At 32.6% G+C, this 72,089-nt stretch overlaps 7 protein-coding genes across 9 annotated transcripts; 2 read left to right on the top strand and 5 right to left on the bottom strand.

Moving 5' to 3' along the window:
- Positions 1-4,105: 4,105 nt before the first annotated feature.
- On the bottom strand, positions 4,106-13,636 carry LOC118054190 (uncharacterized). 3 transcript variants are annotated; one of them, XR_012168672.1, is made up of 11 exons: positions 13,450-13,636; positions 11,813-11,955; positions 11,529-11,627; positions 10,997-11,439; positions 9,369-9,435; positions 9,216-9,269; positions 8,695-8,763; positions 8,541-8,606; positions 8,388-8,456; positions 4,852-5,202; positions 4,106-4,760 (listed from the first exon to the last, which is right to left on the bottom strand). XR_012168672.1 is itself a non-coding variant. In XM_035065677.2 (10 exons), the coding sequence occupies exons 2-10, from the start codon at positions 11,921-11,923 to the stop codon at positions 5,122-5,124; spliced, it is 1,059 nt and encodes a 352-aa protein (XP_034921568.1). In that variant the 5' UTR covers positions 11,924-11,960; positions 13,449-13,636; the 3' UTR covers positions 4,839-5,121. The 3 variants fall into 3 exon arrangements, 2 of the variants coding, with proteins under 2 accessions (XP_034921568.1, XP_034921567.1); XM_035065677.2 differs by lacking the exon at positions 4,106-4,760 and having other exon boundaries at positions 4,839-5,202; positions 11,813-11,960; positions 13,449-13,636; XM_035065676.2 differs by lacking the exon at positions 4,106-4,760 and having other exon boundaries at positions 4,839-5,202.
- A 4,092-nt stretch (positions 13,637-17,728) lies between these two features.
- On the bottom strand, positions 17,729-19,232 carry LOC118054189 (uncharacterized). Its single transcript, XM_035065675.2, is given in 1 exon segment — positions 17,729-19,232. A coding segment is annotated over 1 exon segment (1,188 nt). The 5' UTR covers positions 19,070-19,232; the 3' UTR covers positions 17,729-17,881.
- A 6,854-nt stretch (positions 19,233-26,086) lies between these two features.
- On the top strand, positions 26,087-28,468 carry LOC118054188 (pentatricopeptide repeat-containing protein At1g08070, chloroplastic). The gene has a single exon (XM_035065674.2). The coding sequence runs from the start codon at positions 26,221-26,223 to the stop codon at positions 28,372-28,374; it is 2,154 nt and encodes a 717-aa protein (XP_034921565.1). The 5' UTR covers positions 26,087-26,220; the 3' UTR covers positions 28,375-28,468.
- A 1,177-nt stretch (positions 28,469-29,645) lies between these two features.
- Positions 29,646-31,179, bottom strand: LOC118054187 (GDP-fucose transporter 1). Its single transcript, XM_035065673.2, has one exon. The coding sequence runs from the start codon at positions 30,863-30,865 to the stop codon at positions 29,828-29,830; it is 1,038 nt and encodes a 345-aa protein (XP_034921564.1). The 5' UTR covers positions 30,866-31,179; the 3' UTR covers positions 29,646-29,827.
- Positions 31,180-32,864: 1,685 nt separating this feature from the next.
- LOC118054186 (uncharacterized) lies at positions 32,865-37,348 on the bottom strand. The gene is made up of 8 exons (XM_035065671.2): positions 36,903-37,348; positions 35,613-35,750; positions 35,453-35,521; positions 35,302-35,373; positions 34,802-34,884; positions 34,591-34,722; positions 34,192-34,405; positions 32,865-33,151 (listed from the first exon to the last, which is right to left on the bottom strand). Exons 1-8 carry the CDS (start codon positions 37,290-37,292, stop codon positions 33,107-33,109), a joined length of 1,143 nt encoding a protein of 380 aa, XP_034921562.1. The 5' UTR covers positions 37,293-37,348; the 3' UTR covers positions 32,865-33,106.
- Positions 37,349-47,880: 10,532 nt separating this feature from the next.
- On the top strand, positions 47,881-52,174 carry LOC118054185 (uncharacterized). Its single transcript, XM_035065670.2, has 6 exons — positions 47,881-48,322; positions 48,427-48,512; positions 48,617-48,763; positions 50,763-50,886; positions 51,339-51,625; positions 51,750-52,174. The coding sequence occupies exons 1-6, from the start codon at positions 48,130-48,132 to the stop codon at positions 51,840-51,842; spliced, it is 930 nt and encodes a 309-aa protein (XP_034921561.1). The 5' UTR covers positions 47,881-48,129; the 3' UTR covers positions 51,843-52,174.
- A 6,318-nt stretch (positions 52,175-58,492) lies between these two features.
- Positions 58,493-64,647, bottom strand: LOC118054184 (potassium channel AKT1). The gene is made up of 11 exons (XM_035065669.2): positions 64,356-64,647; positions 62,847-63,212; positions 62,648-62,705; positions 62,231-62,551; positions 61,872-62,117; positions 61,653-61,751; positions 61,480-61,500; positions 61,175-61,360; positions 60,719-60,913; positions 60,572-60,647; positions 58,493-59,642 (listed from the first exon to the last, which is right to left on the bottom strand). Exons 1-11 carry the CDS (start codon positions 64,544-64,546, stop codon positions 58,780-58,782), a joined length of 2,622 nt encoding a protein of 873 aa, XP_034921560.1. The 5' UTR covers positions 64,547-64,647; the 3' UTR covers positions 58,493-58,779.
- Between the last annotated feature and the right edge of the window lie 7,442 nt (positions 64,648-72,089).

The raw sequence follows: 72,089 nt of genomic DNA, 5'->3' as shown, positions 1-72,089 counted from the left end.
ATTGTGCAAAATTGTGTTTATTTACCTTGTTTTATTTGGATTTTTTTCTATTTAGAATAGGACTTTTAGTTTAATTAGTATTTTACTATCTAGGAATCCTAATGCTATATGTATTTTATTAGTTAGGTAAGTTATAAATCAAAATTACTTTTCTACAAAGAATTTTAAGTCTAGAACTAGTATGAATAGGGATATTTAGTTTATTTTTAGAAAGATTAAGACTATATAGACTCTTATAAAATATCAGAGATTTTCTTTAATTCATCTATAATGTTAGGGTTGTAGCTTTAGAGCTTGAGAACCCTAGTTGTTATCTATGTTATACATTGTGTTAGTTGGTATCAGAGTATATTGGTCTCTTTGATAAATGAAGACAATAACAACCCACCCTATAATGCAGGAGTGGATGTGTTAACTTAGAGAATGGATCAATTGGATCAAATTGTAGAATGTCCTGGATCATGGCAGCATTGTCTACTAACATGGAATGAGTCCATTAACATGTAAGAGGTGCAAACAAAGATCATGAAAAGAAGAGGAACTTTCTTAAAGACTTATGTCGAGGCAAGTTGAACCTTAAATCTATTCTTAAATTCAATGAAATTCCTTTCTATGATGAAACTTTTTTAAAGAAAAGATTTATTAATTGGTTGATAGAGTTTGAAGCTTACTACTATTTCAACGAGATTCCTTATTATCAAAAAGTAGGACTTGTTGCACACAAACTTTCTTATGGTATTAGAGAATGATGGTTTGAAGTTTTAAGATTTAAAACTCATATTGGTAAGCTTTTAATTCCATAATAGGAAGCTTTGGAACAATCATTAATTTTGGATTTTATAAAAAATGATTATAAGGAGATTTATATTTGTTAGATTGTTATTATTTTCTTTGTGTTTAACCTTCTCAAATTGTATGGAAGAAAAATATAAAGGAGATATTATCTCTTTAAAGTAGACAGTTTCAACATTATAATTGTGACAAAATAACATTACTATAAATATTACTCTACTTGTCAATGTTTCATATACTAATGGTGAAGAAGAAATCGAGAAAGCACATAAATTAGTATTTTATGGTGATTATGAAGATTTTACAAACTAGAACGTGGAGAACACGATGATTTATAATAAATCTTATGGAGATATAGTAGAAAGTTATCTTGGAATTCCCTTACATACAAAGGTCACAATAATAAGAGTCACCAATAATGAGGAGGTCAACTTTGAAATTAAAAAAATATATATGTAGAAACTACAAATGAACTTTATATGAGTGGAAAGTATAATATTAGATATGGGTTTTGTTTTATCATACACACATCATAAATTAAATTTTTAAGTTCACAAGTCAAAGACATGATACTTTATGAATAGGCTAGTAACCACGTTATATTCAAAGTATCTATTTCAATGGAGTGGTCAAGTTTAATTTCTGACAATTAACTCCAAGGATAATTGTTTTTAAGTAGAGGGGAATGACATGAGGCACTTTCAATATTATTCTTGGCATAATAATGTTTTTATTGTTTTTTTTTTTTTAATTGTTAAGATTTTTTAGGTTTTGAGAAGTTTGAAAAGAGCTCAAGATATAGTTTGGCAAAATAAGCATAACTTTAGAACTGATCATTGGAGTAAACTTAGATTTTGATAGAAAATTCTGAAGGTCATATTTCCTATTGAACTTTAAAATATTATGATGATTGGATATCAAGAAGACCTTCAAATAAAGGATGGAAGTTATTGTTTGGAATTGTCTTTATTTACCTTGTTTTATTTGGGTTCTTTTTCCAGTTTAGATTAGGACTTTTAGTTTAATTAATGTTTTTCTATTTAGAAACCCTAATTCTAGATGGATTATATTTGCTAGGTAAGTTTTAAATAGGAATCCTTTTTCTTATAAAATATTTTAGGTCTAGAACTATTATAAACATTGGTGTCTAGTTTATTTTTTGAAAGACTCAAATTATTTATACTTTTATAAAATATCATAGATTTTATCTAATTTCTCTACAATGTTAGGGCTGTAACTTTATGGCTTGAAAGTCCTAGTTGTTATCCATGTTATACGTTATGTTAGAATTGTGAAAAACATATGGGTTGTATAGGAGTACTTTGACTTTGTCCATGTACAACTCTAAACTGTTGAGGAGAGTTAGATGACGAGGAACCATCACATGGTATGTCTAATTAAGGTTGCTTAATTGTTCCTTCTATTGGTGATCAACTTTTAGATTCTTCATGGCCATGTAATTGGTTTTTATCAGTTGCTTACAATGATTGTTTATCACTCATAATGAAAATGATTTTACCATATTGTTTTTTAGGTGGCATGATGACTAATTTAATTTTGTATTTACACATAAGTCATGCCTTTTTTTGGCATTTGATAGTGTAATTATTTAAGATAATTATAAGGTCCCACCAATCATACTAATTTACTTATCTGTTAGATATTTTTGGATTAATTATATTATTTGTTTTTCTCATTTATCCATTCTAATAAAAGAGAAAATATAATTAGAAATTTAATCGTAAGAGGAGACAAAAATAGCCTTATAAATCAAACATAATGCAGAAAACCCTTCTTAGCTTTAACAAATTAGAAAGAAAGAAAATATGAATAAACTAATTTAAAAAAAAAACACAAGAAAAAAATACATATGTAAAGATAAAATTATAAATAAAAACAAGGAAAGGAAAAGCAATAAATAAATGATAAATTGCGAAGAGAAAGGTAAATTACAAAGAGAGAAAATTGTATATAGGACTGATTATTATTTTCAATAAATGAAGGGTCTTCTATAGTGCTATAGAGATTAAGTCCAATGTGAATTGTAATTTTTAGCCTTATATGAATTGTATACAACAAATAAGGAGTTTACATGATGAATTACAATGCAATTTGAATGCTTAACTATGTGTGTTTCCTTTATAATAGTTATATAAACCATAACTAACCTTTGATACTCGCCAGTTTAATTTGTTGAAGACTTGTATTTTAAATAAGACTTGATCTTTTAGTCAATCAAGTAAACTTTTTAATCTTTATGGTCAGGTATTTTTCTGGTTGATCACATCTTTTAGCTCTCCCGATTGATCATAACTCCTAGCTCTCTTTTTTTATCGCTTCTTATCTTTATTAATTGATTTAGATTCTTTCTAATCTAGTAGATTTCATTGCTAGTGATCAATTTTAACTTTTCTTGCCTTGTTTTACAGTGAAAAACTATTGTTTTTATTTAGTTGATATATGAGTGTTTACTTCTCATGTAGACAAGTAGATAAGAAGATGTTCTTTCATTCTTGCATTATAATTTCCTAGCAAGTAATAGTCAACTCATGATCATGTGTTATTTCTCATTCAACATTGTGCCAATATATCCCTTTACAACTTCTGCTAACTTTAGTGTAGCTAAACGAACACATTCCTTTACAACTTCTGCTAACTTTAGTATTCATAAGCCTTTTTACCCACTTGTTTTATAAAAATATTCAACATATACCGTGATGGTCAAATTTAGCATTGATTTAGCCTACTCGTAAGTATTGATTTTCCAAAAAGATACGCTAACACCTCATCATGACATGGTGTTTTTTATTTTATTTTATTTTTATCATGGTAATTAATCTTGAGACTTGCTAGATATGAAATCTTCATATATATATATAGCATAAGCTAACACCAACACGGCTTTCCAAATTTTTGTGCTCTCATTCTCGTAAAAGATTGGTTGAGCTTTTAAGGAATTAGAGATGCTCATCCTTGTATATTAGACTTTATCTTCAATTTATCCCTGTAAATCCAAATGCTGCCAATTTATCCTTTTATTTCATATCATTCTTCTTTCTTTTTTTGTCAAGTATTATTATATAAATTGATAAAAATATCCTAATTTGCTAAATATTAATTTAGATTAAAACAGAAGTGAAAGAAGAATGATCTTTTTGTTCAAAAACGTAATAAGTAATTAAATTTACCAGAACAAATTAAAGATTGATTCTAAAATATGAAAATAAATTTAATTTGTTTTTCAAGACTCTTGAAAAGGTTTATTCACTCACTGCTTCTTCTTTTTCTTTTTCTTTTTTAACAAAAACAAAAAAACAAAAAAAAGGTGGTGAAACACAACTCTGCCAAACTGGAGAGCCTTCCCATTTTATAAGACTTTCCACCTCATGTTGCCACCTCTATTCCTCGACCACTGTTGTCATTTCCCTCTACTTCTAGCCTTTTAGCTTTATTTATTTATTACTTATAGACTGCCCTTGTTACCAGGAGTGCCGGTGGCCGGCTCAGTGGTCACCCGCAGGCTCCTTCGATCAAGTTGGCGTTGCCATATATATTAAGCAAGGATTGACGAAAGAGTCACCGAAAGTGATTGCCTGGTTTCTTTCCAGCCTTGATCTGCGACAGGCTCTAGAAATCGCACCATGTGTTACGGCTTTTGTTAAAGCAAACAAAATGCAGGGGCAAGATATTCACCTTCCTAGACTTTGGTGTCGTCTTGGAAAACGTGGTGGTTAGTCTAAAGGAACTTGCTTTAGGGTTCATTCCTTTTTGTAGCAGAGGCTAAAAAGAGTTCCAAGCATGTTTCATTTCTTATAATTTAGGATACCATAGATTTCACCATGAATCTACTCCGCCAAACGCCTGAAAAGGGCAACCAAAGACATCTTTTTCCCTCCATGGGAGCACAAAAGACCCTGCTTAATCAATCTTGTAGAGCCTAGCAAGCAAGATCTCTCTGCAACAGGCACCTAGAGCAAGCATGTCTTCGAATATGAACCCAACTGTTGGTGGAAACTGTGAATCAATGAATTCTATGAAAGCCAAGGAACGGAAATAAACCTTTTGATTACACTTCAGACGATTTGTAGACGTTAAACAAAGTTTGATGATAACTTGATGGCGTCCACATCATAAAACTAGATGGAAGGTGCATCTTAACATCTACAGGTGCATCTTAACATCTACATGTATATATACATGAGCGTAACAAAAGGCATAGGGCCATCATCACAAAGGTACAAGGAAACTAATCTCAGAAGGCGAAGCTGTGTCAATACCATCCATTGCACGAAGTTTATAGGACTGGTCACTTCTCTGTAAGGTCATGCCTTACACAATAGTTATGATTCCATCCCTTGTGGCAGTATCATCGCCCATTTCACTCTCTATCATTGCTGAGTCAACGAGAGACTGCACACAAAAAAAAAAAAAAAACTAGTGAAAAAACAAAGAAAACAAACAAATATATTTATTAATTGATATTTTCTGCACCACCACCGTGATTCCTCTTCCATTATCACAGGAAAGTGCCCCACTCAATCTTCTTCAGGAACATGGAGCTAAGCTTAGTAAAACCCAAAACTTGAGTGTACACAGTAATGATAACTAGGTAAAATTTCCAAGAGCTTTCCATTTTCTATATTCATTCTTTGCAAAATACTGCAAGAATCATCTTATATGATGTTTGGGTACAATGCAGTTTTACAAAATGCATGGTCTTACGTGGTTACCTTTGTGTTATGTTCTATTATTTGAGTTTTCCAATTCACATGGACAGAACAGCAGCAATTCAGTTTTACAAAATGCAACCACAAACGCATCTATGAACTCCAACCATGAAATCAATTGTATAGAAAACCATCCAGCTATTTTGCAAAAACAGATTTCATATAATGAAGTAGATACATTGTAAATTTTATAAGCAATCTCCACGGAGTCATTGCAGGTAAACAGTTGCTAGGAGTATAAACTATCTCATGCTCCTAATCTCAAAAATAATGCTGTCCGAAGTGACAGTGGTTGTACTTTAAATGAATACACAATTTTCCATGAAAGCAGTGACTGTTACCACATAAAACAGTCAACATTCTCTACATTTGAATCAGATAGGTGGCCCACACTATCCGCATACCACCCTGTTTTTGTTTCAAAGTTAAAAAGATATCAAAATAATGTAAACATCTTATAAAGAAAAAAAAAACATTTCTACCCAAATGAATTTAATAAACACGGCTAATTTAATAATATAATTAGAGAAGATATTGATATCAAATAAATTCAACAATGATTCAGTACAAAAGATTAATGTTTGCCAATATCATGAAAATATATTTTACAATATTCTTAAAATATCTCAATGATCTTATATGTTAATAAAGTAAATTAAATGAGAACTGGAAAATTACATGGAAAAAAAAAATATGAATCTCAATTTCCAATAAATAACATGTTAAACGAGGAAATCAAAAAGAAAAAATTTTAAAAAAAAAAAAACAAAAAAGAAATTGACTTGAGTCTGTATAAACCAGCACACCAAATATATAACTTAGTCATGAAAACAAGTTAAATAAAATTACTAAGTTCAATTCTCAAACTAACATAATATCGAAAGGTGAAATTGAAAAAAAAAAAAAGCAATGAAAATAAAAGGCTCGAGTAAACTCTCTTAAACCTGTTGAATCCATGACTCGGAACATGATATTGAGATAACTCTATAAAAAAATAAAGTTTAAAAAATAACAAATACTAATTTCTAACAAACTCGATATTGAAGGATGAAACTATATAAAAAAAAAAAAAAAAAAACACTTAGAAAAAAATAAAGCCAACCCGATCTAATCTTAAAACTTGTGACACAAATTATGAGGCCAGATTGCAGCATAAAAAACAAACCCAAAAAAATAATAATGTTAAATTCTCAACCAACCAAAATAATTAGAGATAAAATTGAAAAAAAAAATTAAACAAAAAAAAAAGATAAAAAAATATATATAGATTTGAAAATAAAGATGACCAAATTTGACACAAATAAAATCAAATCAAATCATGAGAGATGAAATTAAAAAACAATTTCAATCAAGAAAGTGATAAGAAAAAATATAAATAAAAGACAATCCAGACAATGAAGATCAAACTTGATATAAAAATAAAAGGTCAATAATGAAATTGAAAAAAAAATTAATTCAACAAAAGATTCGAGACTAAATGCATTGCAATCAAAAGAATGAGGACCTAACTTGATTCAATAAACAAATAACCAAACTTCTGTGTTTTTTGCGATGTCCAACATGTTTTTCAAGGGGTCAAAGAAAAGAGAGAAGGAAGAAAAAACATGCCACTAGCACTCAACCACCGCTCATCTGGTGGAACTCACCCAACCACAATGACGGGGGCATCGATACGCATCGAACGCCGCCTCGAAAAGCTGTGTTGAAAATTTTCACAACATCACACATGCCACCTGAAAGGCAAGAGCAGCAACACACGCTAGCCGATTTTTTATTTTAATTATATTGTAAATATAAAAAGACCCAATCACCCTTGACCCTACATGAGAATTATGAAAAAAGTAATATGAAATGACAAAAGTACCCCTGTATCCAAAACCAAGATTTTAATTTTAAGGGGCATTTAAGCCATTGCACTATGCAAAAAAATTGAGAAGTCCAAAATGCTCCTTAACCTATGTTGGATGTTTTTTTGTCTTTAAGGGTCATTTAGTAATTACATTACAAAAATGTAAAAATATTGAGTAACCTTGTTCAATTTTGTAATGACTAATGGGTCAAAAAAGACTTCCCTATCCCTAAGACCAAGTTAATTAAGTTTGCTCTTCAAGGGCAAAATGGTAATTTTATTGTGTGAATCCACAGCAAAATATGAGTGTGTACACAGTAAAAAACTGAGCTCTTTTAGCATTTTTTATAACAAACAAGCAATAGCTAAGACAAAAATAAGCAAAAACAGAGATTTTATTGCATTAATAATTTTGAATGTGAAAACCAGATCACTTAAATTTACTGATTGTTAGTAGACCTAAAAAGCCTATATCAGACTAAAGGACATTGAGGAAGGTGTATCAAGCTACACATCTCAATGCTCATAAAAGTAGTCAAAAAGGCATCTGGATTGGCAGGAATATATTGCTTGGTCTATAAATGCTACAACTAAAATGAGAATAAAGCATCTTATCAACCTTTTATAACACACCAACGCATGATATGCAAGCCCCTTCTTAAAGCTAGAAAATAATGTGTACAGGAATATATATGTATCTCATGAAATTTTCTCAAGAGATGCAGCGCACGTGCCCTTTGCTAATGCACAGAACATTTATCAAAATGAATCTGTCATATTAAATTAAAATGATGTCAGAGTCGCAGGAATAGATAAGCTAATAAAATGAGAGATAACCTAAAAATTACAAAGACATACAATAAGATTACTGTGGAACTGGTGCAGCACAATTTGCAAGAATTTTCCATGTCAATCAAAAGCACACATGTTACGTTTAATACCATGTTTGGTACCCAACTAAAAAGAATCTGAATAATCCTAATTGCTTGGTTAGTTATGCATAAGAATATGGAAAGCACCTTAAGTTCCTGTTCACAGCTTTTAAGTCTGTTGGTGTATTCTTTCACTTGCAGAAAACTTTTTTGTAGCTGCAGGACAAAACAATCATTAAAACAAAAGAAATGACCCAAAAAGTGCTTCTCGACCACCCATAGGGTAAATGTTGCAATTACCTTGGTCAACTGCATCCTACGTTGCGAGGAGAGCTTCTTTGCAGTCAGCAAAGCACCCTCTAATATCTGCATTGATCATCAAAAGTCAGGGAAAAAAGCAGACAATGGAACACTGTCTAAGCTAAAAATGCTTGCCTTGAAATTAAAGAAATACCAGAGCTTTTTTCTGTAAATCTGAAACAAATTGCTGTTTATTTTCCAACCTCTCCTCCATATGAGAAACCTGACAAGCCAAAACATAACTGCTTAAAGAAAACTTAATGCTTGGGAGAGAAATTATTATGTACTCAAGGCATATTGCTTTCTCACTCACATAAAAGTGGGTCCCGCAATGGTAATTTCCCATGGGATCCATTTTATGCGTGTAGGGTAGGGAGCGGAGCAATACACTGAGAGTACTACATAAGATATGATAACTTCCTCAATTTTGTTTACTCCCACTTACAAGGTGATACCATTGACTGATATATGCAGTACGGGAAGATAATGTGAGCATTTTGTCTTTAATTTCATGCTTTATATTTATTTCCAAATAAACAGCATGAATCACGTCAAATCCATCCATTAAAATCAGCTGTGCAATTGGATGTGTGGCTCAAGCCTTTACAAACATAGGAAAATCAAATGAAAAAATCACAAATGTCTCTCATTTAAAACTCAAAGGAGAAAGCAAACCTTGTTTTTAAGTTCATCATACGTCTTAGTTGATCTCTCAAATTTTTCCTTCACCTGATAATAAGACGAAATCAGTAATGACTGAAAAGTCAAAAAACTCAAACCTAAACAAGAGCGTAACTCGTTTTACAAATTAAATTGTTCCAGGCTAACCTCATCATGGTAATCATCACTTGAATATGATGAAATTTCCCTTTTATGCTGGTCATTATAAATGGAACTGGAAAACATAATGGACATTTTTATTCAGATAATTCTAATCAATTAATATTGTGACAGTGGAATAAATATATCACACTCTCTTTACAGAATCATGTACTGGCAAAAGAATTCAGACCTTATCAACCAATTGATATGTAATACATGTTCAGAAGAAGTGAACTTTTGAAATGGTTCAGTTATTGATTTTGAACTAGAATTAAATTAATTTTAAGAAAGCACCAATCCAAAAACAGATAACAAATTATAATTTTTAGGACTGGTAATACTTGTTCATGACCATGAGATGGAACTTTCACCAGCCATGGGCATATTATGATCATAGAAAAATCAAATTTCAAGTATCCGCATTCATGAGAGACATTACCACACCAACCTTTACAACTCGCACATGAAGCACAAATTGAAATCCCCATTGAAACAGCCTCAATATTTGCCTTAAAATTCTACTGACTGACATTCCTACATGTATCACTCACAAGAACTCACACTATTATTGCACTTTCCACATTGACAAGGTTTTAGAAATTTGCAAAGTACTTTTATCAAAAACAAAATCACAAAAGTACCATTCCTTTGTGACTGTTCCATCCAACAAAACTTTGCTAAGTATTGTGATGGTCTAGCATGTAACAACCTCATTTAAACTCTATGAAGGAAAAGAATATCCTGACTCAGTGAACAAGAGAAAATCCCTAAAGCAGAACCATAAAATTTGTTTTTAAAAATCTGCTTCTGGATTATCTGTCCGGTGTAGCAAGTTTCCTCTTTCCTTCATTTGTGTGTATGTGGCAGGAGGGAACATGGATTGAATTAAGACGATAAACTTGATCTAGTTGAAGATTTACTTTTGCTTCATGCTGCAATTTTTATTCCCTTTACAAGCACCACATCAGACACAACAAGAACCTTATAAGATGAATGGATATGTAAACAAGCACAAATATAGAGCTAACTTACTGACATGGAGCATGGTACAACAATATTTATGAACCAAATAGACAAGACCAAGCATGAAGAGAAGTCCATGAAGAAACCCGGAAGCATCTAATATGAAGCTTCCAGTTGTTATTTTAATTATTTGTTTTTAATTAGTATTTAGAAATTCTAATGCTAGATGGATTCTATTAATTAGGTAAGTTTTAGTTATGAATCATTTTCTATAAAAAGTTTAGTTTTAATTAGAAATCATTTCTCATAAAAGATTTTAAGACAAATATAAATAGAAACGTCTAGTTTATTTTGAGAAGAAGGTTATTATTAAGACTTTTAATAAAACACTAGAGAGTTTTTTCTAAATTTCTCTAAAGTTGAAGTCTGTATAACCTTAGGGCTTGAGAACCCTAGCTTTTAACCACACTATACACCATGTCTCTTTCCAAAGTTTTTCTTTTCATTTTGGTGGAATGTGGCATGTCTGGATATAGTGTAGGTAACCAATTTAAGAGTTAAGATGCATCAAAACCAAATTGTTGCATAATTGCGTTGTATGAAATATGTTCAGATACCAAAACACCAATGAATGACATGAAAGATAGGCAACATAAACAAATACAATATACCCATTCAGTTTCCTTGAGTTCTGATCTGAGGCCTTGTCAACAATTGTAGGATTGCCATTGGTTCCACCCATCTCCCAATCTCGATCCCCATCAAGATCATGACCCCTTTCCTTATTCCTATCACTCTTCCTTTCTTTTTCTTGCTCATTATTCTCCAATTCTCTCTCTCGGCTACGATCTCTGCCATAGAAACCATCCCTTGCTCGATCATGAAGATGTGCATGCTCATATCCTCTTTCACTATCTTCATCATAGCCCCAAGAGCGATCCCGCTCTCTAGACCTGTCATTGTGCCATTGTTGGTGCCTGTCATGATCATAGTCCCTTTCACGACCTCTTTCCCTACCACTCTCTACATGAGATCGGATATCTTCTCGAGTGAAATTTGATTTTCCACCTCTACTCGTTACTCCATTTACTCTTACAACTCGACCATCAATAGTCTATAAACAATCCTCACAGTGTCATAAGCTAAAAAAATCTAAGAAAATCCATTAAAAAAAAGGAAGAATTGCAGAGAGAGAGATTCTACCTTGCCATTCATGTCATTGATGGCATCAATTACAGATCTAGGATTTCTGAAAGTGACAAAGCCATAGCATTTTCCACTTGTCCCATGGTTGTTAATAATCTGGAAAGCATTATCAACGAACTCAACTCTCTAAAGTTCTAAACCATCTATTTCACTTGTAATTTTTGTTGCAAAGGACAAATTAACTTTCATTTTTTTTTTACTTTTATTTTTTTTATTTTTTTTTTTTTATTTTTTGCTTTATTTATTGTAGAATTTGAAGTAAGAACGGATGAATTAATTACCTTAACAGCAACAATGGAGCCATAGAGATTGAAGATTCTGCGAAGAGTATCCTCAGAGGCATTGTAAGGGAGTCCTCCTATATAAATTGACCTATCATCATCTATTGTCATTGTCTTCCTTCTCCCTGTAGCTGTAGCTGCACCTGCAAGTATGTATTATCAATCCATTACTTTAACCCACTCTTGATTGCTAGTTTAAATTTTAGAATGCTATAGAATTTCTCGCAGAAAGTTTAAAAGATAGAGAAATTGCAATAAGTTCTCAACAGGAACAGCCAATCAAAGCTTTTTTTTTTTCAACAAAAAACCTGACTTGCCTCAAACTGGTTCAACACCATACATGGTATTGCATAACGAATTTGGTTTGATATTATGATACACTAACATCAAAAACCAATCTTTTTATCTAAACCCAACTTTGTTTTTAAAACAGAAGGTGAGATTAGGGGCATAAAAGATCAAACAACATAACAAAGAATACACGCTAAACCTGATATAGATTATGGTAATTGTTATAATATTTTGTTAAGTATCTTCATAGAACTCATTCTCCTCTAATGAATCACGAACATAATTTAATTTATGAACAAAAACAAAAACTACTCGTGGTTGTATCATGATGTGAGAATATCATGCCCAACTACCAAACCACTCAACTGCTATCAAATTCATTAATACAGTACCTGTAATTAAAAGCTAAATTACAATCTAAAAACCCTTCTTGACTTTCATTATTTCAAGTGTCATGAAGTCAAGTTACTAAACGTCTATACCCATGGTCCTTCACCCTATCAAATGCTGGCCCAAAACAAAACAGTACTAGTCTCAACACCATTTCATTCATGCTCCTTTTAAATTATAGGATAGCCACATCTGCTGCGAGACAGATTATTAGATATCTAATCGCATCTACTTGGTTTCGTTTCTTAAGTTGATCTCTATCATCAAATTGTAGGAATCAAATTCTGCAAGACCTCATGTCTTAATACACTGTGTATATGGAATTACTTCGCAAGGAAATAAAGTCTAGTTATGCAATTTTACATCTGTTCAAGGACAAGATCAACTCAAGAATCCTGAAGAGCACATAGCACAACTCGGTTCCTGCTGGACTAAAAGGTACAACAAAATCTGTAAAACCATCGAAAGGGGGGGGAAAACCAAGTATAGACAGCCAAACTATGGAAGATCAGATCTTAAAGAATGACCATGCATTAAAGAATGATCAGCTAAACAACGTACATGATCCACTACAAACAAAAACCCATGAATATTTACTCCTCAGGATGTGGATTATAATTTAATCATTAAGAAGCACAATATTATTAATAACAAACCATTTATGCATTACTTGATATGGAGATTAGTGGGAGTTAACACATTGCAGGTTTAGCTTAAAGAGGAATCCTGTTTCCTAACAATTGTTTATGCTGAAACAATTCCTTAACCCTGTTATAATGGCTGGCTCACATATATATCTTCCTTTAAAGCAACTGATGGTTTGCAATCAAAGAACCCAACATCTCAATAGAAGAAGAAGGCAAATAGAGACAGATTATTTTCCAAATCATTGAAGAAACAACTGCTAAGCGCATCAAGAAAGAAAAAACGAACATGAACGAGAAAAGGAATCATGCCTGACTTTAGGAAACAGAAGCCGTTCGTTGCCTCCCCTGAAAGCTAAAAAACAACAAGTCTTCTAAAAAATATAAATGATACCCTTAACCCACTACCTCTATCTCCCTATCTTCTATTTATTATCACTCTCTGCGCCCTCGCTCTTTCTCACCTCTACGCCCAAATTTCTTTTTTATTTCTTTGTGTATGCCCTTTTTATTCTTGTTTCTTTTCTATTTTCCCGGAAAGTCGGTATTTTTTTTAATGAAAGGTCATACGTAGCTGACTCACTACCTCCTGTAACAAAAAGATAAAAATACTGCTATAAAATAATAATAATTATTATTATTATTTGGATCCCATTTGAAAAATCATGTACTACTTGGGTACAACTATGTCTTTTTCTTAGGGTTAATTACAAAAAAAAAAAAAAAAAAACTTATGTAGTATGCCTATTTTTATAATATTTAAGGAAAGCAAATGATAATTGGCTTTGCTTGATTGTCGCTCATTTGCATCATAATCGAATAATTGAAGAGAGAATGCATTGAATTTGGAGGAGAAGCTAATGATGGTTGATGAGAAGTCTGTGAAGTTGGAGGGGGAGAAGAACTAGGCTCCGCCATGTTTATGTGAAACTCGAGAGCAAAGCTAATTAATTATTGGATTTAAAAAAAAAAACCACTTTCCTTGAAAGGGAAAATAGAAAAGAAACAAGAAAAAAGGGTATACACAAAGAAATAAAAAAAACCATGTACAGTAGTTCAGGTTTGGGATGGTAAAGAAGGGTTGCAGCTTGTTGTGGTTGTTGCTTCCATTCGAGGCGGTGGTGGTGTTTTGGGCAATAGTGGTGGTTATGGTTGTGGTGGTGTTTTGGATAGTGTGGGGAAAGGGTGTTGTGGGGTCTTAATGGTTGTTCCCGATAACTAAACCTTGTGCAAGAAAATTTTGAGAGGAGAAATCATATCAATTCTCCGGGCAGTTTAAAGATAAAATGGAGGATAGAAAAATGAGGATAGTAACTAGGTTTCTTTTAATTTGATGGCAAAATTATAATTTTTAATAAAACGGGTTTTTTGTCACTGATTAAAATATAATGACAAGATATAATTAGTGTAGAAAAAATACATTTTGGGTGATTGAAAATTTGAACTTTCAAAACTTTTCTAGTTTTTAAAATCTCTTAGGAAGGTTTTGTAACTTTCAAACCTAGATTTTAAATTTTAACCTTTTGGATAAGAAAATCTTATATTTCTCTTACATGTTTTAAAAAAATAGAAGATAAAAGCTCAATGAAGAATTTAAAGGTGAGAAAATAAAAGAAAATGGATAAAAAAGGAATTGAAAGCCTAAAATGTTAATCCAAATCTAGGGGAGTTTGATATTTTTTATGTGTGGAATTTTTAAATTTTAGATAGAATGTATTAATTTTTTTTTTCTACTTCATTGTATGAACTTTCAAAAAAAATTAAATAATTATTTCAATTATATTCTATTAAATTAATATTTCAACAAAATAACAAGTCAAACCACGTATGCAATGAACCTCTTAATTTATTTGCAATTAGGTGTATGTAATTTTATTGAAAATAAAGTGAATGTTCATGCAAATATGGTTTGATATACCAATATGTACTTAAAAGAATGGAACAAAAAGAAAATTGATTAGAAAAAACTTGAAATTTTGTACACTTAAATAGAAAGAATTATAAGGTTTATACACTAAATACATGCTTAAATAGAAAAAAAAAAATGTAAAGTTTATATACTCAAATATTAAAAAAAAATCATAAAGTTTGTAAACTAAAAATATATAAGTAACTCAAAACCAAAATAAACCTAAACTCATTAACTACAAGAAAGATCCACTTAGATGTTATAACATCAAGTTCATGTGAGACTTTGAATTCTTATAAAGTACGGACTTCAATTCTTTAATGAATTCAAGTTATATTAGAAACCTTTATAGCCAAAGGCTAAACACAAGTTTAGGGTCTAAACAAGTCTCATTTAATCTTCATTTTCTGTCCAAAATTAATTCATTACAAGTCTAGACTAATTGGGCCAAAAATAGCCAAGAAAAAACACTTCATCGACGAATCTGCCAAAACAATAGTAGCAATTTCGACCAATTTAAATAATATGTTTACAAATTTCAATTGACCTAACATTTTACCAAAATATAGTTACATGTGTCTAGTATCTCCCTGTAACATTTCAATTCGATACAATGTACGGTTTAAGAGATATACTCAATCTTGCAAAACTGGTCAGTAGATATTTTAAGATAAAATTTAGACCAAACATGGTTCATATCATTTCCTTATTTTGGTGTCATATTATTGCTTAACTTCGACATTTTTAAATTTGAAAAGTTGGTTAGTTGACAAAAAATATATTTTCATCACCCAATCCCTCGCAACGTCACATGGTGCTACGCAACACAAATGCCACGTGACGCAAGGGTAGCCTAAACCGCTTCTCATTGTTATTATAATATTATTACTTGTAATAAGAATATTAATATTTATACCACAACTAATAATATTTTCCATATTCATACTATTAATTATAAATAAAATAATAATATTTATAGCACAAAGAATACTATTTTTTATATGAATATTTAAATTTTACTAAAAATAATAAAATTTTTAATGCATATACTGTTCGTGAGAATAAAATATTAATATTTAAGCACCAATTATACTATTTTGACGAGTAATAGTTTTAATTATAATAAAAATTAAAATATTTATACCACAACTAAAACTATTTTTTGATGTTCATACTTTTAATTATAATAAAATTAAAATATTTATAACACAAATAAAACTATTTTTGAACTTAATACTTTTAATTATAATAAAAATTAAAATATACATAACATAAATGATATTATTTTTTATAGTAACACTTTTAATTATAATAAAATTAAAATATTTAAAATCCTTCACTGAGACCCTATAGAATTGGATCACGCAAGATCCATTGAGCTAGGTATGGCAGCTCTGAAACCCAACTCCCTTGGGTCTGTACTTCGAACTCCACCCAAAACCCTTTGGGTCTCGACACACTTCCAAGGTTACAGGGAGGAGGGGTTACGCGCTGCCCCAACACCATCTGGCGCTTGGGCGGCCCTGCCCTTGAACATTGCTAACCCAAGTGCCACATGGCGTTTAGGCAGCTTAGTGTGCGGAGCAGACCCCAGCGCTACCTGGCACTCAGGTCATGGCAAAAGGCCAAATTGGCTATGGCAGCCCTAAAGCCATTTGGATCGTCACCCTGACCCCAAACCCAACCCCCTTGAGCCCGAACTTCGAACCCACCCAAACTCTTTTGGATCCAGACACAAAAGTACCCATCCAAACCTTTTGGGTCCGAACACGGAAGGACCCAAACCCATACCCCTTAGGTTTGGACTTCAACCCAGCCTTTTTGGGTCTGCACCCCGACCCCAACCCAACCTAACCCATTTGGGTTATAGATAGGTCAGGGCTCACACCTAACCCATTTTAGGTCGAAACACTGACCCTAAATCCAAACTCCTTTAGGTTTGGACAACGACCCCACCCCAACCCATTTAGGGTTCGGATAGGGAAGGACCTAAACCCATTTGCGTCGTGACCCTAACCCAAAACTCAACCCTCTTAGGTCCGAACTCCGAACCCACCCAAACCCCTTTAGGTCCGGACACGGAAGGACCCAACCCCTAACCCCTTTGGGTCCGGACATGGAAGGACCCACCCACATCCTTTTGGGTCTGAACATAGAAGGACCCAAACCCTATTGGGTCCAGAGTCCGGATCCAGCCCCCAAACCTTTTAGGTTCGAACATGGAAGAACCCAAACCTAAACCCCCTTGGGTCCGGACATGGACCGAGCCCTCTTGGGTCGGCACACAGACCCTAATCCAACCCATTTGGGTTTGAACTCTGACCCTAAACCCAAACCCCCTTGGTTTCAGACAACAACCCCACCCTAACCCATTTGGGGTTCAAACAAGGAAGAACCCAAACCATTTGGGTTGTGACTCGGACCCCAAAACCTAACCCTCTTGGGTCCGAACTCTGAACCCAATCCAAACTATTTTAGGTCCGAACATGGAAGAACTCAAACTCAAACCCCCTTGGGTCCAAATATTTTGTTTAATCTCTAAGTTTTTGATCACCAACACAACTTTTTTTTTCTGTCAGAAAATATTAGCTTTATTATACTTTTAGTTTTTATTACTTATTTAGCGTTGATTTACCATTATAACACTATCAAGTACATTTCTTTTATAAACTCGTAGCAGCACGCGGTTATTATCTATATTATGAAGGGTTGAAATACAAAAGGGCAACGCATGACTGGATCAGAAGACTGATATTCACTATCATATGAACTTGCAACACAAGGCATAGAATTAAGGCATGTCGCCTGAGAACTGTCGTCAGACCTTGAAGATGATCATGACAAGGCAAGGCCGAAGGAGAAGGCAATGCCGGCCATATTCAGACCCTTCATCTTGCAATCAGGCAGAGGGAGCCAAGCCCAAAGACTCCTCCCCATATCATAAGATAGCCAAATTATGTCTCATGAGCCATCATAGTTAGACAGCAAAACAGCCCTAATAATCCCATCTCGTCTTTCCAAGCATCCTCTCATAGCTCGATATGGTTTCCTAATCTGCTCCTTTATCTTGCAAGGAACCTTTGAGATATACTCCCAGTTATGCCAGCTTCCATTCAATCGCAAGCCCCCCCATAATTCTATGTCATTTAACATCCTCACTCCTGTATCCCCGTCGTCATCACCGCCGCTGGATTTTATGACCAGCATGCTCCCGTCACCGTACACCTGTAACAGGTTCTGTCCATCGCACGGTCTCCGATTGAATCTCGGCCGTAGAACAATTGGTGCATAATTATTATGAGCATCACGCTCCAATCCAACGGCTGTCACCATGCTTTCATAGGGTCCGTCGATCACATTGAGAAATACGTGGCCATCCTCTTTCTGACAGACACGTGGCATTCCGGCTAGACCTTCCCTTGCTTCAGTGGACTGCCAGGTGTCAGTTTGCGAGGAGTACACAAACAAAACCGGGGAGTTGCGCACCAAATCCACAAAAAGAAACTGAAAGTGATCGGACCCGGTGATAACCAATTTCATTCCGGATCTTCGCCAAGAAGACGTGCCACGTGGACCAAGTGGGCTTGGAGGGATTGTTTTCACAGCTTTAGTAACCAAATTAAGGGCAATAACTTCCCCGCGAGTGTTGGAAACAAAAAGAAAGACGTTGCAACTAGCCGTCAGAAAATAGATATCATCACCTGGACGGATTATGGGTTTCAATAAACTGTCAATCTGAAAGCTGAACCAGCGATTAGACTGGTCGTTGAAGCCATGAAGCAAGGCATCACGGTTCCACCTCTTCTTGTAGACGAAGACCCATGCGGTGGACCTTGCCTGAGAGTTATACGCGCGTACAAAATACTTATCGGAGATTACATCGGCAACGAATCTGTTGAGTGACTTTAGACAAATGATTTCGGGCAAGGCTAGATGGAGGAGTATGTTCTGGATGATCTCTGAAGGAAGGAGGCAGAATCCGATGGTATTTGTTGATGAACTGTCATGATTAGTTTCCATCATGAACCAGAGGCTATTTTCACCAGCTCCTGAAACTCTAGCGGTGATTTCTGTAATTCCAGTGTTGATGGATTGCTCTTTTATAAAGACGGTTTAGCTGGGCTCTTGCGAGGGCTCGACCTACTAGCTACTTGGAGGTTAGTGATGCTTTTCGTTATTAGTTAATAAGCGATGCAAGCATTGATGACAGAGCATCGCATGCGGATCGATAGCCATTATATATGGACGGTGAGTGAAGTGGGACACATTACATATATTATATCTGTCTTGTGGACAGGTGCATATATAAAATAAATCAAGGTCAGATCATACTGTTTTATATATATAAATACACACTGGCATATTTTTTTGGCACTTTGCTGTGGATTGAATTAATTTTTTTCTAAACTTAAAAGAGAAATTAAGTATGAAGTTTTTTTTATAGTATCATTAAATACAACCAAGTAGTTTGATCTTGAAATCTATTAACCAAGTTTTTTGTTTAGCTTGAATTTTGAATTAAACTTCGTGAAAGCTAATTCAAAGTGAATTATTTAATTTTATGGATTCAAAGACAACTTGAATGAATGGTAAAAACATGATATAACTTTTTAAAAAACTTTAAGATAATAATTTTTTTTATATTAAGACGATGAAAGATTGGATCGACCTATATCATTCTATGACCTGAGTTGTGGACTTCAATAAATTTAATAACTTTGTTATTTTTATAAATTATTTTTATTTAATTTTATGATATCATTATATGCTTTCAAAATCATGCATTAACCTTAAAAAAAATATTTATTTGAAATCGTAATAACTCTTTAGAAAATAGAAAAAAATAAACCATAAATTTCATTTTTCAACCAATCCAATGTTGAATAAGAGTGAAAAAAAATTAGAAAAATCAAAGGACTAGAAATTTTAAAAAAAATATTAGTTTGATGGGTAAACCCCTTAAACTCGTGAATAAACTCCATTGGAATTAATAACTTGTTTTTTTTCCTAAACTATTATTTATTTAATTATATGATAAAAAATAAAAAATCGCAAAATTGAGCATTAAACTAATAATGAAACTTTTTTAAAACTATAGTAACCTTATAGAAAATCAAACGAAATAAATTATAAAACTTAATTCTCAATCAGTCTAATATCAAAGGATAAAATTAATATATATATATATATATATATATATATATATATATATAAAGAAGTTAAATTCATCATACATGTCAACTGATCTATGAATTTTCTAAAATTTAATAACATTTTTTCTTATGAAACTATTTTTTTAACTATATAATAAAAAGAAAAATAAACAATTACATAATTGAGTTCAATTAGAAAGAAAAAAAAAACTGTCTTTTTAAACTCGCAAACATGAGCAATCAGAGTTATCTCATCAAACTCGTAAAGCGAGTTATTGACTCTACAAAGTTTAATAATATAAAATTAATTAAAAAATTAATTTTTATTTAACTAAAGTTTTTTTTTTAAATAAATTATACTGTGATGCTGCAATATTCTTTTGATACCAATTTGATACTAAAATATTTTTTTAATATTGTAATAATTATATAAAGACAAATTAAAATAAATTATCTATTGAAATTTTTATAAATATATCATATAAGAACTAAAAAAATTAATAAATAAGAAAAAGTCAAAATACAAAAATAATAATAACACTGTAGATTACAATGCACGCTTGACATGTCTACACAAAGCTCATACATGATGCATATTAATTAAACACAGTGATGAGTCATGTGACGCTGACCTTCCCTTCGTCGTATTGGATTGGACTTTATGAGTTTTTCCGATAAAGCTTAGATTGTTTAATTTTTAAAATATTTTTTATTTAAAAATAAATTAAAATAATATTTATTTTTATTTTTAACAAAATATTTTAAAAATTAATACATTAAAATAATATAAAAATATCAAAAAATATTAATTTAAAATAAAAAGAAATTTTAATTTTTTTAAATACTTTTAAAATATAAAAATAAATAAACCTTTATCCAAAGCAGTTTCGAGTTCCACACCCATTAAAAAACAATTAATAAAGTTAAGGTACGTGTAACTTATGGCAGTATTATACAATATACTATATTAAAAAAATAATAATAATAATAATTTTTTTACCAATCTTTTCACTGTGTTGGTCATTGTAGCAATGACAAGTCTGTAACATTATGCAACCTTTTTTATATATATAAAATTTCATACACTTTGTTTTTTTTTTTTTATCACTTTTAACCGGATCTATTTTATCCGTGCATGCTATGGATCATAAATTTATTTTAAAAAAAAAAAACCTGGTTATGCAGAGTATTTTTTTTAAAATAAATTTAAAGTATATATTAAAAAGCTCATTCAGGAATGTAATCAAATAAGCCGATAATTGTTTATATAAATTAAAAAAAATCATTAACAATAACAAAAAAAACTAAAAAAAATTAAGAGATAAATACAGGTCAAAATATTTAATATTACAAACACACATAAAATTTATTGAATATAATAAATAAATAAATAATTATGCAAGGCTGCATATATTAACCTTATTAAAAATATTGCAAAAAATAAATATATTTTTAATTTTAAAAATAAATTTCATCATATCATAATCAATTTAGGAGATGAATAGAAGACAACCTTTAAAACTCATCATAGGTTATATAAGTGGATGATCATACTATTTATACTATCTAATGCTCCCAGCATATTCATGTGGTTCATGCATTATGTATTGAGGTTATTTATAGGCAGATTTGTTCTGGTCTATTTTATTGACATTATAATTTATAGTCTCACTCTAGAATCTCATTTGAAGCATCTACAAGCTATTTTTAATATTTTAAGGAAGGAAAAAAAATGTATGCCAACCAAAAAAAGTGTAAGTTCTTCACTGATACATGGGCTTTACTATGTCTTTTGATGGTGTTCAGGCTGATTGAAGTAAGATTTCTATAATTATTGAATGGCTGACACCAAAAAACATCCACGATGTTCATAGTTTTTATGATCTTGCATCTTTTTATATAAAAAAAATAATCAGGAATTTCAGTTCACTTATCACACCTAGTACATAGTGCCTAAATAGGTGTACTTTTTAGTGGTTAGACGAGGCTGAAACCAGTTTTCAATTAGTGAAGAGATGATAATGAAAGCTCTAGTGTTGGCATTACCAAACTTTAAGAAGTTATTTGAAGTAAATTATGATGCTTCTAAGGTAGGTATTGGAGGAATTATTAGCTAAGATGGGCATTTAATCACTTTTTTTTTAGTTAGAAACTATCTAGCTCAAAAAAGAACTATTCCACATATGATCTGAAGTTTTATGTAGTTGTTCATTCTCTGAAGCATTAGAGGCAATACCTTATGTAGAAGGAATTTATTGTAATTACAAGTCATAAAGATCTAAAGTATATAAATGGGAAGCATAAGTTAAGTCGTCGGCATGCGAAGTGGGTGTCATTTTCTTAGGAGTTCACCTTGTCATTGAGACATCAATTGGGCAACCTAAACAAGGTTGTCGATGCTTTTAGTTGGCAGGTAACCTTGCTTAGTACTATACATATCTATGTGCTGGGGTTTGATACTTTTCTATGAGCTGTATTTGGGTGATCCCTTGTTCGGTTAAATGTATGTTGAGTTATTGAAGGAAGGAAAGCAAGATAACTTTGTGCTTTTAAATGGTTATCTTTTCCATGGTTTGTAGCTTTATTTTCCAATTTGTTCTTTGTAAGAGCATATCATTCATGAATTACATTATAAGAATCATTTTGGACCAGGTAAGAAATTGGCTCTAATGTCCATAGACTATCACTAACCTAAGTTGTCAGGTTAGGTTTCCAGCTTTTATCGAGAGGTGTGCTATTTGTTAAAGGTCCAAGGGGGCCTTATCAAATTATGGGTTATAAACCCCCTTACCCTGCACACAATAAGCATGGATTTTATTTCTCTTGTTGTTAACAGGTTTTTGAAGATGATCAATTTTATAGCATGTTAAAACACCATGGATACATCTCAGGTAGCCCAGCTTTACTTTAATGTATGGTATTTTTAGGTCCATCACTTTGAATGTTTTCGGAAAATAGGATTTGGCTTAGGATTACCCTTTTTTTTTTTTTTGGGGTTTCGACGGTCTAAACTGGGTATTCACTTTACTTTAAGTATCTCTCCCTCCATTTTACTTTTTCCATTAAGATGAGAGTGATGCAGTGGCAGAGGCGACATTAGCAGCAAAAGAAGCAACATCCTTTTAGAGTGAAGCCCTTAGTCTTTTCAATCGGCTCAAGCTATTGACAATTGTGAAGCTTCGGAAGAAATTGAGATGTCAAGGTTATAAGTAATTTCTGGAAGAGTTTGTGAGAAGGATGAGAACTCAACTAAACTTTAGCGGTGATTATCACCCTTGAGTATATGGGCAAACATAGGTGGAAAATTACAGCCTTAGCAATTTATTGCAAAACCTAGTTGGAGATAAACCAAAATAGTGAGATATAGTATTTTCACAGACAAAACTTGCTTCTAGTAGGTCTTGGAATTAGACCAGGCCTTTTGAGATTGTCTATAGGCATAATCCTTTTAGAGTACTGGAGTTAATTTAAGTTCCTTGTATTAGATGATTGAGCATCCAAGCTATAGATATGACATTCATAAATAGGTCAAACAGACAATCAACGATAACAATGCCAAGTATAAAGCCTTAGCTGATACTCATCATAAGAGAGTGGTATTTAAGGTTGGTGATTTGGTACGGGCAGTCCTTACACTTGAAAGGTTTTCAGTGGGTGAGTATAACAAGTTGAAGAAAAGAAAGATAGGTCATTGTAAGGTGTTACAGAAGATAAATGACAATGCTTACAGGATTTGTCTTCCTTATTTAATGAAGACTTTTAATGTCTTCAATACCCATCACTTTACTTCTTATTTAGAGAAGGAATAAAACTCGTGGACGAGTTCTTTCCAGCCCGAGAAAAATGATGCAGTCGGACCTACCTCATTACAAAACTTAATGACCAGAACACTTCGGAATGGGATCAAAGCTCGACGAACCCATCATAGCTTAACTACAATAACAGGTGATTCTAAGCAATCATATATGAGTTTGCTATAATTAAATAAAGATCTATCCCAGATAGATTATGTACATGGCCTAACAGATGCATTTATGGACCACTAGGATAAGTTTATGCTCAAAAGGAAGTCTAATCATGCCATACTAGAATAACAGCTCAAAAGGGCCATAATATCTGATCATTGGATTGTGCTCAAATTTTTACTATGTCACTATGCAAAGCATCGAATCTTTAGATATCAAAAATCTCGTTAAGGCCCTAATTTTGACAGTTTTTGTGATTTTCTTTGTTATTTTTTTATTTCCTACTTATTTCAGATTTTATGCTTCTTTGCTTTGTAATTTGATTTTTTTATTTATTTTCTAGTTGAGATAGAGTTTTTTTTTTTTACATATTAAAGATTTTATAAACCTCTTAGGAAGACAAACTTCAAGATTATTATTTTAAGGAGAATAAACTTGTGAATATGAGGTTTACATCTGCAACCTTGTTCGATTATAAATTATATGTTCTTTAATTATTATTGTCTTCCGAACATTTTTAATTGATAAAGGATAATAATTCATTGTTCTTTCCACCTACACCAAAATACTGATCCAGGAGGATGGTCATCGTGACACCACACATATGTGATAGTACTGATATAAAAAATAAAAAAAAATAAAAAAAAATCATTTTGATGCATTTTCAAGTAAAAAACTATTTTGAAGAACACTCTACATCATAATTCTGAACATTTAGTATCTATGTTTTTCTATCATAATAGTAGATACGTGTTTGTCTTGGCTAGTTACTAAATAATCTATTTCAACTCTCGACGTGAATAATTTCCTAAATATAATGAGTTTATTTTAGGTTGTAGTTTATTTTAATGACCTTGAAGCCTGATTGCAAACTTTTTAATCATTCTACTTTTTATTAGTTAATTATCATTGTTCCCCTACCTCCAAAGTGCTTTGATTGTTTCTTTAATTACAAAATCTTTTATTAGTCATTGTTTTTATTCTTTGTTATTATTTATCTACAACCTCTATATAACTTTTATAAACCATACATAACCCAAAATGCTAAATATATTTGTACATCATGGGAGTTCATCATATGTTGAAACAAATTAGGACTCTAATATATAACTTACTTTTATAATTTTTTAGGTTGGTTGTGTGGATTGTGGAATTTCAACCATGTTTATTTAATGGAATTATGGTGTAAATGGGAAAGGAAAGGTTGACAATGAGTTATGGTGAAAATTGGTTGTATCTTTGATTATAATGTTATTTTATTAGTCATTGTTTTTTATTCTTTGCTATTATTTATGAGCAACCTTTCTATAACTTCTATAAACCATGCACATACAAAATTATATATATATATATATATCATAGGTTAAAAAAAAAAAAAGTCTGATATATAACTTTTTTTGTAACATCATTGGTTTGTTGTGTCTTGTGGGATTTTGACAGGTTTATTTGATGAAATTACTGTGAAAAGAGGGAAGGATATGTTGGGGTTAATGATGAGGAGGTTGTTGGAATTTTTGTTTGGTAAAAAATGGTTGATTGTGGCTGGATGTGGTTGTTAAAAATTGAAATTTATGGTATTTTTGTAAATACTAAAATATTGAGCAATGACTCTTTTATTATAAAAACAAAGCAACGGCTCTTAGTGGTTTCTTTTTCTTTTTCTTTTTATCTCCGGAGATTTTTTAGTTATTATTTAAAATATAATGGTAGTTTTGTAGATAAATAGGTTTTTTTGTTGATTTTTTTTGTTCCAATTGAGAATATAAAGTGTTATCAATCTTCAAAAATCAAAACATAAATTGTAATTTAAAAAAAAAAAATTGTAAAATAAAATAAAAACCAAACTACATGATTGTTAGAGTAATTTTGTAATCCGACCAAAGAAAACAAAACGTTGATCGGAAAGAGCTTGTTATGAATAGTGGACGAGTGGTCCATATACATTTGGATTTACATGAGAAATGGGAGCATGGAGATGGCAAAGAAGTCTCGAAACTTATCTAAAAGAGAGAACTTCAGATATTTCTAATCGGAAATAACGAGCAAACAAGGAGCAATGGCCGCTCCTCTCACTCTCCAACACCATATTAAACCTCCCTTATCTTCAGAAAATCCCCTCCTCACAAGAAACCCCACCTCCGCCTCTACTATTGGTATGATCGCAAGCAGCATTGATGACCTAAACCAACCACATCCATGTATTGTTTCGATAGAAAAATGCTCCAACATGTCCCAGCTCAAGCAAATCCATGCTCAAATGCTCAGGACAGGCCTCTTCTTCGACCCCTTCACCGCCAGCAAAATTGTGGCCTTTTGCTCTCTTCAAGACTCGGGAAGTCTCCAGTATGCTCGTCTTGTCTTCTCTCAAATCCCAAATCCCACTTCCTATACTTGCAACTCTATAATTCGAGGCTGCACCGATAAGAACTTGCATCAAGAGGCACTTCTTTTCTATCAAGAAATGATGGTTCAAGGCTTGATACCGGATAGATACACCTTTCCCTCATTGTTCAAGTCTTGCAGAAATTCATCCGAGGGAAAACAGATACATTGTCACTCTACGAAGCTTGGTTTTGCTTCAGATACATATGCCCAAAACACCTTGATGAATATGTATTCGAATTGCGGTTGTTTGGTGTCAGCTAGAAAGGTGTTCGATAAAATGGAGGATAAGACTGTAGTTTCTTGGGCCACCATGATCGGGGCCCATGCACAGTGGGATCAACCCAATGAAGCTGTGAGGCTTTTCGATAGAATGATAAAGAGTGAAAATGTGAACCCTAATGAGGTTACCTTGGTTAATGTCTTAACTGCATGCGCAAGAGCGAGAGATTTGGCAATGGTGAAAAGGATTCATGAGTACATTGACGAGCATGGTTTTGGGCGCCATGTGGTTCTCAACACGGTTCTTATGGACGCTTACTGCAAGTGTGGATGTGTACAACTAGCAAGGGATCTATTTGACAATGCCCAGGAAAAAAACTTGTTTTCTTGGAATATCATGATAAACGGGCATGTTGAGGATAGTGATTACGAGGAGGCTTTGCTGCTGTTTCGTGAGATGCAAACCAAGGGCATTAAAGGTGACAAGGTGACCATGGCGAGCCTGCTGCTCGCTTGCACTCATCTGGTTGCTCTAGAGCTGGGAAAGTGGTTACATGCCTACATTATGAAGCAGAGGATTGACGTGGATGTTGCTTTAGGAACAGCTCTTGTGGACATGTATGCCAAGTGTGGAAGCATAGGAACTGCGATACAAGTGTTTCATGAGATGCCTGAGAAAGATGTAATGACTTGGACAGCTTTGATTCTAGGTCTTGCAATGTGCGGGCAATCGGAGAACGCTTTGCAATATTTTGAGGAGATGCATATCAGGGGAGTCAAACCGGATGCAATCACATTTGTCGGGGTTTTGGCTGCGTGTAGCCATGCTGGATTTGTTGATGAAGGCATTTCACATTTTAACTCCATGTCTGATACCTATGGCATTCACCCTACCATCGAACACTATGGTGCCTTGGTTGATATACTAGGACGAGCTGGTCGCATAGCTGAAGCAGAGGAGTTGATACAGAGCATGCCAATGGCACCTGATCGATTTGTTTTGGGGGGTCTTCTTGGTGCCTGCAGAATCCATGGAAACCTTGAGGCTGCAGAAAGAGCAGCTAAACAACTCTTGGAGATTGACCCATATCATTCGGGAACGTATGTACTTCTGTCAAATATTTATAAATCTTCGAAGAAATGGGAGGAGGCGAAGAGAACCAGGGAATTGATGGCGGAAAGAGGTATGAAAAAGCCTCCAGGTTGCAGCCAAATCGAGGTTCATGGAGTCGTCCATGAATTCGTGAAGGGGGATTCATCACACCGCCAATCCTCGGAGATTAACGAAATGTTGGAGGACATGATTAGCAAACTAAAGAACGCTGGTTATGTTCCTGACAAATCAGAGGTGTTATTTGACATGGCTGAGGAGGAAAAGGAGACCGAGCTTAGCCTCCATAGCGAGAAGTTGGCAATTGCCTTTGGCCTCTTAAGTACAAGCGTCGGGGCTCCAATTCGAGTTGTGAAAAACCTGCGTATATGCAGTGATTGCCACAGTGCAACTAAGCTTATCTCCAAACTATACAATAGGGAAATAATTGTGAGGGACAGGAACCGGTTTCACCATTTTAAGGACGGAACCTGTTCGTGCAGGGGTTTCTGGTGATGTCATGGTGAGCATCAAGCATTCTATAGAGTTCTAATAATTTTCACTATTGAGCACTCTGTCCACACAAATGAATAGCTCTTTCATTACTAGATCCAATCCCCTTGAAGATTTCAAAGTGCAGTTCAGGCCCCGAAAACACAAAATGATGCTTTAGGGGCTAAAATGCAGAGAACCCAATTATAGCACTTGTCTTAAGCTCCTAATAAAATCGCCCATGCATGGTTACAAAAGATGCATATGCTGCAGGAGAAGGCAAGTTGATCTTATTTAGATTAGATGGAAGCACTAATCCTCATGCTCTCTTCCATACAAAGACTGGGCACAGTTCTGGATAGAAATTATTCACAGACAGATAAGAAATGTTAGGAACTAGTTTAACTGATGCCGGGATTTCATTACCCATGGTAAGCAACAAAGAACGACATGCCAATGGTTTCCACGCATATCAATGGGTGTTCTGAATTTATCAGAGATGAGAAATCAAACTACAAAAACTTGTATGCCTAACCAAGGTTAAAGAAACACAAAATAAAGTTCAACCTGTACAGGTTTGTATCACACCTAAAACCCTGTCATAAAACAGACCACAATGCCCCATGTCAACTGGCAGTCTTTGTAATGCATGCCAACGACAAAGCAATTTAATCAGATTAAATAATTAGAGGAATTCATTGGAAATACACAAAATGAAGAGAAATTTAAACATAGAAAAAAGAGCCACTGCTCAGGCTCTCGTGTATTTCTTATTGTCTGAACTACCAGATATTTTTTTGATTCCACTAACAGATGCTCAAACCTAAAGTAATGTGACAAAGAAACTCTTTTTTCTGGAGTCAAAAAACGGGAAGAGTAAGTTCATCATCGATTATGATATGCCAGATATCAGCAGCTCATAAGAGTCCAGACCAGCAGTTGATTCCTCAATTGCTCTACACTAAATCTGGCTACATTTCACATGTATCTGGTGATTTGTTCAATAAAAGGTACGTGAAAGGTCCTAAGTCTAAATGTGAGCCAAGGAAAAGATTAATGTCACCCTAAAAGTGAAAAATAAATAAATAAATGTCTAATGTTATCATTCTTGAGCAGCAACCCAATTCTAAGTGGAGCTGAAGAGCAGTAAATTTATACTAAGGACTTGAAGCTCAACCTTGGGATTAAAAAAGCACCTCTTCATGAAATGAATGATGCCAAAACACCAAAAAATGATCACTAAAGTAACCAATCAATTCCAACGTAGATATAAGACACAGATTAGAGATCACATATAACTTAAAAGGGCAATATCTTTTGAATATCTCACACAACTAACAGAATTGCTACTAATAAAAACAAAACCTCCATAAATCCCAATAATTTTATTCAAATCATCGTCATTGCTAAATAGACTAAAAACATACGAAAATAAGAGCAATCACACAGAAGCAAGTTTACCAGTTTTAGTCCCTCTCTATTTCTCTCCATCACCATCGGTCTTTTTGATCAGTTGACTCTCCTCATCACCATCATTTTCATCACCTGTCTGATTAGAAACGGTCTCACGCTGCAATGGAGCGCTGCCAGCTCCAGTAACTGACTGCTGATAAAGAACACCTCCAACAAGCGTGAATATAAGACAAAATAAACCAACCGGGCTAGCATGTTTATCCCAAATAAACACATTGATGACAACAGTAAGAAACTTATTGACAACCCCGGTGACAGTAAACGCGGTGGCCGATATTGCCTTCCTTGCAGCAAATCCGAAGAAACTAATAAGAAAACCAAAAATGCACGACAAAGACACAGCAAAAAATGCATCAAATTCAAACCAATTCCCAGCTTTTGATCCCCAGGAAGCAAACACCTCACTATACTCCCCCGTAAGAATCCAGAAGAGCGGCGCCATCATCAATGACAACAAATTATTGTAGAACACAAGACCCCAGGTGTTGAGTCCAATATTGGAGACAATGTGTTTGATATAAACCATCTCAGAAGTAATAGTGACTAAATATGCAAGTGCCCAAGAGTAAGCAGTCAAAGTAAAAGCAGAATCAGTGGCCACATAGCCAACAGCACCACCCAATATAACAAACAAGGAGACGAAGGTGAGCTTGGATGGGATGGGTTGTTTTCTAAACAGAGTGTCAGCTATAGCCACCAAAAGGGGTGTTAAGGATCTGAACACAATAAACGTGTCGACATTGGCATGACGCAAAAGATTGGTATTCGTAAAGATAGCCAGATAGAAAACAAGAGCAGCAGGTAAGAACTTCTTGGCAGTTTCATAAGAGAAGGAATCATGATATAAAAACCCCAATTTGCCTAAAACCCAAACACCCAATGCAGAGGTTAGGTACTGCAATGCAGTTAAAAGGCCAGGGTAGTTAAATTTGGTAATTGCAAACTTGTTAATTACGGCAAGCAAACTTGAACAAAGTGCATAACCCACCACAAGACTACTCGTCGCCAATTGCTTAGTGGAATCCACTCGAATCGAAGACATTCTGATCCTCCTCGTCCTCCCTTTCTGTCTGACAAATTATTTTCGACAAACACAGATCCAAGCGATAAAAATTACAGAGAAAAAGTCTTCATAATGGAAATTGATGTTCTAACTAATTGAGTCCAAGTTTCTGATTATACAACGAAAAGAAAAGAGATTAGGAACCACCGACAAAAACAGCAAGGCGGATGATGGGGAGGGAGAGGGAGAGAGAGAGAACGCGGGATTTGCAAATGTAATAAGGGATGATTATGAAACAAGTAATTTGGTACGATGGATGGGTGTGTAATTTGACAGTCAGACAAACACCGTGCGATCCTGTTTCCTTCACGTTCCTATATATTTCTCTGTGCGCGTGTGCGCGCCGCCCGAGGAAAAACAAATACTGGTATTACAAATCAACCCCCAAACTATATAGGTTTTCATAAATAAGTCACCAACCTCTTAATTTCTTACAATTTCTAACTTAACCTTTCTTACTCTTACAAGTTAGTCCTCTTTGTCGTTTAATATTCTCTGATATTTGAAAGTGATATTTTACTGAGAGTCCATTGATATATTTTTTTAATTTTCATCGGAATTTAATTAATAGATGTGTTTACTATTAATTAGTTGAGATTAGACTTTAGGGTAACCTTTTTATTCAATAATAATATCATGTAGTGCATAAAGTATTATTAGAAAAAAAAAAAAGAGAGGAGGGGTTTAAAATGATAATATAAATTGTTGATTTGTAAGATCAATAAATCAAATAAAAAAACATTTAAAAAATAGTTAAAGAGTAACTACACTCGATTCATTATAGGTTTTTCATTATTATTATTATTATTGGTGTGAGTATTTGAGCTAGTTTGTGTGCATCTTAACTAATTTCACAGATTATAAAGTTAATAACCATATAAATTTTTAATGGCTCTTAAAAAATACTTAAAATCTAAACAATTAAGCTATATCTTTTAAAGTTAACCTTTATTGTAAGTTTTTAAAACTTAATGAATAGCAAACATAACAATAATGTTGAAAGAGGATTCTTCATTACCTACTATATTAAGAAAGTTTCTTTTTTTGTTTTTCTATTTCTCTTTTTTTGGTTAATTTAATCCCTCTACTATTTTTAATAATTTCTTAGGTTACCTTAAAGTAACCAAATCAATTAGATTATATTAGATATCTCACAATTTAATTTTAAATTCAAGTTAGAAAAAAAGTCAGGTTAAAAAGTTTTTTTTGATCAATTTCATATTTTTTTCCTTGTTTTTATCATTAAATTTTTTTTACCGATCATTAGGTTAAAATTACACCGGTCAAGGTGACTAGGTTATGCCAGGTCAACTCTTACTTGATTTAATTTTTAACTCAGGCTAGATAATAAAATAGATCGAAAGATTTCAAGGTTGTTTTGTCATGTTAATTTTAATAACAATATCAAATAATTCTTTACCATTTAAATATTTTTTGGTGTAGGTAAAAAAATAAGAAGTTTGCGTGATGCGGGCATGTAAATTAGTATCATTCTAATTCACAAAATGTGAAACCTTGTAGCTTAATCGATAAAATAATTTCAAAAATAGTACATTAGTTGGTTAATCATGTTGGGGGGAACAACACAGCAACATTCCCCAGCAATGCAATTCAATATATATATATACACAGCAACATTCCCCAGCAATGCAATTCTATATATATATATATATAAATCTAGTCACATTCATAACTTAAATGACAGATAAAGTGGATTGATACGATTCAAAATTTAGATTGGCATCGATTTAATTTTTTTAATAAAAAAATCAAGGTAGATTTTAACCGAGTTATAAATGCCTCCATCAAGTCAACTATGTGATAATTAATCCATTTAATTCCAAATAAAGGCCATGCTAGCGAGTGGCCACACCTGTACTTAGATTTAATAGCATTGCCGAAACATTTATTTTCCATGGCAAAACGTTGGCATCTAACTAGCTCCAACTATTTGAGAAAAGAATTTATTGACAGCGACTGAAAATGAACAAGAGAACTCCTATTTCCAACCAAGTGGAATTAATTGCAGAATTCTTTTGCACCATTCTGCTGTCTCTTACACCAGGAAACCTGTTTAGATACAAGAATTCGTCTTTTTAAAGCTTTCTATCATAGCTTTTGTATGCCTCCAATGATATTTGTCCACAACTTCGCAAAACTAGCACGCTCTGATGGGGGAGGATGACAACCAGAGAGTAAATGGCAGCTATGGTTGTAGCTCTATTCCAGCGAGAATTCTTCAAGCCATATTAGCACTTCGTTCCTCTTCAATGCAACCAATATCAAAAGAGAGACTGCGTCAGTGGTTTGGGTGAAAGTGGAAAACATGTCACTGGCTCATATTATAACAGTCTGCAACATTAGCATAAGAAACTCGCATCCACCATTGCCAAGGAAGATGCAGTTAGAGCTAACGCGGTTGATCAAATGAAGCAACAATACACGAGAGCTGGGCACATTGCAGAACATATATAGCAGAAAAACGAAAGAATACGAAGTGTAAAAGAGATAAGCAAGTTTATTTAGCTGGAGAGCAAAAAGGAAGTGTAATAATAAAGAAAAGGAAAGGAAGAGGCAAGAAAGTAGCAGGCAAAAGTAATTCTGTAGCAAAGATTTCGTAATTCCAACTACTTCAAGGATATAAAACATTGTTTGTCCGCCATCCATGGTGATAGGCAACAAAGTTAAGACTGAATGAAAACCTTAGTTTCAAGTTTAGGTCTCCACACTTGCACTCTAAAATATTGCTAACAGAACATCGTAATGTGAGACTCTTGATAACTGGCTTAAATGTTGAAAACTGCACTTTAACTATGTGGTTGATTTTGACCACTAACATGAAGGCAACTACGCAAAGTCCCAATGAGGGAAGGGGGGCTGGGAAGGGGGTGATTTCCACTCATAGATTTTGAAGTTGACTAGAAATCAGGAAACAAAGAGTGGTATTCTCAGAAAAGAAACACCGATAAATTCTAGGTGGAGGTTCTGTCAAATGTAGATTTACTGGTTACACACAGCTTTTGAGAGATAAAATCTAGAGTATAAAACAGTTCCAGGGTGCAGCTACTAGAATTCCCTATTATTATTATTTCATATTCATCTGCTTCAAGTAAATATGTCAGGGTATACAACCCCTGCCATTAATGTTATTCCATTTTTTCTATTCACTCAGAAGAAGCATTAGTTAATTATTAACCTTGTGATGTCTGACCTCGGATTCCAAGAAAAAAAGTAGGACTGAGGGGAACAGGGGAACTAAAGAAATAGTTGAAACAAACTCAGAACAATTGTGAACTATGCCATACCATTATGAATTCCCATGTTCGGCCAGGATCATTATAGCGAGCGAGCAAACAACCCATCTTAGGCTTAAGGCCATCTTTAAGAAGACATGATCGCAGTGCTTTCTCTTTCTGATAAACAATAGCCTCAGTTGGTTTCCCACTGAATTTATCTACCGCAGCAATGCCTCCTTCCACCCTTCTTATGCTAATTGTCTCTTGATTAGGATTTGGTAAGCTGTTCAAAAAGACAAAAATTTAGTATTGATCACTATTGAATATAATATTATCCTCAAATGTATCCCCTTCAATCTGAAAACATGTAATAAAAATCACCGATAATTAAAGCTTGCCATCATCTGAATCCATTTCTAAAAGTTTTAGTTTTGAATTTTAAAGCCCAGAAGAGCTGATGAGACTCGCCTGCTTAAATCTTTCTCCAGAGGAAGAACTATTTGGATGGATACTTTGGACAATCCGGCGTCAGTTGCTTGAGTGAACACGGGAGTAGTCATTGGTATTTTCTCCATCGTGGAATTCTTTCCAAAAATATACCTACAATGATATCCATATTAGAATAGTTATGAAAACAGGATATATTATGTAATTGAATTGGATCATGATAGATACCCACCCAGTAACATCGTTAAATCCATTTGACCCAGACAACTTATCTCCATTTGCTTCTACCACTATGAATGGGCTGTACTTCCGTACCTGCAGAATTATTTTGATGATAACCAGTGCTAACTTAACAGGGTATGCAAATTGCTGAAAAATAAAAGTAACAGAATTCAGTGCCAGAATTGCCAATTTAACATTTTCCTGCTTAAATATTTCGATTTTCCTAGTGCATTACCACATCAATCTTTCATTTAGTTGCTCCTCACAGGCCACGTAATCTTGATGCACATCTTACTGCCTTGACATTAAATTATGACTTGCTGAGGATGTATCTGGCTGTGCTCTTGAGATGATGTTGTAACTATTCTTTTTGGAACTTAATAGCATCCCATTGCATTTTCTTTTCATCGGGTAACCATAATTCCCTTAAAATTTTACTTGATGCAAATCATTACTAAAAGCATAATCCATAATCAAAGAAATGGTTTCTCACAAAAAAGGCAGACTGACCTCATAATTTGCAGTCCTTTTCAGTATCTGATATCTGGGTGTTTCTAAGTCAGGAGTCTTGTAAATTCTCAACTGTAAAAGTAAGACCTCAATAAGAATTGGAACCTAAGTATGACTCTAATGGAAATTTAAAGAAGTAAAGAGCATATACCTGCTTAACTACATTCCACAAACCTTCAAGAGAAAAATAGTTATTATTCCCTATGGAATCCCAGAAGTCCTGCAAATTAAATAGGAAAAAAAATCACTGGTATTTTTGTGGGTGTCTCATAATTTATCATTTTTACACTAGCAAGAGAGGTGGACTTTACCAGATGGCTGCTAAACTTTCCTGTCTGTGGATTGATGCCCATGATAGAGGTTCCTGTGAACACTAATTCTGGTTTCCATGGCAAAAGCATGAACTTCATCACCATAGTCCACCTTGTAGTTATCTCATAAGTTCCTGTCTATAGCAACTGGATCAATTAACCAAGCAAAATCGAGAGCCTGGCCAGAGCCAGACGAACCTTTGCAATATTCAGAATTGTCAATAAGATGAAGTTGTCTTTCCATCTTATTATTAAAATTAATATTGTTCTCTACTGATTTCAAAATACGCTAAAGGCTTGTTAGTATTCTAATTAAGAGCTTGAAACAGAAACCAAACCTCATAAAAATTGTAGAAAGTAAGAAATGTAGCAACTAAAACCCAGCAGCTAAATCAGTCATCATTAGAGACTTCTAGTTATTTGAAGAAAAGCAAAATTGTCTTACCTATACTACGAATTTTTGATGGAGTCATCAGTTGGCCAGACATTACTTTGCTTTCACAGCCATAAGCATCAAACAAATGTCTTATTATTAGATTGGCATATCACTATGATACAATTAGTAGCATGTAATGTAATATAGGGCGGCATAATGGAAACATGCAAAGATGGTCATTTTTTAGTTCTTCCATTGCGTATCTTTTCCATCCCTAAATCCATCCCATACAGTACAGAAGTTTCCTACGTCAAGAGAGGAAGATTCAGCTTTAAGGTGATCAAAGTCTCTTGTGACAGGTTAAATTTACCAAAACAGCAAGGATTATCGGTACCAAGAAGGCTAAAATTTGAAAGATGAGAAAATCCGTTTGGGATCAAATTGAACACTACAAATATTGGCAATTGCAAGCTCACTTTCTTATGGTGGAACTGTTGGCAGCATCCCTATTGTGTATTATTTAACAAACAAGGCCAGAGGCTAAAATTTGAATAATTCTTCAAACAAATGCTGAAGTTTCTACTGTCATAAAAAATGGCAATTGGAACCAGCTTCACTCTAGAACTGATATGATTGTAGAAGTGCAAAGTGCAATGTGTTGGTGGAGGTATGCTTCTATGTACTGACACTGAAGACAGTGGTGTGAGCTAGCAGTCTTCTCCTAATGTGTGGTTTTTCTACAAAAAAGTGCTTGGTAGCTGATCAGACTTAAAAGCACTAAAGTAGAACGGCTGAAGCAAGTTTCGGGGTCCTTAGAGCATTCCAAAGTGCAGTTTTCATTGGCTTTGCAAACCCAATTTTAACAAAAAGAAAAAAAAATCCAGTAAGTAATTATTATTATTAGAGCTACAAACCTGTTTGACCCAATGCAAGAAGAACTGGGGCCTGAAGAGATTCTTCAAAAGAGTAATGTTAAAAAGATACCCACTTATACTATCATGCTTAGTGATGGGGTCCCTGAATTTCACACGCTCATCATACGCCGTCCGGTCAATTCCCTGATCATCGAAGAGATGTGGAAGATCATCATACAAGAAGTCCACCAGCTGTTTCACGTCCACGCCTCTTGATTGTGACTGTGGCTGGTTCTGGTCAACCAGGCTTAGCCTGAGGGCCCATTTCAAGTTTTTCCGAGTTCTGATGGCTGAATTTCTTGATTGGAAACCGTAGCTCTGTCGCCCACAGGTTTGACTGGCGGCCGGTAGAGGGCGGAGGATTTGGAGGGAAAGTTGAGTGGTGGCCATTTGTTGCTCTCCTTGTGAGCTTCTTGGATATACGTGGCGTGGTTTGAGTCTTGATACACTTGTGACTTATTATATTCTATATCCATGCTTCGTCTTGGATAATAATTTTTAAAAAACAAAAAATGGGATATAGAAGCTATTTTAATATGTTTTTTTATATAAATTTTTTTTAAATATAAATTAAAAAGTTTATGCAAGCATCTAATTAAATATATTAATAATTATTTATATAAATAAATAAATAGTTGATAATAATACTAAACAAAACTAGAAAAATTAAAAAATAAATGTAAATCAAGATATTTGAACCTCCACAATAAATATTTACTCATTTATGTCTATTTAATTTATTTATTAAAATTAATAGAAAAAATATAAATAGAAAAAAATATGAAACTAACTAAATAAAATAAAATATTATACAAAGTCGAACATATTCGAAATATTATTTCAAAATAAATATTTTTTTTTATAAAATAAAGCTCATTAATATAAAATAAAAACAAATATTCAAAAATTCAATACATTTAAAACAATTTCTTTTTAAAAAAACCTTTATTCAAAAAACGTTTGTATAACTCATTACCTAGATCATGAGACTGCAATAAAAAAGAAGAAATTAAAGATAACCACAAACCAATATTATTTTTTTTATTAAAAACTTGTTACCCCTATTATTAGATTAGAAGCATCATAAATGAAAAAAATCACAAAGTCTAATTTTCAACAAATTAAACACTGAAAGATGAAAAAAAAAATCAATCACAAAAAATTATAATTAAAAGAATGAGGGTAAAAATTAAAATAAAAAAATAAATTAGAGGACATAAAGAAATTTATATTGGAGGGTTAAATTGAAAATAAAAAAGAACTTTAACAAAAGAAAAAAAAAAGGAATGAGGGCTAAATTGAAAAAACAAATAAAATAATATAAATTTTAATTGAAAGATGAAATTGAAAAATAAAAAAATTTTAATAAAAAAAACCATGAAAAAAATTAAAAGAATAATAACCAATTTTTTTAAAAAAAATAATATATGATAAATTGTAATTTAAGTATTAAATTAAAAACATAAAAAAATATATAAAAGTGCTAAGGATAAAATTAAGCAATAAAAAAATATAAAATTTGAAATTGAAAAATCAAAAGAAAAAAATGATAGACATGTACTTTTTCTAAAAGATATATATATATATAACAACTACTAGCAACAAACAATCCATCATCTGCTGCCACATGCAACATCATTAAGAAGGGATGGTTTGACCATTTGATGATATTGCAAGTGCTACTTAGAGGATGTAGACACCACCCACGCGTTGGCATGTCATGAGCATACGCCAACAACATTTTCAAATAAAAAAAAATATCATTCCAAGTTAAAAATATTAAAAAGCCCTCCATGAGCTCGAGAATTATAAAAACAATGTGTGAAATGACACAGATGTCCCTAGATTTGTGCTTTTTTTTTTTTGTCTTTTCTAAGAGTAAAAATATATTTATAATGTATTCTTTATTTGAAAAATCAAAACAATTCTTGTTCAGCAACTTTGTTTTTTTTTTTTTTTTTTTTCACCTTGGGAATAAATAAACAATATTACTATTTTAAAGTTTTTTAAAAGACCAAATAACTATTACTCAATAGTTTTGGATGTTGTTGAACTTGGAGGTATATTTGTTATTTCAATATGCAAAATATATGGAAAAAAAAAAAAAACCAACATAACTCCGGACAATTGTTTAATAACCAATAATGGATTTCTAAAAAAGACTAAACTACCCACACAACCAAGGCTTCCATTTTTTAATCAAGAGTCAAAAAACAATTTTGCTATAGCAATTCGGCTAGAATTTTCAAGCTATATTTGCTTCTTTCCAAGTCTGTTTTGTAGACTTTAAAAGGCAATTGGGTTTAGAGGGACTTATATTTCACTTGGAAACTTCACTTGACATATATACAGACATGAAATAATGCGTGCCAGACATTAGATATGAAATAGTGATACTACAAAGAGAAACCTAATATAAAGTTCTAGCCAATTGCGTGTACTCCATTCTGATTTTTTTCCTCTGAAAATAACATATTTAATGGGTTATATTGTTGTTGGGAATAATATATTCAATATGTTATGTTGTTGGGAATAACATATTCTATTGAAATATAATTTGTTTTTTTTTTCAATTCAATTTAAAATTTTAAATAATATTTATCCTATACAAATCAAAACAATTGGTTTTAATGATGTCATTTTATTCTTAATAGTAGTCCATTTAAATTTTAATAGAACTCCTTAATTATTAGGTTAGTTAATAATTATAATAATTATTAATGAAGATAATTAGTTGTAGTCAAATTAAATTACAATAAAATTACTTAACTTAGTATGTTAATTAATAATTATAAATGAAAATCATTAGTTGAAGTTAATTTAAATTTAATAGGATTTCTTAGTAAATTAGATGTAGTCAATTTAAATTCCAATAGGATTACTTTCAATTTAAATTCTAATCGAATTCCTTAACTTAGTAGGTTAATTAACAATTATAATAATTATCAACGAAAATAATTAGTTGAAGTCAAATTAAAATTCAGTAGGATTCGTTGTAGTCCATTTACATTTTAATAGGATTCTTTAAGTTAATAATTATGAATAAAGTCTCGGGAATAAAACAATTAACTGAAAAAAAAGGCAATTAAAAATAAAAAATAAACATTTGTACACGAATAAAATTATGGAGAAATATTTTTTTTAATGAAAATTGGTGTTTTTTTACTAATGTAACTTTTTTGTTTTGACAACAAAATGTTTTTGTTATTCACGTTTATTGAATAAAAAGCAAAATCAAACATAAAAAATATTTAAAAAACTATAACACTTGAAATAAAAAGGAATAAACATATATCTTTAATAATAAGCCTAATTTTCTTATTAACATATTTTTTATTTTGATAAAAACATGTTTTTTTATGAGAAATATTGTTTTCTAAGAGAAAAACTTATTAAGATTGTGAAAGAAAAATTCAATTAAAAACATATGAATCAATTATTTTTACACATCTATATGAAAATATATGAAACAATAAACTTAAAAACAAATATATAAAAATTTTAATGAAATTTTTTTAAGAAAATAAATATTGTATTCTTATTCAATATTAATGAGCAAATTATTAAAAAAAAAATATATAAATATGGTTGTTACATAACTATGCATTAAAGTAACTGATAATATCATTATCAAAAAACTCCAATCTTCTTAAAAACAACAACATAACATTTTATTAACATCAAATTTTTTTAAAAAAATATAAAAAGCAGCAACAACTGAAATAAAGGTTTGCTAAAATTTTCAATCATTTGAAATAAGGAGGAAAATTATATTTATCAAATCTATACTTTATTTTTTTGTCAATAAATTTATTTATTATTTGACTGCAAGTATAATATCCCACATTGAAAGAAGATTGTCCAAAACCAGGTCATATTAAGACAGTTGGTACCTAACCTTGTAAGAAGTGTTTTGGGGCATGTGGGCTACCAGGAACAAAACCGTGAGGCGTAGAAGTCAGGTTGGGCTGAGCCATAGCGGATAATATTTTGCAAGTGGGTCGGGCCTTACAGAAAGTATCTTTTTTAATTGGAAACATTGTTTTTTTTTTTAATAAAATATTATCATGATCTCAAAAAGCAAGTTTTAATAAAAAAATATTAAAATAATAACTTAATATTTTATATGATATTGAAAGCAAAAAATAACAATTAAAGATAAAACCATGTAAAAAATCTATTAAAAATAAAAGAAACATGAATTTTATCGTCATTGAATATTGAAGAACAATTTCATAGTAGACATATTATAAAGAAAGCTAAATGACGTGTGGATTTCACTGTAACTCTAAACACAAATTATTATAGATCACGACAATGAAATTACACAGGTATGTTGTGTAATTAAGAGGACCATAAAGGATGTTTTTATATTTTTCATGTTATATTTTTTAATCAAAAAACTATTAGCGCGTGTTCCACACGTCGCAGGAAGTGGCCGACGGCCGCGCCATTAAGGTTACAGGTGAGACACTTTTCAGTGGTTAAATCTGGTCATTTGTCGTCTCACTAGATGCACGGCCATCCTTTTTTCCACATAGTGCGGTGCGTGTGTACATGTCATGATTGGATTGCAGCTAGTGATCGATTGTGTTATATTTTTTTCTTTCCTTTCTCTTTACTGACAACTAAAGTGCATAATTATCCTCTCGTTATTTATTGTTTGCTTGAGTTTGACATGACTTTCATACCCAAGTTGCTTGGTTCAATATGATTGCCAAACCTAAAGCATTTGGGTTTGGCATGACTTCCATACCCAAGCCGCTTGGGTCGGCATGATTGCGAGACCCAAAAATCTTGGGTCTGGCATGGTTGTCAAACCTTACCCTTTTACCCTCCATTGACTTAAATTTAAACCTTTGGTTTAAGAGTATTTGAGTCTTTTCATCTAGCTTAGTGGTTATTAGAAAATTATTTGAGGGTGTATGTATCTTTTTCAATTTATAACACAGTTAAAGTACTCGTTTACCCTTAGAGTCAACAAAAATTAGAACTATTGACCATGGGCTTTTTTAGCTTTTCACAATACTTATAATAATAAAAATACTTCTTTGCCCAAAAAAAAAAAGGATAAGCTGCTGAAAAACAGTATTTTAGGTTTTTTCAATTTTCATGTAGAGTATAATACCATTTTTAGCCTAAAAAAATAAAAAAATAGCTTGCGCCTGATGTTTTTGTTAGACCCAAGTCACTTGGGTCTGATAACCATGCCAGACCCAAGCTATTTGGGTCTGGAAAACACGTTAGGTCTAAGGTATTTGGGCTGACAACCATTCCAGGGCCAAGAGCCTTGGGTCTAACACTCACGCCAGGCTCAAGCGCCTTAGGCCCAAGCTTCTTGGGTTTGGCAAACCATGTTTCATACTAGACACAAGGCTCTTGGTTCAGCATGACTGCCAAATCCAAAATACGTAAGTGCAATATAGTTATCAGACCCAAGGTTCTTGGGTGCTTAACACATTCTCTAAACTTTTAATATTTTTTTGACATTAAAAAAAATAATATTAACCCACTACGGAGCACAAGTTAATATATTAGTAATAACTGAAAAGGAAATTATTAATATTTCTATAAAAACCCATAACATTATTTAAGAACTATGCTAAAATTGAGCACTAATTTAAATATTTTATTGGGTATTTTATTTATAGTGTATTATAATAAAAATAAAAGGGAAAAGGCATAGAAAAGGTCACACACCTAGGCCTAAAAAGATCAATCACATGCATTTGGCCTAAAAGGAAGGTCTATCTCATGTGGGCCTACAAGGTTAGGCTTGTGTATTTGGCCTCCTTTATTATTATTTTTTTTATGTTTGAGGAAAGACAAAACATCTTCAATTCTTTTTTTTTTTTTTAATGAAACTATGCTAGTTTAGTTTTCGACCATTGAAGAGTTGGTCAAAAATTCAAGCTAGGTTTTTTAGATAAAAATAAAAAAAGAACTTTACAATCTATTTTCACTTAAAACACCTAATAAATACCAATGTAGTTTAATAAACCTATTTCTAACCATAAAACACTACTAACTTTGTCAAAAACACAAAATTAAAATGAAAAAAAAAATCTCCATTAACCCCAATCTATGTTTTTGAATGAAATGAAAGCTTAAAAATACATTAATGACACATTTCTTATAAAGAGCAACCAATCATCACCAAAATAATTTTTTTTTTGTTGCTAGAATATTGCCAACCAATCACTTTCTCTTATTTTCTTTATTTTTCAGCAACTTCTTCTCTCTTTTTAAATTTTAGAGACTAAAACATAAAATAAATAAAGTTTTGAATTGAAAAGTTAAACCCTAAAAATACAGGGAAAAAGTTTAAAAATTTAGGGATCAAAGTGTGATTTACTACGCCTCATAAGCAACAAAGGAAAAAAAAAGATTGTCTCTTTGTTTTTATGTTTTGATTCTTTTACACATTGAATCTAAATCCTTCTCTGCAAAATCAAGCATCAATTCAAAATCAAAGCATTTCTTAACACTACAAATACGATGTCTAACATGGTATAAAAGGAATGACCAGGAATTAAATCATGTGACAATAATATAGAATGATAAAACAAAAAAAAATAAGTGATCAAAATGAATAATTGTCAAAGCACAAAAAAAAGGACCAATCATGTGCACAATAGTTGTCCACAATCTACCTTTTTCTGCATAAACAATGAAATAAATAATAAAACCCCTTTTTATTAGAACCTAAATTTAAATTTTTGAAGAGGTGACGACTACCTCACAATCAAACCAAATATAGATTATACGGTATCTAGAACCAAAATAGTTCAAGTAAACATTATAAGTTGAACAAAAAAGTTGTAAATAAACCAAGATATTTGTATAAAACAATAGCTCATAATTAAAGACTAAAAAACAGATAAGTTGTATGTTACGAAAAATATTAAATAAAATAATAACTAAAACTTTTAAAGAAAAACAATATATATATATATATATATATATATATATATATAATGAAAGAGATAAATAATTATAAACAATAAACTTAAATATGTATATTGCTAGAAAAAAAATAGAGTTAAATACAAAAGAATAATTTGCAAAGTTTTGCGTTTGAGAAAACTTTTTATTAAAGTGATATTGAATTTTGTGTGATGTGAGACAAATAAAAATAAATAAATATAGCTCTTCTTAAATATTAATATATAATTTAAAACTAATTTATAATTCAAAAATTATTTGTTCAATAAGGAATCTATTTAAACTAACAAAGAACTCTAAAAATCAATTCTTAAAAAAAATTCCTTAATTAGAACTATTTACAAAGAATCCAACTGGAAGAAGTATACAAAATTCTATACTAATTAGGGCATAAAACCTTTTTCCAATATAGGTTGCAAACAAATCAGTAATGCATATGTTGGTGTTTCAAAGAATATTGTAGAAAATCATAAGCTCATAATGAAAATCATGAAATTCATTGATCACATTTGAATGGTTGACGTCTTAATATCCACTTGATATTTTGGCCAATTGCGTTCAAGGTTTTTCTATATAAGACACTTTTTTCCATAGTTATAAAATATTAATAGGTTCAGCGAGTTAATATGAATTTAGAGTTTTTTTTTTTTTTTAAAAAAAAGAAGTCATGTTGGAGTCAATAAGTCAGAATCATGTTTGATTTTATTTTAAAATGATATTATTTTGATTTTTTTAAAAAATAAAATGATATTATTTTATTGATCCAGGTCAACCAAAACAATTTGTGACATGAGCCTTTAGTTAGGCTATGGCCAAACCAGATTTGATAGCTTTGATATTTTCTAAATGTCAATCATGACACATGTGTTATAAAGATTGGTTATTTTAGGTGTGCATAATAGTGCTGTCATATTTTTTCTTTTTATCAAAGTAGTCATTTTGTTGCTTTTCTATTTTATCTAACATGTTAAGGCCATAATAAAAAAAAAATTACTATCAAAGTTTTTGCTTTTAGGGATATGTATAATTGAATAACTTTGAGCATCCTGACACATGTATCAATAACAACTCTAGTTTAAAAAAAACTCTAAAATAGCTTAGAGATACGCTTAAAACATATCTTAATGAACCAACTAGATAATAATGATGATTAGCCTACCAGCTATAAAAATTATAGCTAGTTAAGCTCCTTCATATCTCTATCTCTTGTTACTACTAGCATCTTTCTAAAAAATAGCAACATATCTAGAAAAATAGTATGAATGCTTGAAAGAAACAATAAAGCTTTAACTTCCAGTAATGGTGTCCTAGTCATTGATAACACTTTATTCCATGACAAGATAAGATAAATGATAAGGTAGGTTGAGCAAGTAGCACGTCAGGCTGAGAGATTGTAATAGCATGCTACACAAGAGTTGGAAATGATGTCATAAAATACTAAGAGCACTTGGATGCAACCACCACTTTTATTAGAAATATAGCAAATTAAGGCAATGCTTTCTATAAGTAGGGATGTATAGGTTTTTTTGGCTTTTCCATTTTTGATTTATTAAAAAAATACAAACTCCTTTTATTATATGTAGTAGAAGAGTTGCATTTAAGATTTTCTCTTATTTAATGTGTTTGAAATTTAATCATGATAAGAACCTGGCAAAGTATTTCCTTATAACAATCAGCTAGAATCAGAAATCTTATCTAAAATCAACAAAATAGAAGTTGGGAATCAAGTTCAAAGAAGCAAATTCACATCCAACATAAACATACATAAGCATCAACATATATACATTTTAGAGTTTTACATGTCATGTATTCATTTGCAGGAGTGAAATATAGGTCCCAATTCAAATGAATTTATCACACAAGATCCAAAATTAAGCTAATTGAGAACAAGAGGCATGCATGTTTAGAAGTTGAACATCATAAAAAAAATGAAAAGCTTTAAAGGAGATGTAGCAAGGCTAACCAACCTACTTGAGCAAGCATTAAAAATGAGGTTTGTGGAAGCTCTAGTTACTCAAATAGTAGTAACTCTTCATCAAGCAACTATGACTCCCTTTCCACAATAAAATTTTGGCCTCGGTAGAACATCTTTAAAAAACCAATTCATGGGCCTCTCATACATCCCATTTGTTTACCCTATAAGGCTATCTGTCGTAGTTGGTTTAGCTAAATAAAAACGTTCAAAAGAATCTTATGTATATGGCTTTATGACAAATGGATATAATTAGAAGAAAAAATGAAGGTGATTGAAGGGTCTAATCTCTATGACCTATTGTAAGAAACTAAAATATGCTTAGTACCAAATGTCATTTCCAAAAGACTTTTGAGTGCCTAAATTTGTCAAGTAAATGAGAACGCAATGCCTGCTAATGCACCTCAAGGTCTACTACAATAAAATGAATCAAGTGGTCCATGATAAGAAATTACTTATCCAACTTTTTTCCAGATAACCTTAGTGATGTTGCACTGGCCTAGTATATGAGGCTCAATAATACTAAGATCCAAGGGTGGATAGACTTGATAAGAGAATTTGTGAAACAATACAAGTTTAATATAGATTTCATTCCAGACAGATCTGGTCATTTAATGATGGGGAAGGAAAAAAAATTATTTAGGAGTATACTTAGAGGTGGCGAGAGAAGGCCGCTCAGGTTGATCACCCACTATTGGGAAAAAATGATTAATTTATTTTCCAATATGTTCAAAACACCTTTCTTTGACCATTTAGTAAGGGCATTAATTAATACTTAAAAGTGTATTTTTATCAAGGTTTTATATCATTATTCCGCACTTGAAGTATCAATAACTCCTTAACTAAAACATGTTTTATAATAACATATTTAATAATATAAAATACCTTTAATTTACGGTAAATGTTCATCTTAAATGCACGCCTATCATATAAATAAAAGGATTGATTGATGAGTTTAAATACTGAAATTGAAAGGACAAATAAAGGGCCAAACTTAGAAAAGAGATGTTGGTGTAGTCCAAATTGGAACATTGTTCAGTAATTGGGTCATATTTGGAATTGTAGATCTCGGATTTAGGTCTGCTTTATATACATATTGATATAAGATAAAAAGACTTATTTGATCTTAATACAAGCTAAAATTATCTCCTATTGATAGACTATTGAATCATAGTTTAATCTCTTACTTTTGATTAGTTATTTTGTTGAGGTCTCTTATTCTAAATAAGACTATATCTTTATGATTATGCATGCATTCAAATTTGTTGATCGATCGTGACTTTTTATTGCTTGGTCAATCGGTTGACTACTCCTTCAACACTCCTGGTCAATCAAAGACTTTTGTAGCTCAGTCGATTATTTTGAATCATGATTTCAACTCTCTTTCTCTATTTAAGATGAATAATCATTGTACTTTAGATGTATGTTTAGTTTAGAAATAAACATATGACCTAGATAGCACACATTTTTTTTTTTAAGGAATAGATGAATCTTCATCCACCAAGGTAGATGATGTGTCATCTCTACAATAATTTCTAGCTAACTCCAATGATCGAAAAATCAAGATCAATGTTTGTAGATTTCAAAAACTCATATTTCAACATGTTTTCACTTAAAAACATAAAACAACCCATCTTAATAACATTCATAATCTTGTACCTTAAAATACACACTAATCAATTTAAAAATTCAAAATTAAATCAAATCAAAATAAACTTATTGAATTTTGTTCTATTTTTTTGGGCATGATTTAAAACACAAATTACCTTCCGTTAACCTTTTTCTTTAAAACAATTTATTTATGTCAAGCTCAATCTTTTTTTTTAGCTGAAAGGCGACAAATCAAAAGCATTCTGTACTCTTTTTTTTTTTTTTTTTTACTACTCTTTGTTTTCTCTATCAACTTCTAGGGACTTTAATTAGAATAAAATAAAGTTTTATGATTGGAATATAAACTTTAAAACATCTAGGGACTAAAGCATATAATGATGTGCCTCTTTAACAATAATAACAATAATAAAAAAATACAAGTTTTTGTGAGTGTGTGAAGTTTACGGCAAAACACTTTTACTTTTTTAACTTTTAATTTTAATAAAAGGAAAAGACGTGAAGAAAAGAATATTTTTTTGGTCGCCAGATTACCAGGTCTTCGTTTGGGTTCTGAAAACACCAAATAAGAACTTAGAAACTTTGTTTGAATAAATATAATTTCGTATATTTTATTTCTTCATTCCGATAGTTTCCATCGGCAAGTAGAGGATATTGTTATTTTGTTTGGAAATTGTGAATTCTGTGTTAGGGTTTGAGTCAATGAAAGGGGTTGAACTGCAGCAGCAGCAGCTAGAATTAGGGAGGAGCGGTGAGAGTCACAGTGATTCTGATCCTCTGCTACAGAATCAGGCTGATGCAGGTTCCACTCAAGAAATCACCGTCAACAATGATGATATTGAAAACGTTTCTGTTCCTTGTTGCCGTATTTGTCTCGAAACCGACTGCGAACCAGGCAACGTTTCTTTCTTGTAAATTATTAATTATGAATTCATGACTTATAAGAAAAGAACAAAGGAAAAAGGAATTCATGAATCATGTTTGTTTTTTATTTTATAGGTGATGAATTGATATCTCCATGCATGTGCAAAGGAACCCAGCAGTTTGTTCATCGTTCATGCCTTGATCATTGGCGCTCAGTTAAGGTCAAGTAATTCTGGTGCTATAACTGCTACTCCTTTAATTTTCTTTTTGGGGTTTTGGATTTAGTAGCTGATATTTACTCGATGATGAATGACAACCTAAACAGGAAGGATTTGCTTTCTCTCATTGCACAACTTGTAAAGCTCAATTTCATCTTCGAGTTGCTTCGTTGGAGGACAACTCCTGGCGCAAAATGAAATTCAGACTTTTTGTTACAAGGGATATTGTCTTTGTATTCTTTGCTGTACAAATTGTGAGTGATCTTACTTCCCTCTTTACTTCCTTGTCATTCCTATTTATCTTCTGTATACTACTTTTATGCAATGGCAAGCCTATCTTCTTCATTCCTTTTGCTATTTTATGTTCAAAGCCCATGCATTTCCTAACCGGTAAATAATCCCAGTAGCCTCTTTTCGTCCATTTCATTAAAAAGAAAAGCGGCTGACCATATTTTATTACAATTCCTGGATGATTATTTCCCTTGAGATAAACGGTGTGCACCAATTTTCAAGGGCCATTTCTTTCTGGTTGGCTCAAGCTTAACAATTTGATGTCCCATGTAAATAGACTTTGGACATTGCTGTACAGAAGCACTGATTACGTGTTTTTGGACTAACAAGTAACTTGAATTCTGTAATTAAACTATTTTATTTGCTACTCTTTATTTATTCCAACCCAGGAGTTGTAGAAAAGAAGAGTAAATGATGGAGTACCTCGTAAACGTATTGATGCTGGACAAGTTTAGGGGAAATTTGTAGTTGTATATTTATCAGGTTAGGTTGTAGAATCTGAAGTCTTACTACTTTCATAATTGAAAAAAAAATCTGAAAGCAAAGAAATTGAGGAAAAACAAAATAATCTTCTAGCCTCACGCTCAAAGGTTTAGGACTTGCTCCTAGATTGAGAGGCTCACTCTCTCCAAGAATTTAGCAAAAAGCTGCACTTATTTATAGGTTTGAGTTATTCCTATTCCTAATCAGACTTGGATTCTTAAATAAGAAAAGAAAAATTTGCCTATTTGACTGGTAAAGAGAAACCTTGCAAGCTTCAAATTGCAGATTTTAAAATTTTGATTAGTTTGTAGCTTTTCCTACATTTTGCTCTAGTTTTTCTTGTTCTTGCACTGACCCACATAGTTGTTGATGTACCTTTGATGCTTGTAGGTTAGAGTCTTCTACTTGTTGTCTTTGCTTTTTTTGGATGTGGAATAAGTTGTGGGGGACAATTTGTAGGTTTTTTTGGACTTGCTGTTTACTCAAATCAGGATGCATAATACTGTCTTTGTATCATTGCCTGTTGTTTTGATGGCTTCAGTGGCTGCCTCTCCTTTGCAGTGCAGAAATTTCCACATGAGTTGCTGGATCATCAATTAGCCATGCAATCTCACACAGTAACTCATCCTGCTTGTACCTGGTTAAGATTCTTCTATAGAATCTCATGTGAGAACATAGTGGAGTAACCAGGACCTGATGCCGTTGATGTAGGGCAAGTCTAGAGGAATATTTGTAGTTGGTTGCTTATTAGGTTAGGTTGTAGAATATGAAGTTTTAAGGCTTTAAGAATTGAAATAAAGAGATGGAAAATAATAATTAAAAAAAAAAAAACAGAAATAAACTTTTGGCCTCCCACTAAAGGGTTTAGGACTCCCTCCTGGATTGAAATCCTCATACACAATTTAGCAAAAAGCTTCACTTTCTTCAACATAAATCTGTCATGCTAAAATCAAAACGCTTCAATTATATTTATATGCTTGATTTATTGCTGTTCCTAATTAGACTTGGATTCTTAAATAAGAAACACAAGTATTCCTATTCGACCAGTTAAGAGAAACCAAACTTCACAGTTTGGTAGAAAAATTTTCTAGGAAAGAAGAAAAAGCGTTTTCTAATTGAAAACTGTTTTCTTAAAAATGTGTGTTTTCTAATTCTCCAATTCTCTATAAACTGGAAAGCATCAACACAAGTGTTATCCAAATCCTCCACTATAGAAACTAAGGGCCTTCTTTGGTTCACCTAGTTTTTTTATGGCCATTCCTTTTATTATTTTCAATTTAACCAAACAAGGCAAAGCAAACACTACCTAAATCTTCTAGTTAAAGGTACTCTGTATTCCTAAATAGCTAGCAATATCCTCCTTGCAGGAAATTTCTTGAAATTACAAATCTGCCTCTCTCAATTTACTATGCTGCATCATCTAATTCACCAAATGAAACCTATATGTACGATTTTAATGTGAGAAAATCTTTCTTTCAGGTCATTGCTGCAATGGGTGGTTTTGCATACCTTATGGACAAAGATGGGACCTTTAGGAATTCGTTTAGTGATGGATGGGATCGTATACTGTCCAAGCATCCTATACCATTTTATTATTGCATAGGTAATGCTCATGGTTTCGCTGTTTTTTTTGTTTTTCCTTTTCCTTTTGCTTTGCTATTTAACTTGTAATTAACTCCAACTACTTCAGGGGATGAAGTGTCATTCTGCTGACTTATTGCTAGGATCAAATTTTTAATCCGAGTCTCCAGTGCTGACATGTATTGATTTAAATGCTATTTAAGCAGCATCTTTCAATTTCAATAATTTTAAAGCATTTATATTTTATTTGATATCCAAGGTTATAAAAATGAAATATACATAGATTGCTGGGAGGACAGATTTTATGAGTAGAAATATACTCTTTAGTTAAGAATTCTGATTGCTCTTGCTGCTGAAGTTTGATTTTGGTTTTTTAAGTTTAGTGCTCTGAGTTTCATTTGCTGCATTGATATCCAGGGTATTGGCTACTTCTAACCATTTTCGTCTGTGCTTTGTGTACATGAATTGTAACAGGAGTACTGGCCTTCTTTGTGCTTCTTGGATTTTTTGGCCTCATATTACATTGTTCCTCTCTCAATAGTAATGATCCAGGGATGGCTGGCTGCCAGAACTGCTGTTATGGATGGGGAATTCTAGACTGTTTCCCTGCTTCCATGGAGGCATGCTTTGCACTGGCTGTGGTTTTTGTCATCCTCTTTGCCATTCTGGGAATCGCTTATGGCTTCCTTGCTGCCACAATGGCCATTCAAAAAATTTGGCAGAGGCATTACCACATCCTCATTAAGAGGGAGCTTACAAAGGTAAGCTCTGAATCCTTGCTGTTTGCTTCTGCTTCATTCTTGCCTGAATTGGTTGATAGAATCAAGTGTGGTAAGATCTTAAAAGGGCTTAACTGTCTTCTTCAACTGCTCTAAAATTTTGTAGGAGTACATAGTGGAGGATCTACATGGCTCTTATTCTCCAGCGAAATTGGACCCTGAACATGAAGAACGTCTGAAAATGGTTAAGCTTTTATAATGACAAGGAGAGGAAATTTACAAAACATATGGAATGAATCTAATCAAACAGGAGTTACACGCTACATTTTGTGTCTGGAAAGAAAAAAATAATAAAAAAGCTACCCTATAATGTGTATTTGTTCCCTAAAACTTGAACAAAGCTAAGAAAGAGCATATAGTTGCAGCTCACCCCAAACGCTGAGAGTTGTGCAAAGCTGACTGGAGGTCACCCACCATTATATGCTTGTACATACATTTGTGCTTGTTCAGCCTTTGTCGAACAATTGAATGACATGAATTCCTCATTTCTTTGTGTTATATAAATATGCATGGTTTCCTGAAGGGATTAAACCCCGTTCTTACTACAGTTCTGTATATGTGGGTTCTGTGTGCTCGAACAAATGGCTGTGGTGGGGGGTTTGTCATCTTGAAGTAGTTATTACTTAATTCAGTGAACAGGCATGATCTGGATTCCCTGTGGTTATCCGTCCGATGAGTGGAAAGTAATTAGAAAGAGATTTATTAGCATCGCAGGTTGGGATTCGCCGTAAACAACTACCCCAACGTTTTAGAATTTTTACCCCAGTCAGGACTGAACTCTGAAGGATTTTTGACAGAGTTGAAGAGTACAAATATGGGACAAAAGCAGAACAGAGCTGCCGGGCGTGCCGGAACTTTGAAATTGGAAAATCTGACGTGGTTGACGGAACCCACTTTGAATCGGTTACCAGCACTGTCTGTTCCTCCGACTATAATTTATACACAGCACAACAGCCATGTTTGTGACTACACGGAAATGTAAGGGTGTGTCCATGTGCAGTTCTATGGCGTGTTAGTGGTGAATTAGACAACGAAGACCTATAATAGTACACGTCTGCCATTGGTTGATATAAAACCGTTGATATAAGTAATTCCAATCTTGTACATATATTACATATATTGTTATCAGTCAAATATATTTATTTGTTTATTAAATCATAATACAAGCTAGATTCATTTTTTATTGATACAAGTAAATCCTAGTATAATCTTCAATTTATGGTTAGGTATTTTATTGAAGACTCATGCTCTAAACAAGACTATATTATATGATATGAACCTCGTTATTACGTGGTCACGCAACCCGCAATCAAGATTGAGATTTGATTCAGGAAAGCCGAAAAAGATTTGATAGGAGTGATACAATGAAAACCTGCCACAAGACACCAACATTATTGAAATGCAGTAGAATGACGCCATGAAGTTAGTGAATCTTTAATAAGTTAGATTCAGTTCGTTTAAGAACTGAAAAATACAAGAATCACTCTCAAATGTTAAAACTAAAAAATTTAGAAGTAATATTCATCAATGGCTACTAAAATTTTGGTTACATGAATTTAAATAGTTCTTGAAAAAGTAACCCTAATAGATTTATCCTTGTGGACTGAACTGATCCACATACAAAACTGAACTAAGAACCCACAACTGAAAAGCTTATAATCTAATCCAAACAAGTCTTGAATCCTAACTCAAAACAAAGTTTTAATTAAGCCCAAATATGAAAGAAAATAATAAAAATAATTAATATGTCATTAAATAGCATCAACTCTTCTTTCCTTATGTAGCTAGGATGAATAAGAATTCTTATAAAATCAGGATTCTAGAACATTAATTAATCATTGCTACCCTTGAAAATTATGTTTCAGCTCATTAAAGATTTTTATGGAACTAAAAAATTCACAAAACAAGCTGTCATATCCCTTTAGAAAAAAGATCCTTGCTAAATCGAAAGTTTACATGTCAAAAGGAAGTAAATAACAAAATTTGTTCAGCATGTTTTAACCTATATTGCAAGTCCTTTCCGAACTCTGATTCACTTGAAAATTTACCCCAATATAGACAAATACCTCTGGAATCTTTTAGTAAAGTTTCAACTCGATCTAATAGTTAGACTTGGAGTTATGCTGGATGGTAGAAAAGTTTACGCCAAAATCTGAATTTGACCTTGCTTGGGTCGTATCAGGGGCAGAGGCAGGAGGGTACGCAGGGGCCCGGACCCCTCTAAGACATTTTAAAATTTTCATTAGGTAATTAAGTGTGAGCTGGAGGTGTTAACTCTCCAGATCGTGCTTGCAATCTTGCCAAACAAGTTTGCCTTTTAGTTTTTATCTTTGTGTTTGTTCTGTCTTCTAGGTGGTTGCATTCCATGTATGGTTCCTTTAATTGACCAAGATACACACACACACAAAAATTATTTTCCAAGTCATTTATAATAATTTTAATTTATTTTTATGTTAAAATAAAATGAAAATGACATGCAAAATTTGATTGATATAATTTTTTTATTTTAAAAAGGTGGCCTTATTACAGTAATTAAATGTAACCTTACTTTTGAATTTTTATTTACTCTTGACCGACGTGAAAAAAAAAAAAAATAAGGTCATTACCTTGTGTAGCCTTAATATAAATCTTGCAGCCGATAAAAACACAAATAAAAACACAAATCATGAGTAAAATTTTTTTACAATAAGATTGAAGTAGAGTCACTAATTAATTTATCTTTCATCAAATAAAACAAGGTAACTTAAATTTAAAATTTAAATATTTTTTTTAATTTTGAGATGTTTGTTAATAATTTGATGATGTTTATATATATATATATATATATATATATATATACAGTTCTACCATTTTTTCTCATTTTGTTTTCTCAAATCTGCTAGTTCTACCAATTATTTTTTTGAATTCTTGTTATGATGATTTTTTTCTAATTAATTAGATATATTTTATTGGTTTATTTTGATTATGCTTAGATTTTTTTATGTTTTGTTTTAAGCAGAGCCACCAAAATTATCATTTTTTTCTCACAATATATGTTTTGATTTTAGAACATGTCATCCAATCATGTACCCAATCATTCAAAGTTAAAGAACATGTCATTGATTGTTGATTTATGTCAAAAATTGGTTGAAACAGAAAAATCAACAATTTATCCGCTAGTTGACAGGTTGATTCGACTTATTTTGACTTTTCCTGTTTTGACAACAACCACTAAACAAACTTTTTCAGTGATAAAGATTGTTAAAACAAGACTTCGCAATCGGATGGAAGATGATTTTCTTGTAAATTATTTGATTTCTATATAGAAAAAGAAATTGCTGAAAGATTCACAATTGATATGATAATTAATGATATCTATTTTATTAAAGAACAACGAGCACAATTAAAATAAATATGTAAGAATCATTCTTTATTATTTTTTTCTTTGTTTCAAAGTTTATCAAACATAAATAATGCTTCGCTTTAGCTAATGTTTCTTATATACTTTGTATGTTTATATTTGATAGATATAAAGACCAACAACATTAAAGAGATGGATTAATTATGAAGATGAAATTAACTTCATTACTTTGACTCAATTTGGTATTGCTCCAAACCTTTTACATTATAATAAGATCATTATATGTTTGTAGTAAGTTATTTGAATAAAACTAAATTATATAGGTTTTGTTTTACAACTCATGTACAATAAATTAAAAGAAATATTATATCTTATTATATTAATTTTGGCCCCATCCAATAAATAATTCTAGCTCCGCCCTAGGGTCTTATCACAAGGCAAAATAGTATCATTCCCTCCCTTTTCAAGATTCAAGATTCACCCTTGAATCTTGAATATGATTAGTAGCGACTTCATTAGCCTCTTGTTTAAGCCTTTAAAATTTCCTTATTGTTAACACCTTTCTCCAACAATACTGTAGTGACTAACAAGAATTTCAGATAAGCATGTCGTACTAACTACTTGCGTACATATTTTTGAATGATAACAACAAAGGCTCTCCTTCGTCTTTTATTTTTTTAGCATTGTACCTCCTTTTTCCATTAAGCTTGAAGATCATAGAATAATCTTCGACACTTATCAACTTCTTGTTCTAAACCCCATAAGTCATGGCTTAGTTTTTCGCATCCTTGAGCTAGAATCCTCATTCATTCCCTCTCTTTTTGCTGAATACATGACACAAATAGGAAAAATAAAAGAAGATGAAGACATAATAAGAATAGAGTTTACAACAGGAAGAGCAATGATTTAGACTTGAAATTACAAATCTGCCTTTTATTTGGACCAAAACTGATCGAAAACAAACAAATATGAAAGTGATGAAAATGACTCAAACAACAACCAAATATCCCAAATATGATGATAATATACTGGCAGGAACAAATTCAACAGAAACAAAACAAGTTTTGAAAGATAACGCAAAACAGACCTATTACGACAAGACAAAACTTGATTCTGGAACCTAAAAAAAATGATATTCAAATGATCTTAAGTTTAATAAATAGTATTTAGATACCAAGAAAACAACAAATCTCAGTTTATAGGTTGTTCTATTATGTATAGGTATCAAAACCCCTTGTATGATCAGTTTGCGGCATAATTGAATCTCCAATTAAAAACTCAACAAACCGATATTCAAACAAGACCAAATTAAATATATGATGTTATCTCACCCCTAATACACAGAATATGAATTTTCAATTGATTCTAAGGTGGTTCGCTTATGGTTCACTAAGAGTAGTGTTTCTACGGTAGAATTGAACCTCAAATTAAAATCTCAAGCAAATGATATCAAGATAAGCCCAAATTTTATAAATGTCGTGATCTCACCTCCAATAGAAAAAATATGAAGTTGCAATTGATTTTGAGGTGATTTTTTTATATTTTACTAAGAGTTGTGTTTTTGCGGCATAATTGAATCTCGAATTAAAACCTCAAGTAAAAGATATCAAAATAAGCCCAAATTTGATATATGATGCAATCTCACCCCCAATAAATAGAATATGAAATTTCAATTGATTCTGAGGTGTTTGCTTTTGTTCACTAAGAGTTGTGTTTATACGGCAAAATTGAATCATCCTTCAAATTTCATCTAATCTCTCTCTCTCTCTCTCTCTCTCTATATATATATATATATATATATATATATATATATATATATATATTCTTCTGATGTGATTAGAGATAGTAACAAGAAAAAAAATAACTTTTTTTTTGCTTAGATGACGCGGACACAAAGAACAAGAAGATGAACGACGCAAACATTAAAAAACTTAAAGGAACACAAAAAAAAATAAAAATAAGAGAAGGATATGACCTAGTTTTGGAGCTTAGCTCTGATACTAACTGATACAAATCTCGTGATCACGTGGTTATGCAACTCACAATCAAGATTATAATTTGATCTCGAAAAGCCGAAAAATGTCTAATTGGAGTGTGACACAATGAAAACCTACCCCAAGGCATCAACACTATTGGAATGAAGTAGAGTAACACCATGAAGCCAGTTAATCTTTGATAAGTCAGATTCAATTCATTCAAGAACTGAAGAATGCAAGAATCACCCTCACACGTTAAAAAATTCAGAAGTAATATTTATCAATGGCTGCTGCAATTTTGGTTACATGAGTTTAAATAGTTCTTGAAAAATTAACCCTAATTGCTCTACCCTTATGGGCTGAACTGACCCGCATACAAAAATGACCCAAAACCCTCAATTGAAAAACCAATAACTTGATTCAAACAAACTTTGAATCCTAGCTAAAAACAAAGTTTTAATTAAGCACAAACATGAAAGAAAATAATAAAAATAAATAATCTATCATTAAATAGCACTAACCTTTCTTTCCTTATGTAGCTAGGATGAATAAGGAATCCTTATAAGATATGGGTTCTGGAGCATTAATGAATCATTGCTACCCGTGAAAATCATGTTTCAGCTCATTAAAAATTATTGTGGAAGTAAAAAATTCTCAAAATAAGGAGCCACATCCTTTTAGAAAAAGGATTCTTGCCAAATAGAAAGTCCACAAGTCAAAAGAAAGTAAATAACAAAATTCATACAGTCTATTCTGACCTATATTGCAAGTCATTTTTGAACTCTGATTCACCTGAAAATTTACCCTAACATATACAAATACCTCTGGAATCTTCTGGTAAAGTTTAAGCTCAATCCAATAGTTGGATTTGGAGTTATGCTCAATAGTGTAAAACTAAACATTAGAAAATTTTACATCAAAATCTAAATCTAATCTTATTTAGATCGTATCACAAAGCTAAATCATATCACTATATTATGGTTATACACATGTTGGTCAAATCATTTGTTTTAGATGATCTTGACTTTTGGTCGACTACTCCTTCAAGTCGATTAAGGACTCTTTTAGCTTAGTTGATTTTTTTGATGCATAATTGATTTTAACTTTTTTATTTTTTTTTGTGGTGAATGATTATTATTATTTTTCACTTGAACTTTTATTTCAATTGTGTTCAAATAACGTGGTTTTATTATAAAATTTAATTAAATTTAACAAACTATTTTGTGAAATTACTCGTATAAAAGTGTTCATTATGAAATTTGGTAGGATAGATATATCACTATAATCTTCCTCTTGCAATAAAATGATTGATGTTGAAGAGTGCATTCTATTACAACATAACATATCAATTTAAATTACCGCATGTTGTTTGAAGTTTCATGATTATCTGAAAACTTACAATTACAATATAATCTGAAACTATTCGCAATGGTTTTACAGAAAATGTAAATATATCTGTAACAAAATACGAATAATAATGACATGGATCTTGACATGATAGGATAAATTTTGCTATGCAGTGGATTAAAAAAAGACAAGAAATTTAAAGCACTCTCGATTCTTCGAAGCATCCGGTTGAAACAAAGTCAATGAAGGTACTGATGCACGTACCTTGTACATAGACATAGCCTTTGATTCGGCTTTTGACAAGGCAACTAACTATCTTTTGTATTTTTCTATCATTCCTCATGCTTAGTTTTCAGTCAAGAACAAGATCCATCTTTGGATCCACTGCAACTGCATGAGGTGCTGCTAAAATTTCCAGGAAAAAAAAAAAAAAACACGCGTGGAGAAGACACCTGCCGGTGCCAAAGTATACATTAGTTGCTAGTCTGTTGCCTTCCATCAGCGACAAACATAATATGATCACCGTCTCTAATCAACTCAATGGCATCAATCTCAGCCCTATCCTTCCTCATTACTTTGGCAGGTGAGATCCTAAATTTCTTAGAACCCATCTCAAGCAATGCCCGAAAGCTATTTGGAAGTAGGGCAAGCTTTCCTGCAACTTCCCCCTTTTCGGGGCAACTAATTGTCACTCTAGCAGGACTAGTTCCATGATTATTATGACTGTTTTGGGACAGCAAGTCCTTCTCCCCCTTGTGGGCAGCTGACATCGTCCCAAAGAGGGAGTTGTGAAGATGATTAATTCTTCGCCTCGGACGGGTTTGGCTCGATGATCCATCTGTAGCTGGGAATGAACCTTCTTGGGACACTGGCCGAATTGCGGGCTCACTTGTAAGAGTGTCAAGGAATCGAGTTCCATGTTCCTGCTTCTCAGGAATGGCAGCCAAGGTTTGCTTTTTGGCCTCTTTACGAGCTTGGAAAATCAATTTTATTTCTTCGTGCCCTTGTTGGTCAGCTAGATCCCTTGGAGTCCAACCATGGCCATCTGGTTTGTCAATATCAGCACCTTGATCCAAGAGGAATCTGACTAATTCGGTGTTGTCTTCACTAACTGCTACGTGTAGTGCTGTGGTCCCATTGTCCCTGGGAATTGTCACATCTCCTCCATATTGAACAATTTCCTCGAGCAAGTTCAAGTTGTTTAGCTCTGCAGCAATGCAAGCAAAATGACCCACTTCTCCATGATGTATGCTGGCACCATTTTCTATCAGAAGTTTGGCCAGTGATTCATGACCTCCCACCATTGCCTCCCACAATGGTACATTTCCTTCTGAGTCTGCATTCACCTCCAAATAATTACATCACTTGAAATTATTTGAATCAATCACTCTTCGATCACAAATCTTTCAGAGTGACTAACGTTTAATGAGGAATTCAAATTATGTAATAACAGATAACCTAATATAAACTCTTTATTTGTCGATCGTTTAATGCTCTGATGAGAAGATCCTCATCAGAAAGATAATGCTTTAGGAGTTATGTCAAAGTATTAAGCAAATTATTCGCCAGATTGAGAAGGCAAGCTTCTGACATCAACTGAACAACTCCAACGACAGTTGACTAAAGAGGCCACGCTTAGAAAATTGCCCAGTTGTGTCTTAATTACATGGTAGTCGTCGACCCATGTCAAATGAGGTGACCTCATTTTGCAAGAAATTAATCTGAACAATATAATAAGAGAAGTCAACAAGTATACATGCACCACTAGTTTATATCCTTTTTTCCCCTTGAAAGAAGAATGAACAGGTCTGGATAATTGACTTGTTAACCTTCAATATATTATCTACAAATGAACAACTAGCAGGCCGTCAAGTTATTGCATTATTAATTTAAACTAAAGGAGAATGAGACGTCAACTAGCCAAATTAGGGCTTTGAGCTAAAAATGATTCTATAAACAGTCGTGACAGGTGACTGGCAAGCATGCCTCCATTTATAACCGAAACCTTCTATATCGCCGATTTCAACCTCGTATATAACTTGTTGGGCGTGTGCCGTGTGCATGCAACTATAATGCATAGTTGCAAATTAACTAAACAACTATAAACAGGCATGGTGTCATAAACTACACAGAGGATATAACTACAATGTTTGCAGTTATAGATCAATAAAAATAGTCTGCGAGTATAATGGTATGGCAAAAGGCAAATGACTCCAGCTAAAGTTTCCCCAATCATGATGGTTATGGCAATAGAATAGAAGATACCTCGGCAGTTAGGATCTACTCCATAATCCAGTAGAAGTAGCACACAGTTTTCACTTCCTTTGGACGCTGCTATATGCTAATGTACATAGATTAGAAGGAATAGCATCATTTGTGTTGTAGAGAGAAGCAAAGTTAAACTTTACATACCAGTGCTGACCTCCCATTGTTGTCTGCTTCGTTTGGATCCAGTCCCCGTTTCAACAACTGATGCAACAACAAATCATCTCCCCTTAGGGCTGCAATGCACAGACTGAGAGGTAGTTCCACTCTACCATGAGCTAGCATATTGGCTGTTTCCAGAAATACTCCCTCCATAACTGGGTCCTTCTGTTCTTTCAAAAACTGCACCACAAAGAATAGAGAGCAAACTAATTATGCTTGATGTAAAATATTATTACAGATTTTACATTCAGCATCTGGAAAAGATTTTGATTTTCTTGAAATCCCGTGTTGCAATTACCATAAAATTTTAAAATTTATAATTCAGGGAAAGTTTCGGATGCCGATACAAATTAATGCTACGGAGAGCTCCATGTGTAAGAAGATAGATCCATGTTGTGCAGATGTACAGACTGTCAGCAAGTTAAATGAGTTAACGCGGACCTGAAGGAGATTGTTCATGATTATGGTCCCGTCTTCAACATTTGCCTGAACAATAGTCAAGAATGTAGTACGGTTCATTCGTAGTAGTTGGCTCAATCTCTTGGTTCGCACTGTGAAGAGCTGTGGCCTGGAACAAAGTACTCCAATTTCACCGCAAAGATCACCGGTTTTTGCCTCACAAACAACCTGAATCCATCCAGCATAATTTCAGCAATCATTTAACTGTATACCTAGAAAATTCTTGTCATGAGCATTTCGTTTTAAGTTACGCGTCATTCTATGTGTGTTTGAGGGATAGAACTTGCCTGTTCGCCGCAAAGTACATCCTGCAATAAAAATTAACTGAATTATTGAATCATATGTAGCGCTATTCGGTAAATATGCTGATAAAATCAACAGACTGAGCCTCTTTTTAACTCTACAATCACAAACATAGAATATGGAACAATCCAATCCAAGCAGAAGAGTTGATTTTTACCACAGCACCAGTAAAAAGTATATAAAAGTCTGTTGGTGCTTCATTCTGCAAGATCACGTCTTCATTGGGAGGAAAATACTCTGCTTCCATCTCAGAGACCTTTAAAATTCAATGATAGAAACAAAAATCCTACATAAATATACAGATAAAGAAGGGAAAAAAAAAAACAAATGGAGAAACAATCAAGAGAAGGAGGTTATGGATGCTTTACTGACTTACCAACTGGAAAAGCAAGTCATTTGAAACCCCCCGAAACAAGTAGACCTGTTCCACAAGAGAGTAGAATAGATAATGTGAAATGCTTGACCGAATGGCTTTTGGAAGCAAATCAAGAGTATCTTGCTGCTGCAGTCCCTCTGAATCCGTCCTGAACTTCAAGCACAAATGTGCAACAATCTGATCTTGTAGGCGAGGAGGCAGCTTGTTCCTCTGAGCAAAACTTGAAGCAGATTGTACGGTATCTCTCTGGGAGTTCGAATTTAGAAGGTCGGTCGTGATTATAAATAATAAAAAATCAGAATTTTTATATGTAAATCCATTACACTATTGAACTAAATCAATAAGTAGTAATTACTCACAAATCTTCTAGTTCGACTAGTCGCATGCACAACCAAGTTCGTCATGTTTCCAATCAAATATGCTGTCAATCCAAGGTTGAAGAGCATGTAGAAGATGTCAAATATCATCTCGCTTGTGTTCACAGGATGCAAATCACCATAGCCCACAGTTGTTAGAGTAGTAATAGACCAGTAAATGGAAGTCACGTATCTTCTCCATATACCCTGCTCTAGGAAATTGTCTCCTAGGGCTGCTCCAATCCATGTGCGATGTGGATCATGGTAGCGTGCAGCAATAAGATAATAGAAGCATCCAGCAGAGTGTACTGCAAAAAGAGTGACCTACAGGGAGAATAGAAATCCTGATAAATCATAGCATTTTCTAGAAAGAATACATTTCCATTCATATTAATCTTAATCTTATCTTGGAACACTTACACATAGAAGTTTAACACATCGAACCCCGAAATAGTTATAGTTCCTGTCTTTCTCCAATCTATTGAAAGAGACATTTAAGGGAGTCATCAAAACAAACCGGACGTTTCATAGAGGAGCTAAATAAAAATATTGAGCCAAAAATATGATTTTTTTCCCTTTTTTTATTTAGAAGGCTAGTTAGCTGAGGAAAACTATTTACCTAGAAAACATGGCACTAACTCTTCGGAGACGCCAAAGGCGAAGCATGTTGAAGAAGCCATAGGACTGTAATGGTTTGGGGGAGATCTTCCGTGCTAGCTCTGTTGGGATTGTGGATATGATATCCAAAGCCAGCCAAGAAGATGCATACTTCCAAGCAATCTTCTTGTGATCATCAATGAGTAGGTAGGTGGCTTTGTCAAGGTAAGCCACAAAGAAGGTTAGAACAATATCCACAGCAAAGAATCCATTGACAACGTTATCACAGATGGAGAGTGGGCTCTGTGGTTGTTTGAGAAAGCCAAATTCGAAAGGTGATACCCAAGCTGTATAGATGACCAGAAGAACGAGAAATGTCTCCCAAATTCTGCAAGATCAACCATTTTAAAGCTTAGGCTGATTGTTTAGCAATCAAACGAGTTGTTTACTTTTTTTCTTTCTGCTGTTTGTAATGCTCTCTCAACATATATACTACTACACCAGACAACAACAACCAAGCCTCATCCATAAACTAGTTGGGGTGAGCTATATGGATCCATTGGCGCCACTGTGCACGATCACATGGCAAATCCGCCTCAATATCAAGAGATTTTAAACAAACTAAAAGGTCAGGTAACAAACCAAAACCTGGCAGCAAATTGTTGACTGTCTGTAGAGCTGAATACATTAAAAATGATAAGAAGTTTCTGATTTTCATCTAACAACGGTGAATGCATTTAAATTAGCTTTCAAAATCCTCCTTCCATTTCCAGACATGAAAAGGTAGAAGAATTCAAAGAAATTGAAAATTGGGTAAAGCAAAAAGTGGTTGCGAATGCTGTTCAATATACAAGTCAAACACTAAGATTTTCAAGGCCAGAACACCTTTAATTTAGTCTGACAATTCAACAGAAGAATTCTAATCTAATGCTATTTAATAGGATCTGCCACTTTTGGAATACAATTCCAAACCCAGATCACCATTATCACAAAATCAACAACTAAAATGGAAGGGTGATCTTCTGTTTCCATACAGAAGCAAGGGCAAGAAGGATACTTGGCTGCCAGGAACCTAAGCAAGAAACAGGCCCAAAAGCCTGGGCTCGATATTCTAAACAATAAGTTGTGGTAATTGGTAAAACAGCAACATATATGAAAAGAAAATTAATTTACTGAAAAAAGTAGGAGTAAGAAAGGGAAACAAAAAACAGACGGCAAGAAAAGTCCCAAGAGGCCTGGGAGGAAGCGGGGAAGAAACCATTATAAAAAAGAATGACAAACAAAAGCAAAAGAACTTTAATTAAACCACTCCTCCCTAGCAGCAGTAGCCATTCACAAAATGTCACCAGACCAATCAACGGCGTTGTTTTCCACATCTCCTTGTATAAAAACAAATAAACTAGCAAGTCGGAGTAAAAACCAACCAAGCATCATTGAAGTGTATACATGGTTAACAAGAAGGAAGAAGAAAAAAAACCAATCAAAGTCTTGGGACCAAGAAAGAAGACAAGATTTCAGGAGACATGATCACCTGTAACGACGGTCATAAGGCGATACAATGAACCTATTGAGCTTAACTCTTCGGTTACTCCTTGCACCGAGTGAAGGCAAAATCCCTGTCGAGAGACTGTAATGGCTACCGTCTCTTGACAGCTGCTCTAACTCCTTTTGCCCACATACTGAAACCCTGAAGACACCTCTGTTGCGCTGCAGAGTGTCCATTCTCTGCTGCTACGATGCTGCACTCGTGAGAGAAAAAAAGAAAGAAGAAGAGAGAGAGAGAGAGCTCTTTCTGTTTTCTTGGTTTATGAAATTATTACGACATGTTGCGGTTTCCTCATCCGTGATCCTTCTTTATTTATAACACCCTTTGCCACCGTTAGTAATTTCTTCCCATTATCTTTTTATTAGTCAACTTTGTATTTTAAATCATTTGGATTTTATTTTTTATTACCAAAGGTGAAATACCTCTTGTATTTTAATGTCAAAAGGTGAAACTTTCTTTCCATTATCTCTCTCTCTCTCTCTGTACAAATATAGTATGGAATATTATGTTTTTTTATACATCTATATTTAGGAAGGGCAAGATTTAAGAATAATTTCATCTCCACTTCACTAATCTACAGAATTCTAATTAAAAAAACTCACTCTACATGAAACATCCTTTATAGTATATGTCGACCAACCCCTTGAAAAGCCAGCCATGGCGACGAAGAAATCATGTTTTTACTCTATTACTTGAGTAAGCATGGCCTCAATATAGTCCTCCACTGAGGACAAAATTAAACACAGAACTAGACAATACTGTGAAACATACAGGATTTTAAGAAGACAGAAATTGAAGGCAACAATATTAATTAGAGCTACACTTATTCTCAGTTGAAAGACAGCATTACAGTTGTTATAGATCAATGATGGGGCAATATAGGTATAAAAATGTTAGGAACTCACGATGGAAGGTTCATTGATTTTCCAACTAAGAAGGTTCTACTCAGAGAACATTATGTTGGGCATTTCCATGGTGGAGGATGATTGTTGAATGAGAAAGTTCTACTCCACGAACAATTTTAAACTCGAGCACGAGTTCCAAATCACCATCACACCCATTTCTGCCATAATTAACTTCATCAGTACCGGAAGAATGGAGAGTTTAAAACAATGAATAATTAGAGGTATTAATTACCAGATGCCTTGTCTTGTAAATTTGTCAAAGCCCAGACCGATTGAGCAAAAAAGCTTTCAAATAAAACATTAATCAAAGTTTGTTTGATATTATAGTAGTTTTTATTTTTGTAATTTAAAAAAAATTATTTTATAAAAAATATTTTTATTTGAGGTTGGTTTGGTATTTATATATGTTTGATTAAAACTGTGGTTGAAATTGAAGTTGAACAAAAAGTAGTTTAATGTATTTGGTTAAAAATGTTTTTCAAATTAAGGTTATAAAATAATTAATATATATATATATATTAATAGTTTTTAATTTAAATATTGTAGATTTAACTATTGTTATTATATCATGACATAAATAATACTTTAAATAAAATATTTTTTATTATTTCGTTAAACTATCTACAATTCCATCACGTATGAAATCAATCCGAAAAGGTACAGTTTTCTTGGTATTTTAAGCACGTAACAACATTAGGTAAAATATCATCATGAACAAAATTGGGATTGCGATCAAATTCTGTAAATGGTACATCATCAAGCGATCTCCTTCTAATTTATGTAGTGTTAATTAAATAATATTAAACATTAGTTTTTTGAATAAAACACAATTAAAAATAAAAATATAATAATTTTTTAATTTTACTGGGTTGAACTCGGTTCAATACATCTAACTTTGAACCGAATCTGGTCCAGCCGGAATAGTAAAGATATTCTCTATTATTCACGTGAATAGTAATAATTAATCCAAAGTGAATAGTGGATAGTGAATTAATTCACTTCCACGGATAGAAAAAGAGGAACAATGAAGAGTGAAACCCTTCATTATCAAGATGCAAGAGGCAGGAGAAGGGGAGAAGCAGCTCTCAAAAGCACAAAGCTCTCAATTGCTTTGGACAACTATGTGGTTTCAATATAAATTATAAGGATCTCACAGTAAATTAAGTTTTAACATTACTAAAGATTTTATTTATACAATTTGCTTTAGTTAAAACTACCGCGTAGAAAAACAACCTCTTGGACTCAAAACCAGAGCGACCACAGGCCTCAGAAATACCTCTGTGAGCTAAAATTTTTCTAGGGGCCAGAACGTTATGCATGACTTTTACGTAGGAAATGGCGCACGTTCGGAGGAACTTGAAGATACCTAATCTAGCTCCATGAAGTCAACTCTCCATCTCTAACCCCGCTTTGTCAAAGAATATATGCAACCTGGAGCTGCAAAGCCATATGATAGGTGCTACGAACAGTGAAATTCCCCGATTAATTTAGAATAATGTCAAATAAGTTGATCTGAAGCATGTCTAAAGTTCCAAGGGATTTGAAGAATTTGTGGAGCTTCAAAAGGCTGAATAAGGGAAGAATTCCAGACATCTCCATGAGGAAGTAAAAGAGAATCAACCGTAGCTGTATCGAGCCATCTCCTTGATCAAAATATATCTCATTTCCATCAATCGTTTCTTCTCTTTCCATCCTTCTAACTTCTTGCAAACTTTATCCCGAATTGAAGGAGAACACAAGCTTTTTTAACTAGCCAACAATAGCAGGAAGACCTAGTTAGCTTATTCTGACGCTTCACTGCCTTAGTATCATCCTTTCTTGGATACAAGGAATTTTTTGTATGGGCATGGAAATATTTTTCCTCCTTTTCTTCTTCTCCTCCTTGCCGGGTTTGGCTAGGTTAAATGCCGGGTCTGGTTGGGCCATTTTCATATTCCTTTTCTTATTTTATACTCCCCCTTGTAGGGTTAGGCAATCTTAAATAGGAATATAATTTTAGAGTAATGAAAAATTAGGAACTAGAATGGAAATTGAGGGGAAAATGATCTAAATATGGATGCCAACGAGCTCTAATGGTATCCTTCCTTAATGTTGTTGTAATTATCTTGACAGGCTCTTTTTTATGATATGGAACGTGTACACGGTAGCACTTCGGTGGCCTGTTCTTTCTTTTTTCTTTCTTTCTTTTCCTTTCCTTTTCTTCCTCATCTCCTCAATTCCCACATCTAAATTTCTTTCTCCCTTCTCGAGTGCACCAACCTTCTCTTCTCCTCTCTTGCCTTTCTTTTGGGCTCAGTTGGGCCACGAAATAGGCTTGGTTGGGCTTTTTTACAGGCTCGGTTAGGCTTTTTTAGGTTTGGTTTGGTTATTTTTTTGTTTTTCTCTTCTCTTCCTTTCATTCTTCTTTTTTAGTTTGAGCCTAATTAGGCTTCCATCATTAGTTGAACCATCAATATTTAAAAATGCTTGCATTTCAAAGACTCTTTTTATTTCCAAATTAAGAATGTAGATATGAAGAATACTTTTAATGGGGACTTGTGGAGACTTTTTACAAAGGTCATTTTTATGGAGAATTTTTAGGACAAAATCATATGATGAATATAGTTTCGAGAAGGTTATTGAATGAAGATATGTAGATTTTGTATTAAGAATTCATAGATTTTGTTTAAAGATATGTAGATAAGTATTATCATGGTGAAGATCATATGAACAATTAGAGAGATAATGCTCTTTTTTTCATTGAAAAGTTCAAAAGATTTTTTATTGTAAATGGAGCTACAATTCCTAAAAATTATATGATCCTGGACAACACACTGTGGGATATGATGACCTCTTTCCTTTTTTACTCAAGTTGTGTTTACTTCTTTGTGAACGATTAGAGTTAATCCTTGGTGATTAATCTTTCTATCTTAATTTTTAAGGCATAACAATTCTCAGTATCATGTTTGTTAATATGATGAATCAGACAAATTTCATTAAGATTTCATGTGTTCACATTGATTTTCATAAGAAAATATATTACACAAATTCTTTTCCCGTGATAAAAATCAATACCTCATTACGAGTGGTGGTTATGAGCTCAAGAAATATTAGTTAATCACAAATGGATCATCATTTTAGATTCCTTTTTTATTCTCTATGGTTGTAAGAGACTAACACTAAAAAGATTTTCCTCTCTATTATTTGAAATGTGAGTGTTATTGTCTAGTCATGCTCTTTTTTTACTCGAATGTAATTTTTCATTACTTGTTTTATTTTAATAAGAGTTTGGTTAGGAAGATTATACGATCATTCTCATAGTGAATTGTTGTAAATCTCACAAATTAGGGTTTTAATGGAAATGAGATTATCTGATATTTCTCATAGGAGAATTGAAAAAGAAAAGAATTATTGTCAATTATAGAAACTTTGCACTTATTTTTGGGATTCTAAATCATGATTATGGTCCATATGAAATCCTTACAATTAAAATATCTTTTAATCCAAAGTCTCCCCATAAGGCATATTGATAAAATTTTCTTTTCTAATTGCTTAATTTTATTAAAGCTTTTGAGATTGAATGTGATATTTTAGAGATATTGAAACTATTTTAATGCAGAAAAAAGACTAATAACTAATTTTAGTAAAAAGCTTAATGACGAAATATTAAATTATTTTACCTATGATAATGAGCTTTACACTTTGATGAGAACTTTGAAGACTTGACAACATTACTTGTAGCCTAAAAAATTCATGATATATACCAATCATGAGTCATTAAAATATCTTAATTATCTTATGTATGATTAAAAAAAAAAAAAAAAAACTTTATGCTATGCTAAGAACTTCAGAGACTTTGTTATAATACTTGTGGCCTAAAGAGATTGTTATCCATACCAATCCTCAGTTATTTGAAACATTTATTAAATTGTTACATTTTCAATTAAAACTCTCATCAATTCCCTTTTCTTATAAAACTAATGAATTTATTAAAATTCACCTCATCACGTGACATAATATGCTAGGTAAATGTTTGTTTCTTTACATAATATATTTTATCAATTGGGTTTTATGTGATGCAAAAGAGGGATCTTATGGGATTTGATGATTTATATGGGAAAGATAAATCATATGAGTTTTACTTGACTATTTAACATTTCTATTAACTTAAACTGACTATAGGATTTGATTGAGAAAAAAAAAAAAAAACTTTCATTTATTCCAACACCAAGTTTAACACATGTCATGTCACTGAAGTGGTGAGAGTTTTGTTTTCTAGTTTTTTGAGATGGGATGGTGGCCGAGAGGTGAAATAAACATAGATAAGGGTAATTTAGGTATTTACAAAAATTCATTGTGCGGCTATTATTTGATAGTGTGCCCATAGCATTTTTACAGGTATGTAAGCAGATCCTCCTCATACAACCAAATAATAATAATAATAATAATGTACTTAATTCCCTAAGGTGAATGCTCCTAGCTAAATAAACTAATCTTGAAGGTGATTATAGGACTAAATGTGGTAGTGTATTTTGTAGGTAATAATGAAATTTGGAAGGTATTGGTTTTGGAAGCTATTTTTTTTATAAAAAAAAAAATTCTAGTATGTAGAAATTTATTGATTCTAATTAACTCAATCAAGCCGGGTTGATCTCTTAAAAAGTAAAATTTTTTTAATAATTATATAGTTTATTCATGAGTAAACTCAAAATTTTATTAAAATAAAAAAAGCATTTCATAACGTGACCCAACTACCATTTTATTGTTGATAGATGAATGGCTTGAATTTACATCAAAGGAAAAGCATGTAAAGGAGGGTTGATTATGGCCTTTTCCTTCTCTTCCTGTCTCTCTTTTTTTCAAAAAGCAACTCTAGTTCAACAAAATAAGTCTACATTAACTTTTTGTACCGATGGTTCAACTGGGGGAGGCTGAGCCGTAAATTACCCTTCTGTCCCTCCTTCTACCTAGTCACAAGATAATCTGCCCAGTATTGGATCTAGGGCTAGCTAGGGTTATTGTGCCGACTGCATGAGGTCCTGTAGCATTAAATGTCGGGGAAGACATGATGCCAATAATTGTGATTTATATCGACCTCTATCACGGGTTTAAAGTATCCATTAAAAACAAATATAAGGACGCAATGTTTACACGCTAGTGCCCGCCTTGGATTCCACGACAGTTTTTATATATATGTATAGATATATATAGACACACACATACATACATACAAACATACACACACAATTGTTAAACTAAATTATATTTCATAAAATTTTAAAATTTATTTATTTATTTATTTAAAATTAATTTTTTTAAATATTTTTAAATTATTTTGATGTACTAATATCATCAGATATAATTTTTTAAAAATAAAAAATATTTATTATTTTAATATATTTCTAGATAAAAAGTACTTTGAAAATTAATTGTTATCACACTTTCAAACACATACATAATAGCATTGTAAAAAGTTTTAAACAATGGTTATTTTCTAAAATGTTTTTTTAGAATATATTAAAATAAAAAATTTTATTTTTTTAAATTATTTTTACATCAACATCCTAAAAAGATTCAAAAAATAAAAATATTAATTTCAGATAAAAATAAATAAATTTTAATTAAACACCATTTGAAACTTCATTACAAACATAACTTAAAGAATATATTTATTTTTGTGATTGAAGTTAAGTTTTGTATGGAAAAACTAAGTACTAGAAAAAACAAGAAAACCTAGATTTTAAATTTGAATTTTGTACATAAATATTTCTCATGGTTGCATGCGGGGTTGTGGTCGCCAAGACGTATTCAGTGTCAATTTTTTTTTTCATTTGTTTTGAGAATGATTGGCATGGCTTTTTTTTTACTTTTTCTTTTTATCATCAAAAGTATTTGGGTCAGTTTGCTCGTATCTCGATTAATCTTATAGGCCTTAAAGTTAACGATCTATAAACCTCCAGTAGCCATCATATAAGCAATCTCAGGGCTCAAACTTGAAACCATAGAAAAAACAAATCTCTTAATTCTAAATTTTTATTATTGGACTGCTTTCTAAATAATTACCTTTTTTTTTTCATTTGTTTTGAGAACGATTGGCATGGCATTTTACTGAGATGTGACCGGGGAGTGTGTGATTTTTATTTTATTTTATTATTATTATTATTATTTTGCGAGTGTAACGCCAACAATGCGCAAACAAAAGTTCAATTTTGTTTCTCTTGTGCTTTCCACTTTTTACATTTCAAAGCAATCATTTCATGTGCTCTTTACCCCCTCTATGCCAATAAAACAAAAGCTTTGTCTCTGAGGAATCAGCTACCTCACGCGGAATATTTTAGTCAATATGATCGTGCTGGTGGCGCCACTTGTAACAAGTCAAGGAAGCAGCCGAGAGAGTTCCGCACAGAACTTCGTAAAATAGGATGGTCCCAGGTAACTGTCACCACCGCCGGGGAGGGACGGAGCTCCAGAAATATCTCCGGCGTGTCATTGTCGGAATGACAGTTCATCTTACTTCCTGGAAACAGGACACAGCTGAAACCTGGAAAATCGGTTTGAAGCTTCATTTTTTCTTTTCATTATTTTCTTTCTGTCTTGGTTACAAAGGAACACCGATGTATGCTACTAGAAGAGTTGGCAACGATGATTTTTAAGATGTTTGTAGTCTACATCCCATCACAGATGTAATGGAATAGATATGACCTATAATTTAAGCCAATCAAATAGTTAGGCATAACATTAATTAAAATATATTTATTATTAATAAAAAAAAATTATCTATAATACTTATTTATATTTGATTAATAAATTTAAAGTAAAAATAAAATTTAAAAGA

The sequence above is a fragment of the Populus alba genome, chromosome 18 (genome assembly GCF_005239225.2).
Source record: "Populus alba chromosome 18, ASM523922v2, whole genome shotgun sequence".
Taxonomy (NCBI): Eukaryota; Viridiplantae; Streptophyta; class Magnoliopsida; order Malpighiales; family Salicaceae; genus Populus; species Populus alba.
The sequence above is the reverse complement of the archived record's forward strand: the minus strand, read 5'-3'. Positions and strand labels throughout refer to the sequence as shown.

Coding starts and splice junctions, on each gene's coding strand:
- LOC118054185 (XM_035065670.2), top strand. CDS start 48,130: ATGAAAGGGGTTGAACTGCAGCAGCAGCAGCTAGAATTAGGGAGGAGC. Junction 48,513..48,616: donor ATCATTGGCGCTCAGTTAAG/GTCAAGTAATTC, acceptor CAACCTAAACAG/GAAGGATTTGCTTTCTCTCA. Junction 48,764..50,762: donor TATTCTTTGCTGTACAAATT/GTGAGTGATCTT, acceptor TCTTTCTTTCAG/GTCATTGCTGCAATGGGTGG.
- LOC118054187 (XM_035065673.2), bottom strand. CDS start 30,865: ATGTCTTCGATTCGAGTGGATTCCACTAAGCAATTGGCGACGAGTAGT.
- LOC118054188 (XM_035065674.2), top strand. CDS start 26,221: ATGGCCGCTCCTCTCACTCTCCAACACCATATTAAACCTCCCTTATCT.
- LOC118054190 (XM_035065677.2), bottom strand. CDS start 11,923: ATGACAATAGATGATGATAGGTCAATTTATATAGGAGGACTCCCTTAC. Junction 9,436..10,996: donor AACTCAAGGAAACTGAATGG/GTATATTGTATT, acceptor TATGTTTTCCAG/TTCCATTTATAATGACCAGC. Junction 8,457..8,540: donor GTAGGATGCAGTTGACCAAG/GTAATTGCAACA, acceptor TTTGTCCTGCAG/CTACAAAAAAGTTTTCTGCA.
- LOC118054186 (XM_035065671.2), bottom strand. CDS start 37,292: ATGGCCACCACTCAACTTTCCCTCCAAATCCTCCGCCCTCTACCGGCC. Junction 34,406..34,590: donor CTGGAGAAAGATTTAAGCAG/GCGAGTCTCATC, acceptor CTTTTTGAACAG/CTTACCAAATCCTAATCAAG. Junction 33,152..34,191: donor GAACATGGGAATTCATAATG/GTATGGCATAGT, acceptor GTTGCATTGAAG/AGGAACGAAGTGCTAATATG.
- LOC118054184 (XM_035065669.2), bottom strand. CDS start 64,546: ATGGACACTCTGCAGCGCAACAGAGGTGTCTTCAGGGTTTCAGTATGT. Junction 61,361..61,479: donor ATGTACTTTGCGGCGAACAG/GCAAGTTCTATC, acceptor GGATGGATTCAG/GTTGTTTGTGAGGCAAAAAC. Junction 60,648..60,718: donor ACAATGGGAGGTCAGCACTG/GTATGTAAAGTT, acceptor TATGTACATTAG/CATATAGCAGCGTCCAAAGG.